Below are 72,089 nucleotides of genomic sequence, written 5' to 3' on the forward strand. Positions count from 1 at the left end.
AAGTTCAATTCTGCAATCTTGTTGTTAGTTCATACTTGCACTTTGGGGTTAGGGATTGAACTTGCATCATTTCATCTTTCAATTGCAACAAAGGAATAGAAATCCTAATAGGTAGCCCGTGGCTCTCTCTTCCACAAGAAGAAGTAGCCAATTGTGTGATACCTCTAGGCTCTTTCGTATTCCACAAGTGTGTGGTTGAAAGTGAGATTAGGGCATGTTTGCTTAGTGTCACTTTTTCTCCCACACATTAAGAAAATAAAATACCATGTAAAAATACCAATGATCGTCTGAAACAACATCAAGTATGTACTTTTGACATGATATTCCGAGATTTATCTTTGCTTTGGTATGTATCAACACTTGTCCTATGGATAACTTCATGAGAGTCGCTTCTAAATCAAACTCCTACAAAATATTAACCCATTTGCCTCTTCTATCACCTCTTTCACTTTTAATTAATAAATTTTAAAAAAATACATAAAGTCCTATGGAAAATACCTTTCTTCCTAGAATATAATGTTTAAATTGCATGTTTTTTTTACGAATGCATATGCTTTATTTTCTACAATTTGTTACCTTAGCTTTGCATCTTTGAAAGGAGCATTCATGAAAGTATATCTAGTCTCCCTTGGTCTTTTTCCTATATTAACACAATGACATACGTATTATCTAAGGAAAATGAATAGATAAAGAAAGGCATAGAGTAATCTAGGCTTACTAATAATGGATCTCAATGAAAATAGTCTTTTATTTGGGTGTTCACTCCACTTTTTCATATTGCTTGTGCATGAAGTTAAGGTTTCTAAAAAATATATTAGCAAAACTAGTAATGGACTTCTACAAAAAATTATCTTAGTGAAAGAAGGGTTTAACTCCTTTCCTATTGGTGGAGGTATTTCTTCCACTCTTTCTAGAACAATGGACACGTTCTTTTAAAAGATGAGATGACCTAATAGCTTCTCTTTATCTCCATTTCTTTATGCTAGATGATATATTGTGATCTCTACATCTTTGTAGGATTTTCCATAAGTTAGTTATATGGTCACCTCTCCATTTAAAAAAATATAGTTAAATCATCATATAATGGTTGTGTTTCCCACTAGACACTTAAGAGTAATATACATTTCCCTTTAAAATATAATGTGAATTAATTAGGTCAAAAGGAATCATCTTTCAAGAAAAAATTCCTACTTAGTGGTGAATAATTTTTTTAATCCATCCTCTTGGTCCATTATCAAAGTATACATCAAGAAAAGACACCATTTTTTACCCATTTATAATTTGAAAGACTTCATCTAGAGAAGGCAATGGGCATTTTTCCTTCATTGAATATTTACTAAGACTTCTAAAATCAAAGAATATCTTGATCTCTCAAATTTTATTTCTAACTAGCACTATATTATCCAACCAAGTGAAATTCTAGATAAGGAAAATGATTATGGTAGAAGATGACTTAAATACCTGTTAGAAAATTATAGGTTCCAATATAACACTCATTGGTTTTTCTTCTATCTAAAGGGTTTAACATTGATTTTAAGAGCAATGGTGTGAGTGATAATGGATGTATCATATATTTTCAAGTTTTCATAGCTCCATGGTATCACATCATAGAAGTACTTTAAGGCTTGGTTGATGTTGGTCTTTTCCTTCGTAGAGGACATTTCTAGGAAGATGCTATTTATATTTTCTTCATGACCCATGTTATGTGGAAGATATTCTCATCTCTTAAGGTTGAGATTTACCTTTTTCTTTTTTTAGACGATGTTCATCAAATAGATGTTTCAATTATAAAATCTCTTATGGGATTGTATTTGTCTTTAAGTTCATTGTTCCTTTATCAATTTCTGCATCCTCTATTTCATATTGATCAATGATTTAAGTTTCAAAATCACCCAAATAGTGATAAACTCTAGAATATGCTAATCATAATTCAAGATTTAAATTTCCTATAGAAGGCTTGGGGATGCATGTGATAATGCTTATAAAAATGTTGGTGATGTGTGTATCACTTTGGTTCACTTAGAGAACTCCTATTGCATTCTTGAGGATACCCATAATAATGCCTATAATAGTGTTGATGATGTATATAGAACTTTAGGTAATGTTGGGACTCAATCTAATATTGTCAATTCTTGCTTGAGTCCTAGCACCTTTGTGCTTTTAGGCCCCATTTTCCCAATCACATTTAATTGATATGGAAAATATTTGCATGTGTCTCCATTTGTGAAAATATTCTAAGTGTTAGTCTCCAATGTGCCTCATGTACCTATCATGTGTTTGAAGTTTCAAGTATTCCTAAGAAATTTAAGCATGAAGGTTTTCTATTCAAGTTCATTTAATCCATTTCCTACATAACCCATGAGAGAAAAAAATTCATGCAAGCTTACAAAATAACCATTATGTATAGATAAAATAGAAAAGACACAAGATATACCCTAATAAAATCCTAATAGAGGAAAAAACCTCGCCTACAAAAGCATCCATGATCAATGTATTATTCAACAATTAAATATTACAATACACTTATAGAGCCTCCATGAACATCTCTGAAACATCAAGCCTCTTTGATGCATCCTCCATGTTTCCAAGCATGTAACCACACATCCCATTCCATGCTTCACATATGCACTCCTTAAAAGAAGACTCAATACAATGATAGCCTAGTCAAAATCCCAATTAGCCAACCTTAAACCACTAATCGTGTGCTTGATTTTATTGGCATAAGCTTACACAAATATAACCAATTGGTTTTGCAAAACCATTGACCCCACATTTAATATTGGGTTCTAAATGTTCACTTTATTAAATATCTTTCCTTAAATATTAAATTAAATTTCCCATGTGTGACCCACATAAAGTATCTAGCCCCATGTTACATGCGACACATAAAGTGGCCTCAAGAATGTTAATCACTTGTGATGCATGTATCCCTAGGTCCCTTAGGTGCACCATAGATAATAATAAATTAAACATTTAAACATTATACAAAGTGTAAAATACCTAATCCTTACACAAAGTCTATGGATTGTCCTAAATGTCAAATTCTAAAGTTTCCCATCTTAACATACCTTTTCCATGATCCATGCTCTTTCCAATTTATCCTTGTCAAAGTTTCACACTTTCTCTTACTAACATAATTTTCCTTAGACCTCTACACTTAGAAACTTTAGACTAAGTCACCTTTTGGAATCATTATGTCAATCATTTCTTATTTGCATATCTTGTGGAATGAGGTATGAAATATCCTAGATCCCTGATTCTTGATCCTTTTCATTGTGTTATTTTTCATAGTCATGGTTTTAGTGTACCCTTTACCCACATATCTCACAACATTGATTCCTTGGTGTTACTAACCCCCAACTTTCAATATTTATTTTTATAGATTTTTTGGAGTTAGAGATATCATTTATAATGGTGTTTCTAATATCACAAGTATATTTATAGAGTTTTGGAGAGGGATCAATAAATCATGTTTATTAGTTAAATATCAGATCTCTTTTGTTATTTTTATGCAATGTTTCTTTGGGTTTACCATGAATTTGTAATCCATTATAAAACAGTAGTATTTGAAGTGTTTGACCTTTTATGGACCATGAAATGAATAAAATCGTTAATAAATAAATTTGGAGTAAAGAAATAGTTTGTATACATTTAATGGTTCAACATTTAATGATTGACTTTTTCTAACAACCCTTGAATAATTTCACCTTCAAAGAGCCATGTCCTACATACCCACATCTTGTAATGATGTCATGATCAAGTTACTAAAGGTTTTAGTAATATGTTAGTCTTTGTCTCAATGATAACTTTTGGAGCCAAGCATACATTAGATACTAATGCAAGTTTATCATGTTGAACCCAAGGCAAGATTGAGAGGGGGAGTGAATCAGTCTAAACCAAAATTAATGCAATAACTCACAATGCTTCAACAACAACACATAATCAACTTATCAACACCAAAATTTTGTACGTGGAAAACCCAAAACAAGGAAAAACCACGGTGAGCACTTGATCATAAAATATACCACTATGTATATCAGATTACAATGAAAGAGCTCAATAAACTTATAAGGCACTAAGAGGGGGGGTGAATCAGTGCAATCAAAAACAATATGAATCTAATCACCAACTTAAACAACTTAAAACTTCGCAAGCATAAGAGGAATATCATCACATAAGCTAATGCCCAATAAAACAAATTCCACATAACACAAGAGATTTATACGTGAAAACCCAAAAGGGAAAAACCACGGTGGGAGTTAATACCCACAACATTCACTATCTGCAAAATATAAATCTTGACCAATTAAGGTCTTACAAATATGCCCTGTTAGGACTAGACCCGGTTAGGAGTCACCTGATTAAGGGATTTAAATGATGAGCCCTGTTAGGAGCTTTGAACCGTTAGGATCAACCTCACAAGAGGATTCAACACTATGATATAGAGCTACCATGTTAGGGGATTTACAAGTTAAGGCCTGCTAGGACCTACTTGATTAGGGGATTTTACTACTATAAACTGTTAGGGAAACAACAGTCAAATGATCTTCATGTAACACCTCTGTGTATGATAAGATCCACTTCAGATCCTCAAAACTTCAACAACACATCAATACCGAGCATCACTAATCACCACACAATCAACTTCGCCTTATTTGCCTTTGATCTCACACACATACACATATCTATCTCATAACTTATCACATTTTTATAAACATCAATTTTAGTTGGCTACAACCTTGGAACAATTTCCTAGGTTCAATGAATCTAGACATTCTTGCAATACACACTTTACTTATGTCGACCACCAACATAAGAAATAAAAAACCTATGTCGTTTTACCAATTTAAGTGACTTTATCACTACTAGTTAAGTGTTCATAGGAATGCCTTCTTTGTAGATCAAATTTCGCTTGTCCGGTTGAATCTGCCAATGCGGTCAAGAACATAACTCCAAATACCTGTCTCCATTATTGTTGTAAAACCACATCATCCAACTCTTCATGAATCGCCTGCACCGGTTGTTTGAATGCAACTTTGTTCATAGTTTACCGGTTGAGGAACTAATTACCGGTTCTTTGTTAAACTCTTTTTTACCGGTTATACCTTACCAGTTGGCTTCCAAGACTTAGATGACTACAAAAACATTGTTGCCATCAATGACAACACAAGACTTAGTCATCAAACATGAATCTCAATCTCTTCATCACATTCACCAATCAATCATTTAGCGGTTGCATATCACCAACAGTCTTTACCGGTTTAGTCAAATGCCAACAGAGCTCACTTCTCTGGACTTGCTAACCAAGGCTAACTGCTCTTGGGGAAAGATGCATAAATGAATTACAAACTTGATGCTAACTACAATAGGGAAAGATACAACAAACTAATTTGAAAAGAAGGATCTTTTGATCATGAAATTGCCCTTGAACTTTGCATCAAGCGACCAACATCAACACACACAACTCAAACCTCATCTGTCAACGCACTGTCTCATATTTCTGCTACAGTCTCAAACAACTTGCATATCATTCGAACACAACTCTTGTTCTCTTCTCTTCATTGAATTTTGTTGACTATCTCTACATCACACTCTGTGCCATTACATTGACTCAATTACACACATTCTTTTATATACAAGATAGATCATCAAGGCTTGAACCAAGTCGGTCAAAAGCAAAAAAAAATCTTTCAAACGAAAAACACGCATGCTTATCCACTCCAAGAGAAAGAGGGGTCCAAAAGACATCCTCTTAAGTCCAATCCATTGATCTACAAACACTAGAATGTTACCCACAACATAAAGTGTCCATATAGACAATCAACGGGCCAAAACATATTCTCCAATGCAAACTACTCTTATTCAGATCTCCACATGCTATGGTGAGACCCATATCACATCGAAGTGCCTCCCACAAAACATATCCAAACCAAAAGGTAAGATTAACACAAGATATATCACATCCGACAATGAAACATATTATAACGTCCAAATAACACAAAGATATTTCCAGACCACAAAAATCACATATCCATAATACCAAAACATATCCAATGAAGATAACAACATCAATAACAATTTATAGATTCAAACACTTCTAGAACAACAAATAGGATAACTGCAACACCAATATAACAAGATATCTCTGCACCATAGACTTTTGAATCAACATCTATCTGGAACAAACAAGTTGGAAATCAATTACAACCATAGCAACACATACTTCCAACATATCAATATATGCATACCTTCGATTGTAATTAAGTCTTGCTAAATATTACCTCTAGGAAGACCCTTCTAGGTCTATCTAAGTCCAAAGTGAAGGATATATTATCCACTCTCATTAATTGATTTTCATCACCCACATTTTTATTGATGAGTTGGTCTATCTACCTTTAAGAATGTTATATCCATAGACCTAAAGTGGATTGACTCCTCTAGAAGTATAAGCAATTATCTTTGGACCCAACATGTCACTTGGAAAACTCTTATAGTAGATCTTGGAATAACAATAACAATGGCTATAACAATTTTAATGATACTTATAACACTTTGGATTGCCTACAACACTTTCTTAGTAGTATTAATGGTACACATAGAAATATATATAGTAGTTTTGGTGATGCTTGTAGAATTTGTGTGTTACAAGAGAATTGTAACACTCAAGAATATACATGGATTTGTAGACTTAGATTAGGTCAAAGATGTGACTAATAGGAGGTTGACTAGAGGCTATACATTTATCCTATTTGGTAGTATAATAATTCTGAGGAATAACTAATAAATTTTGGTAACTCTTTCCATTTTATAGGTAGCTTATATATGATAGCTACTCATACATGTGAGAATGTAGTCTAGCTTCAAATCTTGTTTTTTTTGTTTAGTTGAGTCAAGGAGTAGTGATGATTAATTTTGGTAGTTATGATGTTAGTTATGTGATATAGAACCCTATTTTTCATGCATGGATAAACCAAATTGATGTACAATACCATTTTATTTGTGACATGATTGAGAGCGTGTGGGTTATGCTTAAGAAGGTGGGTACTTTGGTGGCATGAACATTGCAAATGCATTGACAAAACCTATGAGTATAGAGAAGTTTAGATGGTGTAACAAGGCTATATGTGCATTTCTTCTCTTAACATGTAGTTTAATTTTGTTGTTTTTCCTTATTGGTCTTGCAATGCATACAAGTGAGATATTGTTGGAATTAGGTATCTTATACCATACAAATCTTAACATTTAATTTATTACCATTTTGTATTATTCATGTTGCTACATAAAAAAAACCATTGCTTTTGATGCGGTACATTATGCCACATGTATTTTATATTATGCCATCATATAAGAATATTTAATATCATGTAATATACACAAGAAAATTTATGATATTGTGAGATGAATAAGTGATTCTATGACACATGTAAGAGTATGTAGAGAGTTACAAAGTGGACTAAAAAAGTCATGATTTTTTATGACCAACTTATGATGCATCATCGAGCATGTTTCTAAAGGAGAATAAATCCAAAGTGGAGCACCCAAGTTTGGTGGGTGAGTTGATCCTTGGGAGTTACATTTTATTTTTACCTACTGGTCAATAATTATTATATCTAAAATGAAACCCTAATAAGGTGTAAAAGGGTGGGCAAGGTAGTAAAAAATGGAGTTTGCAAAGTAAAACACAAACCCTATTAAGAGAGATAATGAAATGAAATTGCAATACTTAGGAGCACATACCCTAAGAGAATCTAAAAAATAATAATCCAAATATAAATATTAGTGAAACCTAAAAACAATGAAGATAAAAATCTTAAGATTAAATTATTCCAGGGGTGTAAGACCAAATGAGTTCACCAAAGATGTAAAACAAAATCTTTTTCTTAGGATTAATAGATGTTAATTAAATAAATATAATTAATTCAACATAAAATATCCTAGATTAAAGTGAATTCCAATTTGGTATGATAAAGCACATAAATCAATGCTAGTTTAGGAAATTAAGTGCACAAGTTAGGAGTACTTTAGCTAGTGGAACAATGTTGGAGATAAAATTGTTACATCAAAAATTGCACTTGTGTATATAAAAAAAAGTAATTTGGATATGCATACTATTGATATTCTATGCAAAACTATAACTAATCTTGGGTTTATCCAACAATTGTGAATCAATTTTTTGTTATGTGAATATGATCTATGACATCTATTTTTTATTTTGCATAATGTATGCACTTTTATCTCTTGATTTAATGGATTCCTTATTGCTGGTTGACTACTAAAAACTAGCAATATTTAAAGCACCTTAAGGAAATCCCTAGATCATACTTGGGTCAAGTTCTCCTAGGTTGACCCCCCACCCTCGTCCTCACCTCCCCTCCCCACCTAAATTATATTGACTTTGTGATCATGACAAAGATCACTATTGTTGGTCAAGGAGAAGAAACATAGACGACTATAGGCTAACAAAAATGATCATTAGTTGTTTTAGGAATCATGTTCATTCATGGGATATGATATATATTAATTATAAATCATATCCAAAAGATACCGATATAGAGAGATAAGAAGATATATGTATGAAAGCAAAGACTAAGACCTTCATTTTGACCTGAAGTTATATTATAATAGGAGATAAAGGTTCTATACTCATGTGCTGTGATGAATGAATGTTTATTTTGTTGATGATAAAGTATGGGTTATCTATTATCTTAAGTCACTACAAATGCTTAATTACCCTACTGTGTCCTTTGGGGTATAAATTGACTACATAAGATATCTTGGGGTACATATCTCTAGACTATACAACCCTATTTCTCTTGCTAATATTGGTTCTATTTTAGTCTTATGGCGCATGTATCAAGAATCGTGGGGAAGCAAGGAGACAACCAAACATAGTTAGATCCTTGTTAGTTTGACATAAGCAAAAAATACACTAGTCCATATTCAAGGACAATTATCCACACTACAACAAGCAAAAACACATTGGGAGAAATCACTCAACTAGCTCAAGGTGACTTATTAAGGCCTCCTCCTCAATTGAGCATCATATATTGAGGACAAGACATCATTTTAAAAGGGGGGACGATGTTAGCAGTTCAAGGAGCAGAAGTAGAGTCAATTTTAGGCTACTGTAAATGATCATTAATTGTCTTAGGAGTCATGTCCATTAATGGTATATCATATATATTGATTATAAATCATATCCGAAAGATATCAATATACAAAGATAAAAATATATATGTATGAAAGAAGGGACTAAGACCTACATTTTGATATGAAGTTATACTAAAATAGAATGGGATATAGGTTCTATACTTATGTCTTGTGATGAATGAATGTTTCTTGTTGATGATAAAATATGGGTTATCTATTATCTTAAGTCACTTACTACAAATGCTTAATTCTCCTACTATGTCCTTTGGGGTATAAATTGGCTACATAAGATATCTTGGGGTACAAATCTCTAGATTGTACAACCCCATTTCTCTTGCTAATATTGGTTCCATTGCAATCTTATGGCCCACCTATCAAGAATCATGAGGAAGCAAATGATACAACCAAACAAATTTAGATCCCTATTAGTTTGATAGAAGCAAAAAATACACTAGTCCAAATTCAAGGACAACTCTGCACACTTCAACAAGCAATAAAACATTGGGAGAAATCACTCAACTAGCTCAAGGTGGCTTATTAAGGCCTCCTCCCCAATTGAGTATCACATATTAATGATACAACATCATTTTAAAAGGGGGGATGATGTTAGCAAGTCAAGGAGAAAAAGTAGAGTCGATTTTAGGCTGCCATAAATGATCATTAATTATCTTAGGAGTGATGTCCGTTCATGGGATATCATATATATATATATATTGATTGTAAATCATATCTAAAAGATACCGATATACAAAGATAAGAATATATGTGTATGAAAGAAGAGACTAAGACCATCATTTTGATATTAAGTTATACTATAATAGAATGGGATATAGGTTCTATACTTATGTGTTGCGATGAATGAATGTTTCTTTTGTTGATGATAAAGTATGGGTTATCTAATATCTTAAGTCACTTATGACAAATGCTTAATTCTCATAACATGTCCTCTAGGGTATAAAATGACTACATAAGATATCTTGGGGTACAAATCTCTAGACTGTACAACCCCATTTCTCTTGCTAACAATCATTAGACAACAAATAACATACACATGATCTAACTATTGATTCTTTTTAATGCTCCAAAGTAAAACACTCCTATTAATACTTTTTGTATGATTTGAGATTTTGAATGATTCGACAATAATAAGTAATGTCTAAATAGTGTTTTTAAATACCAAGACAATGAATCATTACACAAACATGTACAAAGTTAGCTCCCAACAACTATTAAGAAAGAACAAGGATTGGTCAATTTGAATCTTAAATTTTTTGGGTTAAATTTGCATCATATAGAATCGATCTTGTGTACCATGAAAATGACAAAATAAGAATGTAGAATCTAGAAATTAAGGACATATGTATGGATTTTTGGGCTAATAAATAATGGAAACGTGTATGAATTATTGCAAATATGACATGTATAATAATAAATATATAAGAATGTGTAAAAATGAGAATAAATGAAGGTAGATAGAAATTAAGAAGAGAACCAAACTTAACACAAACTTGTACTACATATTACTCTATAATCATATCAAGACATTTTCTTAAAATAAATGCAAAAGATAAATAAAAATAATAATAAATAGTACTGATTTCATCATTGATTTTATTATTGATAGAATTGATAATTTTAGGTTGGCTTTCTTCCATGACTAATTCAGGTTTAGTAATCTTAGCTTCCATGTGTTCTTGTCTTTGGACTTTCTTATAATTGATCATTTGTGATTAATCGTTAATTTTTTTCTTAATTTCTTTTTAGTTAGATCATTGGTGATTGAGAAAGAAAACCAAAAAAATGGAAATCGAAACATCAGTTTTGTGATAAGACGACTTTCTGCGTGCCTGCGAAGAGGATTAAATATAAGTGTCTTCTGTGAGGGTTTTTTAACACTTGTAAGAAAAGGTTGGAGCCACATGAAGCGTCTTGAAGACAACTAATCATTTGGAAGTAAGAAGAATATTATTTGTCCGATTCCATCACATAAATCAGAATCGTCTTAAGGGGAATTCCAGTTTCACTTGCAAGATTGATTACAGTGAAGCAAAAAGGAACAGAGTGCAAAAAAAAACACTTCAAAAAATTTAAGATGGACGCATATGATAAAATGTTATAACGTTTTCAATTTCTTTTTGTGATTTTAGCTATAACTCTTGACGTGGGTATTCTTGATCTCCTGACCCAATTGCTTTTTTTGGGGGCTTGTTCAAATTCATAAAACAGCAATACCATACCGAAAAAATGGGTCTGAAAACAGGAGAGGGTGTGTCACAGAAGAGAAGATTGGCATTGATTCTTGTCGATGGAATAGGGGATGTGGCAATACCATCCCTGGGATTTCTTACTCCTTTGCAAGCTGCACGCACACCCAATTTGGATGCAATGGCTTGTGCAGGTGTGAGTGGGCTTATGGATCCAGTGGAGCCAGGCTTGTCGTGTGGGAGTGACACTGCACATCTTTCTTTGTTGGGTTATGATCCAAGAGTTTACTACAGAGGCCGGGGTGCATTTGAGTCTATGGGAGCAGGCCTTGCCATGTCCCCAGGGGACATTGCATTCAAGGTTAATGTCAATACCATTCTGTGTTTATGTAGCATTCACATTGAAACCTTTATGATGATATGAGGTTGTTTGATTCACAATTGTTAATTCTGTTTTACAGAGCAATACTGCACTTGATTTTTTGTAGGGTTTACCTTCTATCTTTTTGGATACATTTTGGACTACAAGGGTGTGTTGATTTTTTTTTTTTTTTTGATAATATGTCCAAGATGAGCAGAAACTTGATTGTGGTGCCGTGGAAACTGAACTTGAAAATAGAATCTGGCTCAGGGCAGATAATCCTTTATCAGCAGGGAGATGAATCATGACCCGTATAATTTCCAGGTTACTAGTTTGCTCAATCACAATTATCAACTCTCTTCTCCAAAGCCGTTTATGTTTTTTCCTTTTTTGGGCTTTTCTTTCATTTGCATCTCTATTTTGGATTACATTGTTGTGTTGATTTTTGAGGTTTTTGGACAGTCTGTCCTAACTAATAAAAACATGATGATAGTGTTGTAGAAATTTAATTACATAAATTCTGCCAAGGCTAGATAGTCCTTTATCAACATAAGGACGAGAACTTTAATGCATTCCCGAGAAATATAAGAAATATACAAATTGTTGGAAACTTAGCATTTTTAGTTTCTCAACCAGGGCTCTATTCACTGGCAAGACTCCTAGTAAAGAGATATGGGAATCTGGAAATTGTAAACATGCCTTTCATGGATTTTTGGATGAATCCATTACTTTCTGGCTGCTACTACTTATGAGACTTTTTTTTTAATCTGCTTTCGTTTTGTCTTCGCTAGGCATCTTACATTGTATTGGTCTTTAGTTGCTTTTCATGTTCCAGGATTCCTTTTGTCCTAGTATAGTATACTGTATTTTGGTGGTACTCATAAATCTTATAGACTGACTTTAATTTGTCGACATTTATATAATTTTTTTTTCCTTTTGTCTTTCTCTTTACTTTAAGATTCTATTAGTTCTAGATAATAGGACTCATAAGTAGTCTCAAACCGATCAATGAGTGTTCATATGTTTTCTTTATATATGTATTAAAATTACGAGACTCAGACTCGCCTTGGACTCGGCAAACATGTTTCGGACTCGGACTCAAGACTTGGCGAAATAAATCAGCAAAAACTCAACAAATTGAATAACCCAAGAAATTTAGAGATTTTAAAGGATTTAAAACTTGTTTCATGCACCCTTTATTAAATAAACCTTAAAGACACAATAACATCATCAAATAGAAGCTAATTTGATCACATACACATGTATACATCGATCACATAAGTATAAACACACATTGTAGCTGAAGGAAACAGCATGCTTAGATATATAAATATTGTCAAATGTATACAAAACTCATGGAATATGAAATCCATGGCATCAAAACAAATAATAAAACTAAAATTATAAGACCATGGCTCAAAGGAGGTTGCTTTACTCATCCCAACATTACGACAAGTCATGCACTGGCGTCTAAGATGGGTCCTTGATGATGATGTAGCTATGATATTTGCTTGTGTCTCAATGGTTTGTGTGTATATTCAAGTCAGGAATTTATTAGTAATTTGTTTTTGAGGCCTTCAATACTGCATGTTTGGTTGACAAGCTCATTAACAAAGAGGAGTGGTTAAGTAAAAAGATGAATGGTTATGTTCTTTTTTGACTTTAGCTAGGATACTAATAGATGGGATTCTTCTATCAGTTGTCTGTACAAGTAATGATTGATACTTTTTGCATTATGAAAATGGCATTTCTTGCCAACTATGACTTATCTTGAATTTAGTAGTACAAGGGCTGTAGCTTGCCAACTTTGCCTATGTCAGTCCTTGTATGCTAAACAAGCTGTTCGATATATGGAACAAGTTAATCCTTGATTGTGGCCTTGACTATGAATATGCAGATATTTGCAACAGGGGATATGTATATATAGATGTGTATGACCATGATTCATCATTGGCCTATTACTTGCTTGTACTTATAGTTTGATGGGGGATTGGGGGCAACACCAAAAGGAGATTGAGGGTAGCAGTTGTTGCGAGGGTCTGGGGGTGAGAGAGAGGTCGGTCTAGATCTTTGGGGAGAGAGGAGAGAGTGACATAGATAGAGGTAGAGAGAGGGGATAGAGGAAGAGTGATAGGGAGAGATAGGTCTAGAGTTTAGGGGAGATAAGTAGAGTGAGATAGAGAGAGCGAGAGAATGCTGATATGAGCTTGCTGATTATTGAAATTTGACTAAGTCTGAAAATATATAAGATCTCCTAAAACTTACAATCTACATTATAACTCCAAGAGATCTGAAGCCACTCCCAAACATCTTGCCAATATATACATGAAATATAACTTAAAGTATAAGAAAGGAATGACTTATACTTAAATGTTATATTTCATGTATATATTGATATTCTGAGGAAGAGAGTGAGATTGACTTGAAGACAAAGATGTGGAGTTAGATGTTATATTTCATTTATATAGTAGGGGGGCATGTCATAAACCAAAAAAAAAAAGAAATTTTGTGAGTACACAAAAAAACAAAACTAAAATGGCAGAATCTTAGGCCCAGACTCGCCAAGACTCGACGGGTCTGGGAAAGACTCGGCCAAGTCCAAGTCCAGGTCCCCCAGACACGGCGAGTTTGACTTGCCCGCCTCGGACTCACCGAGTTTTGATGGGTCCAGGCGAGTCTCGTTTCTCTGATATGTATGCATAAGTTCTTTTCTACCACACCAGGACTGCTCCAATTTCCTATATTTATTAATTAATTTATATTTATACTGGAAACTTGGTGCAGTTTCATGATCAGCAGTTGTTTCAATAGTTTCACTTGATCTTTCTGTTGGGCAGGGAATTTCCAAAATAAACACTAAATCTCTATATTCTTGCATCTGTCATTGGTAGAGACTTTGATACACAATACTGTGCAAGCTTTTTTTTTTCAAATAATATTTTGGGAGTTCTATTCAGGGGTTTCATCCCAAAGCATACCATATATACTACTACATACTTAATGATAAACCTGTATAAACAGCCTAAACAGGGCATAACAGGCCAAACTAGAGACATTAATTATGCAAGAAAACAATAACTACAGAAAAGATAGCAGGAACTGCAGAAAAGCATAACAGGAAACCAGCATAAACGGCCTTCACAGGCAAAGCTGGGCGTAATGTAACTGAACAGCATGCCATGCCAGCATTGAGCTACACAAAAATTCCCATTATAGCATCCACAGATCCAACAACCTCCAGTTCATATATTCTCGGACACCCCCCACCTAACAATACCTGCACCACATGGGAGGGAATGTGATCTATTCATGATTCACAATCCCTTTCCTAGACACAACTACTGAGCGCACCCTCACTTGCTGTGCCATTTCATCCAAATCTTCGAACTGGGCACCATTAATAATCTTTGCCCTTTGTACTGCCATTTGCAGGTTGTCATTTCCAAGATTCAGAAGTGTAAGGCCGCTCACAACCTCCAACAGGCCCTTATTGTGGGAGGCTACCATGTGCTTGATGGCCATCCTTAAATCTTGTGACTATTTGATTAGAGTTGCTAAGTGCTAAAATCTCTTCTCTCATGGCTTAAATATCTAGGGCTATTAACATCTCCAGGAGCTAAATAAAGTCTTGTTTTCCAAACTCCTGACCTTCCAATCTATCATTCTCCCTGCAAACCAAAAGTTCTACCAGGATTTCACGGATTTCTGTATGCTGGTTTCCAACTTATTCAAGAAATCTGCAACTATAGTAACATGGGACCTCAATTGCCCATTATGTGCTATCCCATCCTTGCCAAGGATAGCATTTACTACATTCAACATTGCTATTTTAGGGCACTTTTGTAGGTGGTGGTCCAACACACTGCCCTTGTGTAGCAGGCCATGTGAAGAACTAGCTGCTTGACCCACCATAACATCTAACACTGTGAACACCCACCAAGTTTAAACTCCTGTCTGCCACACCTTATTGAAGCTGAGGAGAAGGCTTGCCACCAGCAAACAAATGTGGAATGATAAGCTGCCACCATACTTTCACCATCATTTAACACACTTGCCATCTAGAAACTATTTTCTCAAGAGCTTAGGATGTGTGAAGCATCTTTTCTATTCCATCCTTAATATAACATGAATTCTGCCATAATTACCAATTGCCTCTTTGATGAATCTCAAGTGGGACAATCTTTGTCCACTAGCTTAGGTCAATCTTCCCACTCCGACACCATATTACTTTCGAAAGAGGAAATATTTGTCACTTCTATATCATGCTTTTCCAAGCAATCTGCAACTTGATTTTGCCCCTTCTAGCAATACCTTATTTTGATTAAGTCAAATTTCTTTATCCATAGTTGGACTTCCTCAAGGATAACTCTCAATTTCCATTTTCTCAAGGACAGCGCTCAATTTCCATTTAGGACAGGATCATCCTTTGAGAGCGCTTTTATTACAACCTGCAAGTTGCCTTCCATAGCGATACTATGGTATCCAGCCAAAAAAGTCATCTCCAATTGAGCAAGAATAGCCTCCCACTCTGCTTTATTATTCCTTTTCTTGCCTAAATAACATTATCTCCCAAGCAAGATGTCCTTTGTATCTCTTAGAACATATCTAGCTCCAGCGGGGCCTGGGTTCCTGTTGTCATTTTATGACACCCTTGGTCCATAAGTGAGAATCGATCAGAGATATGTTCCATGGACCAGCGCTGCCCCAGTTTGATCAAAGAGGAAACAATGGAATCATGAAGTTGAAGTGTTGTCTCGTCAGAAGGAAGTTCCTAAGTCTTCTTCTCCGGAACTCTGGAACCCCAGGTTCCCAAGTTCCTAAGTCCTCTTCCATGGAACTCCGGAACCCCCAGGTTCCTAAGTTCCTAAGTTCCTCTTCCCCGGAACTTCGGAACCCCCAGGTTCCTAAGTTCCTAAGACCTCTTCCCCAGAACTCCAGAACCCCCAGGTTCCTAAGTTCCTAAGACCTCTTCCCCAGAACTCCGGAACCCCCAGGTTCCCAAGTGCCTAAGTCCTCAACCTCGGAACTCTGGAACCCTCAGGTTCCCAAGTTCCTAAGTCCTCTTCCTCAGAACTCCGAAACCCCCAAGTTCCCAAGTTCCTAAGTCCTCTTCCTCGGAACTCCGGAACCCCCAAGTTCCCAAGTTCCTAAGTCCTCAACCTCGGAACTCCGGAACTCCGGAATCCCGAAATCCCAAAGCCTAAGTCTTCCCAATTTTGGGAACCTGTGTTTCCAAAGTCTTCAGTCTTCCCAACTTCGGTAACCTGTGTTTCCGAAATCTTCCAACTTCCTTCCGGCTTGCAACACTTCTCGATGGCGTGATCAACACTCAAGGCTCTTAATGCTCCAACAACTCTTGCGACTTGTACACCTTCTTTCTTGGAGCTACAGGGACGCATTTAATGATTTTTGCAGGATTTCCATCAGGTGGAGTACAGGGCCATGCTTATTTGTGGTTACTTATGTCATGCCTGCATGCTTTGACTTTGGAATGTCAGACAATCCACTTTCTGGGAGTCCTTTCTTCTTGGGATTGCATTTTCAGGGAATGGCCAGGTTGCTTGCATGTATGCAATGTTAGGTGCATGCACTTCCCTGCACTGCATTCCCTGACTGACATTTCCCTGCACACACAAGGGTCAAGGCTTCTCTCCCTTGACCAATGGTCTCTCCTATGTGACCAATTTTCTACATAACGCTGTTATGCCTATTTGTAAAGGGTTCTCTCCCTGCTGACTTGAGCTATTCTATGCTCTTTCACTTCTCTTGAAGACTTGTATTTATCTTGCATTTCTGCAACTTTAAGTTTGGCCATTGACCTTATAATGAATTGAAATCATCATTCTTGCCTTACCTCAACTTATGCATGTTGTGTATGTGTTTTTACCTTCATTATAAGTGTATGTTTGTGGCTTTCTTTCACATATATGTTGTGTTAACCTGTTTCTGGGTGTGACTTGTGGGAAACCTTCTCCCCTCTTGACATTCAACAAGTTCTAACCTCCATACGTTCGTTGAGGTCATTCATGCAACTGAAGTTTGTGCATATCCTGGATATTTCAGTTGATTCTTTGTGCCATTTCGGATGGGGAGAGAAACATCTCTTATCTTTGTGCATCACCTCCTTTCATTTTAAGCATTTCTCTCTTCCCTTTTCCTCTACAAGATGTTAGGATAGGTTTAGAAGTAAGATTTGGAGTGTTGAGTTGGTTCAACACCTGCACTTGGATTGAGAAGGAAGCCGACCTTCTCCGGAGATTCAACCCCCTTGCGCAAGGTCCCACACTTCGGGGTTGTTTCTATGTTTCACAAGGTTGCTGAGTTGATAGCTCAACAAGGGTGCAAGCTTTTGTGACAACAGTTTTTGGCATGCCCGGTGGGACTCATCCTTCATCAAACTGAAGATTTGGTGTGTTGTTTAGTGTATTCAGCCTTGGAGGCAACATTGTACACACCTGACGACTCTAAGAGGAAATCTACTAGTCAAGCAGTCCTAAGCCCAAGCCAATTGAAGATTCGGTGTGTTCTTCAGTTCATCAAGCCTTTGGAGGCAACATCTTTCAAGCACCTGGCGACTCTGCAATCATTTGGTGAATCTGTGGTATGTTATTAGTCTCTGGTTGAGAGGGTCCGTTTGCTCTTTTAAGCATTTTGTTAAACAAGCTCCATCTCTTTCAAATGCTTTAAAATGGGTTCATATCATGGGTTTAACTTCTATTCACCCCCATTCTATGAGAATGGCAGCCATTTTTCCCCTCCTTACCAACAGGACCGAACTAGGACTGCTCCTAGTTTCAACTTAAATAACTTCACTTCAGTAGCAGGTGGGTACTTTCCTAATGCTTGCCACCCAACCTTGCTCAACATTCTTGGCAGCCCAACCAACCCCCAGATGATGAAAAAATGCAAATTGTAGAACTCAAAAGTATGTTGCTTGATTTCACCAAGCAGCTGGAGGAGTTCAAGAGGCAACAAGAGTGGGATTTGCAGCAGGGTTAGCTTGCTTATCAGGCTCAGCTTCAACAACAACAAATGGGAGCCCAAAGACAACATGAGGAGTTCTTTGCAAGGCAACTTGTCTTTGCTAGGAAGAAAGAAATTAAGCAACTAGCAGCCATAGAGATGTGGCTCATACAGGAGGTGGTTTCTGCCCCTAGGGTTCCTAAGTTTGAAATCCCAAGCTTCAGGTAGGGGAGACCTCCCAAGCCTTCAACTAACCCCCTAGTTTTAAAATTCCAAGTTTCAAGGGAGCTCCAACTGTTGTTATACAAGAGCCTTCTCCTCGGTGCTTTTTGCAAAACGCCCCACCACCTAGGCCCTTTCCTGATGCTATCTCCCTTTTTAAGGGCAGACCTGTTGTATGGAGGACGGATGGTTCCCATCTTCATCATGAGGAAGGGGTTCAAGCAACCATTGGTGAGTCTTCATATGCTCTAAAGGAGGAAGAATCGGTGATGCTGCAGGAGGATATTGAGAATAATCAGTTGCAACAACAGGTCATTGAAGAGGAGTGTGAAGGTAAAGAGGAAGACACTGTCCTCTTATTTGACAATCTTCCTTTGTTTATTGATCACGAGGAGAAGGATATGTCTACACCTCCCCCGGTGGTAGCTCTGGAGCAACAAGCTAGTGTTGAGGAGGGCAAATGGGTTAATGGTTTTGCTACAGATTGCATGGCGGATGGATTGTGCCATGAACCTGAGGTTGTTGCATTATGTTGCTAGGAGGAGGAAACAAAAACAAAGAGACAATCTGAAGATTTTAGATCTTCTTGTGAGGTGTCTCATAAACCTGAGATTTGTGCTGATGAGTTGGATATCAGCACATGTGATTATGATGTATGCTGGTTCTCCCCTGTCCCCGAAAGTGATGATGTTGATAATGAAGTCTTCATTCAAGGTGAAGATGTTTCTTTTAGCATTAGGAATGATGTGCCTGAGCTTGAATGTTTCACTTGGGACCAACATGCCAAGTTTGATGACATTGAGCAACAACATGTTGGTCATGGCGATAGTCTTTTGGTTGCTCAACTTGACAATATACCCGAGCTTCAAAGTTTCCAATTTGATGTGTTTGAAGAGCCCCCTTGTGCAGGCCAAGACAGAGATATGGCATACTTTTCATCACCATGTGAGTTCGAGGCCTTTTCCTTTGGTTTCAACTCACACCAAGAGGAGGTTGGCTATTGTGAAAAAAATGATGCCCCCTTGTATAATAGAGATGCCTTCTCTTTTGCAAGGAGTAGTTCTTTTGATGCTAGCCAACTCCTAAAAAACTCCCTCCTTGCTACTATGTGTATGCTTCATGCATCCCCAGATGTCTCAAGTGGCTATTTTCTATGGCTTCCCTATGATGGCAAGGTGAATGGCGAAGTGTTCTTTCACCACATAAGTAGTATGTGTGATCTAATGCATGCATACAATAGATTTCAACCATTGCAGCTAGATGGATCCGCTCCTTCAAAAGGTTCCTCTTTGATAGAGGTAAAAGCATCAGTTGCCTCTTATTATAACAATGTAAATATTAGTCAGGTTTCTTGTTTTCCAAGAAGTGCACGAGCACAAGCTGTTCCCCTTCAGAATGGTTGATCTTGATCCTTTGCAAGTTACAAAGGAGATAGTTTTCCTCTTTCTTGCAGTTGTGACTCTGTGCCCAATGGATTACACAGGCTACTGATCTATATGCTTAGCAGGCAAGCATCCTGCAGAGGTTGCCAAAAATGTTGTCATTTTATGACACCCTTGGTCCATCAATGAGAACCGATCAGAGATATGTTCCATGGACCAACGCTGCCCCATTTTGATCAAAGAGGAAACAATGGAATCATGAAGTGTGAAGTGTTGTCTTGTCAGAAGGAAGTTCCTAAGTCCTCTTCCCTGGAACTCCAAAACCCTCGGGTTCCTAAGTTCCTAAGTCCTCAACCCTGGAACTCCGGAACCCCCAGGTTCCTAAGTTCATAAGTCCTCTTCCCCGGAACTCCGGAGCCCCCAGGTTCCCAAGTTCCTAAGTCCTCTTCTTCGGAACTCCGTTCCTAAGTCCTCTTCCTCGGAACTCTGGAACCCCTAGGTTCCCAAGTTCCTAAGTCCTCAACCCCGGAACTCCGGAACCCCCAGATTCCCAAGTTCCCAAGTCCTCTTCCCCGGAACTCTAGAATCCCCGATTTCTCAAGTTCCTAAGTCCTCAACCTCGGAACTCCGAAATCCCGGAATCCCAAAATCCCAAAGCCTAAGTCTTCCCAACTTCGGGAACCTGTGTTTCCGAAGTCTTCAGTCTTCCCAACTACGGTAACCTGTGTTTCCGAAGCCTTCCAACTTCCTTTTGGCTTGCAACACTTCTAGATGGTGTGATCAACACTCAAGGCTCTTAATGCTCCAACAATTCGTGCAACTTGTACACCTTCTTTCTTGGAGCTATAGGGACGCGTTTAATGATTTTTGCAGGATTTCAATCAGGTGGAGTACAGGGCCATGCTTATTTGTGGTTACTTATGTCATGCCTGCATGCTCTGACTTTGGAATGTCAGACAATCCACTTTCTGGGAGTCTTTTCTTCTTGGGATTGCATTTTCAGGGAATGGCCAGGTTGCTTGCATGTACACAATGTCAGGTGCATGCACTTCCCTGCATTCCCTAATTGACATTTCCCTGCACACACAAGGGTCAAGGCTTCTCTCCCTTGACCAATGGTCTCTCCTATGTGACCGATTTTCTATATAAGGCTGTTATGCCTCATTGTAAAGGGTTCTCTCCTTGCTGGCTTGAGCTATTCTATGCTCTTTCACTTCTCTTGAAGACTTGTATTTATCTTGCATTTCTGCAACTGTAAGTTTGGCCATTGGCCTTAGAATGAATTGAAATCATCATTCTTGCCTTACCTCAACTTATGCATGCTGTGTATGGGGTCTTACCTTCATTATAAGTGTATGTTTGTGGCTTTCTTTCACATATATGCTGTGTTTACCTGTTTCTGGGTGTGACTTGTTGGAAACCTTCTCCCCTCTTGACATTCAACAAGTTCTAACCTCCATACATGCGTTGAGGTCATTCATGCAATTGAAGTTTGTGCATATCCTGGGTATTTCAGTTGATTCTTTGGGCCATTTCGGGTGGGGAGAGAAACATCTCTTATCTTGGTGCATCACCTCCTTTCATTTTAAGCGTTTCTCTCTTCCCTTTTCCTCTGCAAGCTGTTATGATAGGTTTAGCAGTAAGCTTTGGAGTGTTGAGTTGATTCAACACCTGCACTTGGATTGAGAAGGAAGCCGGCCTTCTCGGGAGATTCAACCCCCTTGCGCAAGGTCCCACACTTCGGGGTTGTTTCTATGTTTCACAAGGTTGCTGAGTTGATAGCTCAGCAAGGGTGCAAGCTTTTGTGACAACAGTTCCCTTTGGAGGTACCCTAAAAAATTAGTTTACATCCTTTAACTAGAACTTTCCATTTTTAATTTCTCCTAACATTTCTATGGACAATTAACCGTTGAATGGGAAGCAATATTGTGCAAATTAAAATGATCTTGAAAAATGTTTCCATTTGCTGATATTTAGAATTTCATTGTAGTTAGATGGTACATCTTAATGAAGTAGGGAAAGGAGAAATTGATCCTTCTGTAATATGGCCAAGGGCAGCAGGTGTAAAGGTTCAATCTGTTAAGCAGCTGTTACTCCAATAACTTCAACAAGGAGGTGTGGCATGCCATCTTTTTGCTAAATTTTCTTCTGGTTCCAAGAATAACAATTGTTTATTCATATTATTTTAATTTTTCACCTTAGTAGAATTGCTGATCCCACTTTGTTGGCTCATCGTATATGAGGTGTCATGATGTTATACATTCATGTATGAAGTGGAAGAATTGTGCAATAAAGTAAACAGAGAGATTCTAAAAAACCATCCCCACTTTGCTCGATAGGAGGCAAGTGCATATCCTGTTTGGCATGGAATGTACTTGCATGTTTCTCAAATATAAAACAATGATTTATTGTCAAGTCAGTAACCTCCTAAATGCAGGAGTGTCTAAAAGAAATGTCTACCAGTCCATTGAGTAAAAAGTAGCTACCAAATTGCTTTTAATTATGAAAGGACTCTGGATTTTAGTTATGAATCTGGCTAACTTAGGTGAATTAATGTGCACAGGGAACTTGCTTGGGGGGAAACCAATATGTGATTACAGGGATATGAATTCTTGGATTAAGTGACCTAAATTATTTTATTGAAGTGAATAATAGGCCAAAATTTATACAAATATGTTGGTGAATGGACCAATTCTTCCTTATCAAAGAATTATCAGGGAATGTACTAATTATCAGGGAAGTAGTTGTTCCATCTACTTCCATCTTTTATGATCCTGTCTCATGCTTGTGGTATATTTTTCTTCGTTTCTTCTCCTTCATACTTTTCCCTTGGAAATTTTTGAAGAGTATGGATGGCATGGGAGGAGAAATTTTGCCTCTTCAAGATTGTTCAAGAGGAGAAGTTATGGTAAGGGATTACTATGTGCAGTAGAAAAAAGAACTGATCATTGCCTGTTAAACATCCCTCATGGTGTGATTCCCTTTTACTAATAGTTTGATTTATTAGGAAAAAAAGTCCAAACCTTTGTCAGTCTCTAAGAGGCAATTAGGTGAGTCAAGAAACTCATTGTCATGAAAGGAATCAAAAGAGACTTTTGTTCCTCCAAGGTGGCACAGAGTGTTTTTTTTTACATAAAGAGGGTTAAATGCTTTTTGACCTGGAGCTACGAACCAGTGAGGTCACAAATGGGGGACCTCATCCCCATTTAAACATTCAACAATAGCACTCCAATGGGGTTTGAACCTTGATGGCAAGAACAACACTGCCATAACTTAACCATCCAACATGCCAATGTCGACAAGGTGACACAGAGACATTACCGTGTAGATTTGCAAGAGATTCCTTGTCTTGGTGCAGCTTCATGAATAGGATATTGTTACGAATATTTGGTGTTTTCAGTTTCATCCCCCTTATAATTGTCCACAATTATTCCGTTACGTCCACCTCAACTTGAGCATAAATTTTGTGGATGGAAAATTTTAAGTAAATTGTATTGAAGATTGCAGTCATTGAATGATAGCAACGTCTTTGCAAATAAAGATTGTGAGGGGTCCCACTTGTCATTGTTACATTTTTTTCATTATGTGTATCATTAGATTTTATCATCTATGAAAATTTGCAATTCATTTCTTACAAGTACATTGTAGTGGATCTTGAGACTAGTGCCTAAGCATTAATGCATCCTATGAATGAAGAAAGACACTTCAGAGTACTTGCTGAAATAGTAGTTGTAAAAGCAGTATATGCTTCAATTTGTACATAGGTTGAGCAGGTAGAACTCAAAGGGAAGTGTCATAGAGAGAGAATTTGTTATTGTTCACAGAAACCCCTAGGACTTTTACTTACTCAACAAACAAACTTTCATTCAAACACGAGTTTGATTGTTGATCTGAATGCATATTATAGTATATATAATAAAAGAAAAACAAATTTTCAATATAATTACTTATGGGAAGAATCACCCGAGCCCTTTGACAGTACTGAATATACAATATGATACAGAGATGTTTTGGGGATCATTTATGAAATAGACATTAGTCCAAATTGGGTTGTCAAATTGTTTTGGGACCAGAAGAATGCCCTTGAGGAATACCTAATTGAAGTCTCACACTGTATGATCGATAAGGATCACACTGCATGATCGATAAGGCTCACACTGCATGATCCATAATGCTCTCACTATTTTCTAACCAACTGTTGGCAGGTAGTGGGCGTTTTTTTCACAAAGTTGAAGTCCATGAACACGTAATAACAAAAAAAAAATTAAAGATATAGGTGATGAGTTTCTGAAATTTACAGCAGCAAAATGGTCAGATAAATTTAAAGACTTGGAAAGGAAATTCAAGGCAGTTTGGACAGAACTCAAGGTGCTTAAAATAAAAGAAATGGCAACACATAATTTGTTGATTGTGATTGATGTTCTGTATAATGATGTAGCCAATGAAAATAGTAATACAACTTCAACTCGGCGAGGTCACAACTCAAAAAATAAAAAAATACCTAATATGTTTTTTCAAATATGCCTTTTTCATTTAAAGAGAATAATTTTGTAGAGATCAAAATACAAAGTAAATGGCAAATTGAGCACTAGAGATACAAACATACATCATGTTGCTTATACAGGCCGTTACATTTCAAATAATTTCACATATTGTCTAAATATATGTTTGTGGAGTATCCATTCCAAACTCCAAAATGAAAAGAATTCTACGTTATTAAAGTGATACATCAAAATGAAAAGAACTCTAGTAAGAATACTCTGGAGTATTGGTTACCTACTTGGTGGATGTGGACTGACATCTCTCCCCAAATCCTACTTTGTCTTGCTTACTCATAAATTGAGGCGAATATTCCTCCTATTAGAGTATTATTATTATATTTAATGGTCATTTAAGTTTAGCTAGTAACTTTCTATTTTATGTTAGTTGTCATTTTAGTAACTTTTGTTTAGGTTTCTTTCGTGTTTCTATTCTCATCATCTTGTATTCTCTATTTAAGGAGCCTTTGTCTCCTTTGTAAATATCAAATATCATTTCATGGTATCAGAGAGAGGTCTTTTGACGAATTTAAAAAAAAATTGTGCCTCTTAACTGGATTTTTTTTCTAGAAATTTTTTAATCATTTTTTTATGAAAAAATGTGATCTCTCTTTGTAAGTTTGTGGGTCCTTTTTTGTTTTAGGAGTTTGTGTTTGAAGAACTTTGAGGGTTTCATCGCAGATGCGTGGGCATTTTTTGGTTTTTTTGTGCGACTTGTTGTCTTTGCACGTGATCTTCAGGCGGGTTTATTGAAAGCGTGGGTTTGTTTTTCCTGTGTGAAGTCTATTCTTCTGCTGTGCGAAGGTTTTTGCAGGTTTGTTAACGGGTTCACGTGACGCAGTTTTGCAAACGTGCAACTGGGTTTTTTCCCTGTTTATTTTGTGCGACGTTCTTTTTTGATTCTTTCTTTTTCGTGACAACTTGTGTTTTTCATTCTGCGAAAAAGGTTTTTTTGATCATGGTCCATTTTCAAAGGCTCGATTCTTCTGAGTTTTTAGAGTTCTTTATCTATTGAAGTGTTTACTGGCTGTGTTTTTTTGTGGGTCGAGACTTTGGTGACGACTCTCTAAAATTATGATGGAACCGTGATTGGGGCATTTTCTCCTGTGATTTCTTTGTTCTTGAACAGGTTTTGCTATGTTGAAGGTGTTGAAGGGTTTTCCGTGGGACTGTTTTTTGGCGTGATTGATATGTACCTGCAACCTCGGCTAAGACTTGCAACCTATGGTTGTTTGGCTTGAGGGTTTTCTGGCTCATGGGTCTATTTTGTCCGCCTAAGGTTTTTTCCTGCGACATTCTTTTGTTGCAGATGTTTCGAAGGTGTTTCAAGCATTTGTTTTTCGTTTTTGCACGATTTTTTAGTAAAAGTCGTGGGTTTCCTGCAATTTTAAGCCCCTAGGGTTTCAAACTAAGGAATTTGTGTAGAATTTTTTTATTTTTTGGCAAAATTGTGGGTTTTGTTTTTGACTGATTTTTGCTATAAAATTAGGTTTTTTAATTTTTGGGCCGCTTGCCTTGATATTTGTGCTAGCTTTTTGTTGAAGGTTTTTGACAAAAAATCAGACCTTTTAAGTTTTTTTTTTGAGAAGTTGATCTCGTTGGATGGGAGGGATGGTGTTGTTGACCAACATTATGTTGGAAGGCAATCAACAATTCAATGGCAAGAACTACAATACGTGGAAGTAGAGGATGCTCTTGATTTTTGAGTACTAATGCCTAGACTAGATTGTTTTGGGTACGTATACTTGTCCCACACTGGTTAGCGCAAAGACTAGGACAAGTTTGGTGAACATAACTGAGAAGTGGTTATGTTGCTGAAGTTATCAGTGACCGATGACATGCTTCCGAAAGTGTCATTTGACAGGCCTGTTAAAGAGATCTGGAGTCACTTGAAGTGTCGTCTGACAAGCCTGTTAAAGAGATCTGGAGTCACTTGAAGAATCTACACAAGACGTTAGATAAAGGCAAAACTTTCTTCCTTAAGAACATGTTGTTCTCAATCATGATGGACGACAAGATGTCCTTGTAGGAGCATCTTATGAAGATCAAGGATATTTGCGATCAACTAGAGGCCATGGTCACAAGATGGAAGAAGAGGATATGGTGGTCATTACGTTGAAAAGCTTACCATGATCCTTTGAGCACTTCATTGAAATTTTCAACATTACATCCACTAATGTTGACTTGAAGTTTGATGAGCTATGCAATAAGCTTTTGCAACAAGCTAGGTGGAGATAACAGTTTGGTAGTAGCAGTGACACAACCAGTGGGGAACATACATTTACTACCAAGGACAAAGGCAAAGGCGAGTCCACTCAGTAGAATGGATAAAGCAAATTTGAGGAGGGTTTCAAGAAGAATATCACATGTCACTATTGTGGTAAGCTTGGTCATATCCAGAGGTTCTGCAAAAAGCGGTTAGTGGTTGGCTGATCAAAAGTCCAACTAGGGAGAGTCTTAGCAGTAGGCTCATGTCGCAGAGCGTTCTGACAAGGAGTTAGCCTTCCATGCATTTGTGGCCAAATGACTTGCATATTTTGTCTAGTCTTCTGTAGGGTAGTTCGTGGAATGACCATTAAGGGAGGGTATTAGAGTAATATTATTATGTTTAATGGTCATTTAAGTTTAGTTAGTAACTTTCTATTTTATGTTAGTTTGTTATTTTAGTAACTTCTGTTTAGGTTTCTTTTGTGTTTCTATTCTCGTTGTCTTGTCTTCTCTATTTAAGGAGCCTTCGTCTCCTTTGTAAATATTGAATATCAATCAATCTATTATCATTTCACCTCTTGTAGTTAATCAATTACAGATTTGTTTGGGAACATAGTTAACTGATTTCAATTAACCAAGAATGTAACAAGAATTTACAGGAAATTAGGGAGAACGATCCTCGTAAAGAATAAAACAAAGAGATATAATGGAGAAACCTGCTTGTGGGTAAAAAATCAAGTGAATTTGAGCAATCCTCACTTTAAAATACTGCAATAGCAATTACAAATTCTGTAAACCACTAGATATGATAAAGAAGCATGAACCAACCTTGATATCTACTCAAACAACTCTATCCTCTTCATAAAAATACAGGCGAAATCCCTTTAACAACCTTCTAGGTACATAAAATGTATTCTAATTTTTATAATTAAGGTGTACAATGGCTATACATAACCTTACAATGGGATATGAAGTTGAAACGACCAAGGAAATTGAAGACACATAAAGAACTGGAATGCCATGGGAAGTGTTTTTAGTGCAGGGTGAATTTGCCATTTTCAGTAGATTGGTGAAAATGCTTCCCCCTTGGTGGTTTTGCTTTCATTGCCAATTGCAGCTAACAATTTCACCATAGAGTAACTAATGCTCTGCATAGCGCGGAGTGAAAGTCTTAGTATCCCAATCTCTTTTCTTTGTGCCAAAAGGGCCCTTCCCTCTTAACTAAGTCTACCCTCCGTTATGTCAACATGTCCGAGCAAGTGGGAGTAGTGAAAAAACAACTCCTTGATCTGTTTGGTGATTGTTAACGTATAGATAGCTTCGGTAAGATAAATGATTGAATGAGAGATAAATGAAGTCTCTCATTCAATCATTTATCATATTGATTATTGAAATGAATAAACTCAAGCATTCAATTGATAAACATTCCCTTTATATTAACTATTCATTATCATAGTATCCAAATTTGATAATCTATTCATATTCACCGATTGACAAATCGAGTTAACTCTTGCAAATAAGACTTAACGATTATCGGTTAGACTATTGTTTGATATTGAGATTAGTCTATGTTCACACCGATTATATCAGGTGTAAAAGATAATGTTAATATAACCATGCACCACCGATAATTATATCGGGTGTTAATATAACCATGCACCACCGATAATTATCGGATGCTTTAATATGCACCGGTTGGTAAATAAAATGCCATGCACCATTATCGTGAGGGGGCACGATCAAGTGATGTCTTGATCGTACCCAGCCCACTATATATACCAAATGAAATGTGTGAGAATGGACATTGAAATTTATAAATGCTCCTCCTCTCCTGCCACATAAAAGAAGACAAAACAGATTTATATAATAATTCAGTAATAGAGAAAACAAAATAATAAGATAGAATATAACTTGCATATTGAATGTAAATTGAATATTTATATAACTGATTTATATAATAATTCAGTGGTAGAGCACTCCAGCAGCGTATGGAAGGTCCTAGGTTCGAGTCCTAGCTGGTACATGTCTCAACAGTGATGAGCAGTGTGAATTAACCTTTGTAGTTTGGCTTGGAGATGTGTTGGGTATGGAATTAGGAGGAGATAGTTAGGCAACTTGCCATCAACTACCGAACCCAACCCTTAGGTTATCTGGGTGGGAGAGAGGTCAAAGGGTTTTGATAGTTCCCAGTTTGAATCAATGTATCGGGGTTTAATGACACAAACTTAGTTAGACATAGACTCAGCGTGTTATCGCCATGTTATCACCCTATTATCACCTTGTATCTCATACACACAGTGAATAATGGCAATAGGAAGTGAATGTGTCCCTAATACATTATTAATTTTTTTCGTTGCTTGGGTCACCAACACACTAACTCCTTAATAGTTTCACAAGTTGAAAAGATGAAAGCTAGTGAATCCTATACCACATGGTAGCCATAGTAGCCAAACATGGAAAAAAAACCCACAGTTACGTATAGATATTCAACACCCACCACCTTTCTCATGCCACTTAGAACTAGAATGCTTATTCAATAAACTAGTCACGACAATAAAAATTGGGATAAATCAGCAAAAATCAGGCAAATCTGAAAATCACGTGAGTTAGTGTGTTTTATTGGAAAAACTATCAGGTTTTTCAATATGACCATAGGTTATTTCCTATAACCCACCAAAATTCATTTGTTTGTCATTTTTTCACTTTTAAGTTTTAAGCAATAGATAAACATTTTTTGACTTTCCTAGGTGATTATAAACATCAAACCAAACATTTTGTGATTATGAAACTATGACACAACCAAATATATTTGGCATTGCTCCTTCAAACCCTCATTTCCCGTATTTTTAGTTACAACATAATAGAGTTAAGGCTTTTCAACATTCCTTTTTCCAAACTTTTAAAAGCTTAACTCTAATTTATAATATCATAAACTATTTTTTTTATAGAAAATGCTGTCATTTTTTTGTTTTTTTTCAGACACCAACACTATCCCATAAACTATTATTTTAAGTTTAGGGTAGGATCAGTTTATTCCTATTTTTACAGTCTATTAGAGATTTTAGGATTAGGCAATTTATTATTTTTTACTAAACCTAATGGTTGCAGCCTGTTATGCGTTTACTATTTTTCTTTTTACCAACCCTAATAGCAATGGGTATGAGTGTGTTTTCAGTTTCAGTCCATATATCTTCATGCTATGAGAGAAAGATTTTGCATGGGCTTATTGCACATAGGTTCTCAATTCAATAAAGCTGAAATGCAAGTTTTGTGTGAATTAAAATGATGGGGGAATCAGCTGTTATAAATTGCACCTTACAAAGATGCCATGACACAAAATGAAAGCTTGCAGAAATTGTTCTATGGATGTAATCGAACAAGCAAAGTTGTCACTTGATGCCTTTGCAAGAAGTAAGGTGAAAAAGGCTAGAATTGCTATTGGTTCATTGACATGGTCTACTAGTGAGTGTGATATAGTTGTCGGTATGGATGGTGAGGAATATCAGGACATGATTTGTCTCATGTCACACTATTTGTGCATCATTACAAACACATTGAAAAAACCTATTATTTGTTAATTTTAGGATCAGACTGATAAATTAGGATCACACAGATGACGGCAATGACATAAAATCAAAATAATGAACACTAGGAAAACAAAACTACCCTGGGAAAACCTCCCTCTTGGAGGTGAAAAACCCAGCTATAAATCTCAGATCTTATTATGCAATAATTAGTCAGTATCTTTACAATGAGCTTCAACACTTCAAGCAATCAGCAAGCTATGCACAGTAGTATAATGTCTTCAACCTAGGGCAAATATACAAAGATAAACTTATCTGCAATAGATATGATATTCGCTGTCACAAGAAGGGCTGCAGACTCTGAGATGAAGCTCACTCTACCTTCAATGATATATTGCGGCCTTAGGATGATGTTTGCTGCCTGTAAGAACAGTTCACAATCACAAAAGTTTGCTTCGCTGCCTTAGGATGATATTCGTTGCCTGTAAGAACAGTTCGCAGTCACAAAAGTATGATTCACTGCCTTCAAGAGCAGTTCGCTGACTTAGGATGATTCGCTGTCTTCCAAAAGATAGTTCGCTGATCACTGCTGCTGATTATAGAATATATTCGCTGTGTATATTGTTCGCTGAATTGTCTGTTGATACATTGATTCACACGTTGTATATATATGAGACTTAGCCTCCCAATTCATCATAGGTCGGCTTACAACAAGGAGCAATATAATGCTTTAGATTAGGCGCCCAATATAGGGTCAGCCCTACACGCTACAAGTTACCTTCAATATAAGACTTGACCTATCCACAAGTTACATTATAGGTCATGCCCAATTTTCATATTTGCAAGCTACATACACCGCCCAAATAGGGCCAGACCTAAACAAGAATTTATGTAACAAAATGTGATAGTAAACATGGCCAAGGTCGATAGGGCCATACACATGCCAAGTATGCTAGGTCGGCCCTAGAAGGGATCTAATCTAGCTACAAATATAAACATCCTTAATGGTTACAAGTTACATAATGCGTTTGGGTCCAACCCAATATAGGTAATACTTATATTTGATCTGAACTAGCTATTATTTGAACACTCCCTCTTAGCTAGGGAGGATTCTAGCTAGATAACCAATCATCATGGACCTTTCCATGATATCCATCTTGCATTGCCCACAAAGGATGGATCCAAAACTTTGTTATGCACACCTGCAAGAAATGAATACACAAATATATAAATACACATCATGAACTTCTTTCATGATATCCATCTTGCATTGCCCGCAGAGGATGAATCCACCTTGCATTGCCCGCAGAGGATGAATCCAACCTTGCATTGCCCACTGAGGGTGAGAAGAGTTCTTACACCTCAAAAATTCTCTATTGAGAAGAATAACCTGCCACCTTGCATTGCTCGCAGAGGGTGGAGGAGGTCTTTCACCTCAACCTTCTCCCAGAGAAGGATCTAATGTCACCTTGCATTGCCCGCAAAGGGTGACTCCACCTTGCATTACCTGCAGAGGGTGGAAGATGCAACTTAATGCATCACTAGGACTGAGACTCCCTCTCAGCCAAGGTTGTGTTCTCCACAATTTCCAAGTCTCTTTTTGAAGCACACAAACTTCACTCGAACACAAGGCTTGGCGAGAACAACTGCAATTTGCTCATCGGTCTGTACCATATCATGAACATAGTGATAATGAGTTTTCACATGTTTTGGCTTGTCATGAAACACTAGGATTAACAAACATCTCAATACAATTCTGATTGTTACAATTAATGACTGAGGGTTCCCAAGGTTGCCCAAACAACCTAGCAAGAAGCTTTGTGAAGCCACACTGCTTCACAATGTACTCAGCTTCAGCAATGCTCAATGCAACTCAAGAGTGATTTCTGCTGACCCAAGAGTTTAGAGTAGAACTCAAGTTGAAGCAAATTCCTGAGCCCAATCAAAATCTGATTAGCCTTCTAGGGTGATGACAATGTTGATTGGATACTTCAGCCCGTAGCCAATTATTTCTCGCAAATATCTCAAGATATCCTTGGTTGCAAGAAGATGAACATGCTTAGGTTTGTTCATGAACTGCCTAAAGAGCTTGGGCACTCACTGCATAACAAATATTATGTCTAGTGTTAACTAGATGCATTGAGGATCCAATCAACTACCTATACTCCAATGGATCTACAAAATCAGAGTTAGTTGCAGATAAACTCAATTTCTTTAGGAGTAGACATAAGTTTACAATCCATCATATCAATGGCATATTTTTTAGTTGCAGATAAACTCAATTTCTATAGGAGTAGACATAAGTTTACAATCCATCATATCAATGGCATATTTTTCTTGACTAAGGATAAGATCTTAGTCCTAGACAGTAATGCATTAGGCCTAGATCCTTTATTCCAAATTTAATGGCTAATTCTTTCTTACATCTAATGATGAGACTATCTCCAACAGCTAGAAATAAATCATCCACATATATATAAGAAATATAATTAGTAGTTCACTATTGAATACTTTTAAAGTAAAGGTTAGAATCAGAATCATTCTTGCAAGATCTTAAACTAATCAAATACTTGTCAATCTTCTCATACCAAGCTCAAGAAGCTTGCTTGAGGCCGTAATGAGCTTTTCTTTAATCTGCACACATGAGATTCTCTATTTTGATTCTCATAACTTTCTAGTTATTCAATATAGACAACATTAAGAAAACAGTCTTTATATCCAACTTCCAGCCTGCAGCATTAGCTATAATGGTTTTAATATTAATATATCTAGCAGCAAGAGCAAATGTTTCCTCTATGAGCTACACATCTAGCTTCATATTTTCTCAAAAACTTCCATATTGAACTCCCTCTTGATTCTTAATATAAAATTGTGGTAACCAAGTCTCATGAAGATTGCATAATATAAGAATCAATCAAGGAAGGCAGCCAACATAAGTTACCATAAATCAAAGATGAGAAATGTCGATCTTTTTCTTACTTCACTTTTATGAAATGGACCCATAGCACAATTATGATCATGGCATACCTTCAAGTAAAGAAATCAAGCTCCCTCTTAAGCTTGAAGGCATGGTAATTCAAGAATATCTTGAAGAGAAGCATCAACATGATTAAATATCTCTTTACTAACTAGACTTCTACCATTGACAACATATGCCAAGATTGCTCAAAAGGATATTGCTAGTCTATGATCAACTTCAATCATAGTGTAAAGCTACACAACATTCTTTAAATGTAAAATTGTTTTCCATAGTTGAATAACAAAGAGTTAGTTGTGCCTGATCACATCAGAAAACTAAGGCAAGTGTATGACTTTAGAAAACTTTGACAATCTAACATTTTACAAAATCCATAAACAAGTTATATAAGCTAAATTTTCTTTCCAGCCAATGCGTAAAATCAAATATGAGTATCAACCACTCAAAAGGGTACACATTGTAGTTAAGCACACATGTATGATCAAAAGACAACTTCAATATACCTCATTCATCTTAGGTTTCATCATTAAGAGAATACTTACTTCAAAAAATGTAATAGGTAATATGCTCAAATTGAAGAGATAATATCACGATGAATATTATGTGAGGATAGTGAAAGCCATGATAGAAAATGCATTAGAGCTAAAGGCAATCCTCTACACAAGAAGAGCAGAGCAAAGTTATAATAAATGTATAACAAAGAACATGAGAGCCTTTTATGAAGAGCTGAAGAGAACCAAGTGTTACACAGTCCCAGTCCTACATGCTAACCTTATTATAGAACAAAGAATACAGTCCGTATGATGTTAGGAGACACACCAGCAAGACTATTAAGCATTTCAAGATTTAGATAGAATATGATGCATCTAAACTATGCAGTAAGTATCACCAGAAGAAGATAGTAAGGTCATCATTGGGCATAGATACTAAATAGGATGACTAAGACATCTTACCTACCACATCAATAATTAGAGGACACTATATGTTTTCAACTAAGGTTCCATGTTTCTGAATCTCCTATAATTTTATTCAGCTTTCAATCTTCCTATTTGTGCTTGTTGTTATATCCATCATAATACTCCTAGTTTTATATCTGAATACACATGCTGAAATCTTAAGTGCCAAGGATGTATTTAGATCAATGCATCAATTTGGATCATTACATATTCATAGCAAACCACATCAAATAGGTTGAGAGATAAACATACTCAAAATAGAGAGTAGGGCATAACCAAATACTAACTTCAATAATTCGAATTGGATTAGAACAAACTATTAACACAAGAACAAAGCTCGAACTAGGGTTATTGTTACAAACCTGTTGACGTGTATTTTATACACAATCATACACAGAATAAAATACCAATAGGCATCTTATCCTCTCTTGAGAAAATAGTCTCTAACTGCTGAAGATTCGCGTAAAGAATCAGTTAGGTAGACTCCAAGGTTCCTTTTAGTAGGGTCTCTACATGTGGACAAGCTCCAGTGGTATGATGTGATTTGCTGGGATCACAAGGGGACTTACATGTGATGATTGAACTTCCGATCTGCTTTGCTGGACACAGGCTCTTACTGACTTAGATTTGAAAAAAATGAAAAAAGGATAAGGGCGAAGAGAGGATCTAATCCTAATACTAAGAATGTAGGAGCAATGACTTGATTTTTGATGAAACTCTAACTAGATCTTGTTTTGACATCAATGGAACATCTACACAAGACTAGTGCGATCTTCTATGGGAAACTTCATGATGTTCAAATCATCACCGCAGGCATAGATACCATCCAAGTTGATGCATATCAATGAAGAGGCGACAAATTGAAATTGAGCTTAAGCTGAACGATTCCAGTTGACTACACAAGGCAAGTCTGCAATCAACAAACTGCTAGTAGTATGGATATACGAATTCCACCATCAATCAATCACATTTCCTCCATTCATCTAATCATTTACCATCTAAGATTGAAGACTCAACAAGAAACCATGCAAATTGCAAGAAAACAACATATTTCACCATTACTTCAATGAAAATGGAGTTTGTTTACAATCAATGGCAACAATTTCTTGCCTTGTCCTCCTATTCTACTCTAATTGCTTCCAACTATTCTCTAACTATTCTAACTATTTACATACTATCTCTAACAATTGCTAATTATCCTCCACAAAATGAAAATGCCTGGGCTTATATAGTGCCCACAATACAATTTGATGGCTTAGATCAATTCAAGATCAATGGCCAAGATTTTACAATGAAAACCCTAATTAGGGTTTGTTACAACCATTACATAACATTTAATGCTTGACCAATGACAAAATTGTATTGCTTGGACACATGTCCCTTCTAGAAAAAATCGACCAATGGATAGCCGGGGTAGGTACATCGAAGTTTGTGCCACCTTCCATGAGTTAAGTACATTGAATCTGGACATGCTGAGGTGGACCACACTGACTGGAGGAGTGATGACTAGGATGCCACCTCATCTGACACTTGTAGCTTGCTAGATATTCAATTTGATGTCGTTGAGAGGCTATCTTTAATTAACTCTTGTTCTAACTCCTTTTGTCCTTGATGTGCAAGATGATGATGTACCTCGCCTTGGAACGCTGGATTGAAAGAGGTCGCCCCTGTCTTGGCTTGATCGTCCCAGCGAAGATCGTCCTTGATTCGGCTTGATTTTCCTTGATGAGATCTCCATTTGATGCCTACACAACATTTCAAAATTAGTAACATGATTTTGCAATATATAACATAGATTAGATTAATTTTTAGGAAACTTCATAATAAATCCTTGAGTTATTATTTCCTAAAAAAACAATTGGGCTACTGGAATTCAAAATTTCAAAATTCAAAATTTAAGCTATGACGATCAAAATTCGAAATTAAAACAAGGGATCTTGTCATACCTTACTTGAGAGTTTAACTCTAAAATGCAAAATGAATAAAATTCGCCCAGGCAAAATTGAAATTCGATAGTCTTGATGTGATCTTCAAAAGAACGTTCCTCTTATCAACTTCGCCACCCTTCAAGTCTTGGACGTGATCCCTAATGCCTTGGCAAATTCGCTCAAGTGGAAACTTTTAGATTCGCACCACCTTGGATAACCTTAGCACCACCTTGCTTTGTAAACTCCAAATCGCACTTTGAACACAATTTCGCACCTTCTCAAATCGCATGTGAAAATGAAGATTCTCACCCTCCCTTTATAGCGCTCACCTCATACTTACCTTAAGGCCGACTTGGTAATAATAAAGCAATTATAAATGATTTTTTAATAAATAACAAAGGCCGACCTTCATAAAATAAACTCAAGCGCTCCATTTTTATTGCAAACAATAATTAATTAATTAAATTTCCTTGTTTATTAATTAATAAATTCGATTTTTTTTTTACAAGGCAAAAATAATTAATTAATGTTTTGCGCAAATTTTAAATGCCATTTTAATTGAATTTTCAAAGATTATCGATTTTTAGCATTTAAAATAAATTCAAAAATGTTTGTTTGAATGCCAAATTGTGAAGGTGAAAGATACGTACCTCATCGCCCTGGTCCCTTGGAGAGGGACAGGAGCGATCCATCAATTTTGTCCTGATTCTTGCAATTTTGACGTTCAAAGTTCTCATCTCCACGTTGATTTTGCGATGTTTGTTGGGTCCTTCAAGCTTGAATGTCTTTCTTGTGCGAACAAGTGCATCTCATGACCATTATCGCCCTGGTCCCTTGGAGAGGGACAGGAGCGATCTCCATTCTTTTACGTGAGATTCTTCGTTCTTGATATCAATTCCTCGTCCATTATCCTTTAAACAACGTTTTGAACCTTTTGCAAGTTTGTTTTGCCATGATCTTCGAAGGAAAATGAGTGCTTTGGCAAATATCGCCCTGGTCCCTTCCTGAGGGACAGGAGCGATCCTAGTGTCCTGGCTCAAATTTGCAAACTTTTGATCTTCGTTCTTCGTTCATTGCCTTCCAAAGGACGTCCTTGATCTTGCGTGAACTTGCCTTGACATGCATTTAAAGGAACATGAGTGTTTTAATGAAATCGCCTTGGTCCTTGTACAAAGGACAGGAGCGATATGAGTTCCTTAGCTTAATTGATAGCATTTGGACGTTCCAAACTTTGATATATCACTTTCAAAAGACGCCTTGGACCTCTTGCGACCTTGGAAAACCTTGACCTCACGTGATTTTTGTATGAATTGGCCAATATAATAAACATCGCTCTGGTCCCTTCCTGAGGGACAGGAGCGAACTTCATGATTTTGAGCTTGTCATTGCCTCGTTCAACTTGTCATTGCTATCATTGTGCAAAATAAAGTTCCTTGATCCTTCGCGATCACTTGATGCTTGATAAACTTTCAAATTTTATGCCTTTATGCAAATTTCGCTTTGGTCCCTTCCTGAGGGATAGGAGCGAACTGGGATATTTTAGTGCAAATCTTTCAATGTTGATGACCTTTGATGCTTTGTGCTTGACGAAGATGCCTTAAGACGTCCTTGCCACCTTGTTCTTCGCCTTGGAGTGTCTTGAATTTGGAGGGACGGCAATATAATCATCATATCGCCCTGGTCCCTTGGAGAGGGACAGGAGCGATCTTGGCTTTGTATGCTTCACTTCACTTTGTCACCTTCAAAAACTACCTTCAACAGCTTCGTAACGTACCTTTTCACTTATCCATGCCTTGGGATCCACTCAAACTGGGCAAGAAAATCATCTACAACAAAAATCGCTCTGGTCCCTCCCTGAGGGACAGGAGCGAACCTAGGCATTTTGGTCCCTTGTTGGCATTTGGTAATCTTCAATTTGTCTTAAACGCGTTCATTTCGCCTCTTTCCTTGCCTTTGAACGTAAAATTTGCTTGATCTTTGCCCAGATCGTACCTTATGAAGAATTTCGCTCTGGTCCTTCAGTGAGGGACAGGAGCGAATTTGACCCTCTAGGCAAAAACTTCATCATTTCGTTGTTTTTGATGAAGTCTGGATGCCCTATCATGCTCATTTCGTCCTTCACTATGCCTTTGATGTCTCGATTCGTCCAAACAAGGTCAGGAATGGCTCAACTAAGCATTTTCGCTCTGGTCCCTTGGCGAGGGACAGGAGCGCTTTTCGCACTCTCTATCAGGATAATTTTTATGGAATATAACATTTAAGTATAAGTGACATTTCCTTCTATGTTTCTTCTTTCTTATACTTTAAGTTATATTCCATATATACTTTCAGGATGTTTGAGAGTGGTTTCAGACCTCCAGGAGTTATATTGCAAAATCTAGTTTTTGGAGGTTTTTCAGTTTCCAGACTTAGTCAAATTTCAGGGTCAGGACATTCCAGACTTAGCCAAATTTCAGGGTCAGGACTTCACTCAAGCCGGACTTGCTACCCATGTGATCCCCTGGGCGACACTCAAAATGCAAAGGCTAACTAACAAAACCCTAAAAAACCTAAAAAAACAAACCCTAAAAAGCAAAAAACATGGGTCCCCATTTGCAATGGGGCGATGTGTGAAAACGTCACAACAAAACCCTAGGAAGATAGTTATGCAACCCTTAAAGGAATAAAAGGAATACTAAGATCTGAAAACAAGTGCACAAACCGACATATGAAAGCACCCTCAGATGAAGTAGTTAAATCTTGTGCACTAGATAAGACACCATAACAATAAGGCAATCAGATGCAAATCTCCAAACCAAGTGGACCCTACAATTGAGAACAGAAGAATGACAACACCTGAAATCTTATTCTTGTTATCGTCCCATCGATGCCTTCAATTTGTCAAGCAGACATTGTTGTTGAACTTTATGATTCACCGTAGACTTCTTCAGCCCTAATCTGTGTTGGTTGTAATTAGGGCTGGCGGATTCCAATTGCCTTTGGCAACATTGGAATCCGCCTCCTTCATATAGGGCCTGGCCCAATACCTTTCGGCTCACCTAAAAGGCTTCCACGCTTCCCTCAAACCCAACTCGCCTCCTTGATAGGGCCGACCCTATCTCACTTCACCTAAAAGGAATTAAAATAAATAAACGTCTAAATGCAAAGAAGGCCGACATAATTAAGAAGTAATATGACTCCTATAAATGTGGCATATACTTCTCAATATCTTCATTTTCAGTTTTAATACACATGCAAAATATATTCGGTGAAAGCGAAATTCATAGAAGGGCAGTTGGCAACAACGAACTCCACTAGAAGGTAGCAGATCTCAAATAGGAGGCAGCGAACTTCACTAGATGGCAGCAGATCTCTAATAGGAGACAACGAACTTATTTAGCAGCAGATTTCCAATTGAAGACAACGAACCCTTGAAGGACTCCATTGAAGGACTGTGATCTACTTGGAAAGGTGCTGCTACCTTTGCTACACTCAGAAAATTCCGATGAGGAGGATTGCAAATCATAATCTTCATTAGCAAACTAATTGTGAAGACTTCTATCTCTTCTTCCTTGTGACTGCAACCTCTATGCTTCAGATAAGTGTGTAATGTTCAGTTCATAATCATAATCAGATCTGAGGATCCTTTGGCTGGGTTTTTTTCTCCTAGGAGGTTTTCCCAGGGTAACTGTGTTTTGTCCTTGTGCATTTCATTTCCTTATTATGCTTAAGTCTGGAAAACTATAAATTAATTAACCTAGTTTAAACTAATTCTGATTTTCTGAGTTTTATTCAATCTGAAAGTACTAAGATTAACATGGTATCAGAGCTAATTGGTTAGATCAATCTTCAGATTTAAAATTCAATGCACCTTTATTTCCAGATTGTTGTAGCTGTTGCAGATCAGGTCAATGGGGCTGAAAGTTGAAGATAGGCTTGATGGGAATCTAAATTTTACTGCATGGAAAGTTCGAATCAAGTTGACTCTTGAGGAAGAAGATCTTCTCCAATTCATAGAAGCGAAAGAGCTAATTGAGCCTTCAGATGCAGTTGAGTTGAAACAATTCAAAAGGGATGCTATCAAGGCCAGGAAGATTCTCATTGATTCAGTCAAAGACCACCTCGTCACCTCTATTGCCTCATTCACCACTGCAAGGGAAATGTTCAGCCACCTACAAGGTACATATGAAGTTAACAATCTTAGTAGGGCAATTACGTTAAGACAACAACTACTTAATATCAAAATGGCTAAAGAAGATTCTGTTATTTCCTACTTCCTAAAAATTTCAGAACTAAAGAATCTGCTAGGTTTAATTGGCCATAACATGGAAGACAAAGACCTTGTCATGATTGCCCTTAATGGTCTACCTCACTCATGGGAGTCATTTATCCAAACCATAAGTGGTCGGTCTGAGTTACCTACTTTTGATCGCCTTAAGAATGATTGCATCCAAGAAGAGTCTCGCCTCATCACAAGGAGTCAATCCAAGAGCCCCCATGTAGATGATCATCACATGCTTGCAGCTCAATGCAAGAAAAGGGGAAATTGAAAGCAACCTTATCCTAAAAGAAATAGGGAATCCAGATCTTTTAGTTCCCAACACCCTTGGAAGAAACCAAGAGATACCTCGCGTGTGCGATGTTTTAGATGTGACAAATTCGGTCACTATGCTAAGGAATGTCAGTTTAACCCTAACCAAAGTGAAGCAAACCTAAATGAAGTCTCAGAACAAAATGATGACTTCTTATTCATCTCCGCTCTATCTAGCAGTGTTCTCTCAGATAGCAATACATGGTTGATTGACAGTGGTGCCTCCAGACACATCACATGTTACTGTGATCATCTTTCAGGCCTAGTAGAAAAGGATACCAACCTTCACGTGGTAATTGGTGATGACGCTCGTTATTCGGTAAGAGGTTCTGGCTCTACTTCTCTAAAATTAGATTCTGGTATTTCCTTGCATCTTAGTGATATATTGTTTGTTCTTGGAATTAAAAGAAACCTAATTTCCATTTCTGCTCTAGAAGATAAAGGTTATCAAATTGCATTTTCTGAAGGAAAAGTTCTTGCTTGGTCTAAGAAAGATAGTTTTAAATCTGCTCGTATAATTGGTCATAGATATGATTGTCTTTATAAGCTCTCTACTAACCATATTCAAGCCCTCATTAATGAGGCTTCGGAATCCTGTGAGTTATGGCATAGAAGACTTGGACATCTACATTATCAAGCCCTTCCATCCCTTGAAAGGTTAGTTAAAGGTATGCCTAAACTCAGTCAAATTCATGATAACACTTGTAAAGGTTGTGCTATTGGTAAGAATGTTAAAAGTCCATTTCATAAAAGTGAAAATAGAGCTAAAGACAAACTAGAACTTGTTCACTCTGATTTATGTGGTCCTATGTCTATAGCATCTCCTAGTGGATTCCTTTATTATGTAATCTTCATAGATGATTTCTCTAGGAAAACTTGGATCTACTTCTTGAAATCTAAAGAATCTGATGAAGTCTTAAGTAAATTTAAGGAGTTTAATGCATTAACTGAAAACCTCTTTGGTAAAAGAATCAAATGTTTAAGATCTGACAATGGAGGTGAGTACACCTCCGGTAGCTTTCATGATTTTTGTGTTGAGTCAGGAATTAAGAGGGAGTTTTGTGTTCCATACAATCCTCAACAAAATGGTGTTGCTGAAAGAAAGAATAGGACCATTGTGGAGGCTGCAAAGGCTATGATCCACGATCAAGACTTGCAGACCTTTCTATGGGCCGAGGCTTCTAGAACAGCAGTATATATCCAGAATAGATGTCCTCATCGTGCTCTAAAGAACATGACCCTGGAAGAAGCCTTCACGGGATTTAAACCAGACATTAGTCACCTTAGGATCTTTGGAAGTCTCGTCTATGTTTATGTGCCCAAGGAAAAGTGATCAAAGTTGGAACCCTCTGGAAAGAAAGGCATGCTAGTCGGATACAGTGAATCCTCCAAGGCATTCAGGATTTACATCCCAGGTCAAAGGTACGTTGAGGTAAGTAGGGATGTTAAATTTGAAGAAGACATTGCTTTTAAGAAATCGAAAGGTTCTTGTGTTATTGATGAATCTAATGATAATCAAAATATAAACGTTGATTCTAACCCTGAGATTCAGAGGGAGCAAGTTGAACCTCCACCTCAAGATGATCATGATGATCCTCCAGAACCCATGAATCCCACTGATATTCCTAGTGACATTGTCGTTACCAAAAAGAGACCACTTTGGGTAAGAAACACCATTCAAGAAGCTGAAAGATTTGCTGCTCCAAGTGGCACCTTCCGTGAAACTAAGAGACCTCAGGTATTTTCCAACTACGTTTCTTTAATGTGTAATCTCATTGAAACTGAACCTTGCAATGTTGAAGAAGCCTTAAGTCATCATGCTTGGAAGCTTGCTATGGATGAAGAATATCAGTCAATCATCAAGAATGATGTATGGGACCTTGTGCCCAGACCCAAAGGTAAGTCTATTGTTTCCTCTAAATGGTTATTTAAAATTAAACATAATGCTGATGGTAGTATTGAAAAATATAAGGCTAGATTTGTAGCGCGTGGTTTTTCCCAAAAGGAAGGCATAGACTATGAAGAAACATTTGCTCCTGTTGCTAGATATACTTCCATTAGAACAATAATTGCTATTGCTGCTTCTAAGGGTTGGAAACTACATCAGATGGATGTTAAGACTGCCTTTCTCAATGGTGTCATTGAGGAAGAAGTCTATATTGAGCAACTTGAGGGATATGAGATTCAGGATAGATTAACCCATGTGTGCAGGTTAAAGAAAGCTCTGTATGGTCTTAAACAAGCTCCTCATGCTTGGTATGAAAGAATTGATAAATATTTGCTAAGTCTAGGCTTTTGTAAAAATGATGTTGACCCTAACATTTACTTTAAAGTAGCCAATGATGAAATACTAATTCTAGTTCTTTATGTGGATGACTTATTTCTGACTGGTAAAGATGAACTTATTATTAGATGCAAGAAAGAACTAGCTTCAGAATTTGAAATGAAAGATTTAGGTCTAATGCATTATTTCCTAGGTCTAGAAGTATGGCAAAGATCTAACGAAATCTTTCTAAGTCAAGGGAAATATACTATTGACATTTTGAAAAGATTTAGAATGTTGGATTGTAAACCAATGTCTACTCCTATGGAATCTAACTTAAAGAAGTTAAGTGTTTCTGCAGCTAACTCTAAATTTGCAGATCCATCCGAGTACCGATAGTTGATTGGATCACTGATGTATCTAGTTAACACTAGACCTGACATATGTTTTGCTGTAAATGCTCTCAGCCAGTTCATGAGTTTGCCCAAGCATGTTCACCTTGTTGCAGCCAAGCATATCCTAAGATACTTGCAGGGCACAGTTGGTTTTGGGCTGAAGTATCCACTTAACACTCCAATAACCTTGGAAGGTTATTCTGATGCAGACTGGGTTGGAAGCGTCAAAGACAAGAAAAACACCTCTGGTATTTGCTTTAGCTTGGGTTCTACAGTAATCTCTTGGGCTTGCAGAAAACAATCCTCAGTGGCATTGAGTACTGCTGAAGCTGAGTATATTGCAGCAAGTGTAGCATCTAGAGAAGCAGTGTGGCTTCGTAAGCTTCTTGCTGGGCTGTTTGGTCAGCCATGGGATCCTACTGTTATTCACTGTGATAATCAGAGTTGTATTAAAATGTCTATCAATCCAGTGTTTCATGACAGGTCAAAACATGTGGAAACACATTATCATTTTATTCGGGACATGGTTCAAAGAGGTGCTATTCAGCTGAAGTATGTCAGCACTGATGAGTAGGTTGTAGATATTCTTACCAAGCCTCTATCCAAAGTGAAGTTTGTGTACTTCAGGGATAGACTTGGTATTGTGGAAAATGAAACTCCGATTGAGAGGGAGTCTCAATTTCAGTGATACTTTGTTTTGTATAAAACCACCCTCTGCGGGCAATGTAAGGTGGTATTGTAAACTTCTCAGGGAGAAGTATAATTCTTAACCATCCTCTGCGGGCAATGTAAGATGGTATTGTAAATGTTAACCACCCTCTGCGAGCAATGTAAGGTGGTATTGCAAACTTCTCAGGGAGAAGTATAATTCTTAACCATCCTCTGCGGGCAATGTAAGATGGTATTGTAAATGTTGACCACCCTCTGCGGGCAATGTATGGTGGTATTGTAAACTTCTCAGGGAGAAGCGTAATTGTTAAACCATCCTCTGCGGGCAATGTAAGATGGTATCGTAACATTTGACCATCCTCTGCTGGCAATGTAAGATGGTAGAAAAGGATCCTCTCCACCCTCTATGAGCAATACAAGGTGGATCCAGTCTATGCTTGTGTGCAAGCTGGAAGATTATGATTATGATTCTATTCCCTAATTAAGAGGGAGTGTTGGTTGTAATTAGGGCTGGCGGATTCCAATTGCCTTGGGCAACATTGGAATCCGCCTCCTTCATATAGGGCCTGGCCCAATACCTTTCGGCTCACCTAAAAGGCTTCCACGCTTCACTCAAACCCAACTCGCCTCCTTGATAGGGTCGACCCTATCTCACTTCACCTAAAAGGAATTAAAATAAATAAACGTCTAAATGCAAAGAAGGCCGACATAATTAAGAAGTAATATGACTCCTATAAATGTAGCATATACTTCTCAATATCTTCATTTTCAGTTTTAATACACATGCAAAATATATTCGGTGAAAGCGAAATTCATAGAAGGGTAGTTGGCAACAGCGAACTCCACTAGAAGGTAGCAGATCTCAAAATAGGAGGCAGCGAACTTCACCAGATGGCAGCAGATCTCTAATAGGAGACAACGAACTTATTTAGCAACAGATTTCCAATTGAAGACAGCGAACCCTTGAAGGACTCCATTGAAGGACTGTGATCTACTTGGAAAGGTGCTGCTACCTTTGCTACACTCAGAAAATTCCGATGAGGAGGACTGCAAATCATAATCTTCATTAGCAAACTAATTGTGAAGACTTCTATCTCTTCTTCCTTGTGACTGCAAGCTCTATGCTCCAGATAAGTGTGTAATGTTCAGTTCATAATCATAATCAGATCTGAGGATCCTTTGGCTGGGTTTTTTTCTCCTAGGAGGTTTTCCCAGGGTAACTGTGTTTTGTCCTTGTGCATTTCATTTCCTTATTATGCTTAAGTCTGGAAAACTATAAATTAATTAACCTAGTTTAAACTAATTCTGATTTTCTGAGTTTTATTCAATCTGAAAGTACTAAGATTAACAATCTGCACAAGAAGAAGTACAGGGTTTTCCTTCAAGATGTTAGGGCTTATAGAAGGAACTCGGCTCTGATACCATGTTAATTTTAGGATTAGACTGATATATTAGGATCACATAGATGACAACAATGACATAAAATCAAAATAATGAACACTAGGAAACACCAAACTACCCTAGGAAAACCTCCCTCTTGGAGGTGAAAAACCCAGCAATAAATCTCAGATCTTATTATGCAATAATTAGTCAGTATCTTTACAATGAGCTTCAACACTTGAAGCAATCAGCAAGCTATGCACAGTAGTATAATGTCTTCAACCTAGGGCAAATATACAAAGATGGACTTATCTGCAATAGATATGATATTCGCTGTCACAAGAAGGGCTGCAAACTCTGAGATGAAGTTCATTCTACCTTCAATGATATATCGCGGCCTTAGGATGATGTTCACTGCCTAAAAGAATAGTTCGCAGTCACAAAAGTTTGATTCGCTGCCTTCAAGATCAGTTCGCTGCCTTAGGATGATGTTCGCTGCCTTAGGATGATGTTCGCTGCCTGTAAGAATAGTTCGCAGTCACAGAAGTATGATTCGCTGCCTTCAAGATCAGTTCACTGACTTAGGATGATTTGTTGTCTTCCAAAAGATAGTTCGCTGATCACTGCTGCTGATTATAGAATATTTTCGCTGTGTGTATATTGTTCGCTGAATTGTCTGTTGATACAATGATTCACACTTTATATATATATGAGACTTAGCCTCCCAATTCATCATAGGTTGGCTTACAACAAGGAGCAATATAATGCTTTAGATTAGGCGCCCCATATAGGGTCAGCCTTACACGCTACAAGTTACCTTCAATATAGGACTTGACCTATCCACAAGTTACTTTATAGGTCATGCCCAATTTTCATATTTGCAAGTTACATACACCGCCCAAATAGGGCCAGACCTAAACAAGAATTTATGTAACAAAATGTGATAGCAAACATGGCTAAGGCCGACAGGGCCATACACAGGCTAAGTGTGCTAGGTCGACCCTAGAAGGGATCCGATCTAGCTACAAATATCAACATCCTTAATGGTTACAAGTTACATAATGCGTTTGGGTCTAGCCCAATACAGGTAATACTTATATTTGATCCGAACTAGCTATTATTTCAACATTATTGGTGTTGGAAGGGTGAATGGCTTTTTTGCACCCTTCACCACACTTGATCCTAACCATCACTGGAGAGCATGGGATGCAAGGAAAATGTTTAGACATAGGCAAAGAAGCCAATGAGTTTTTTTCAGTATTCCTCAAGCATCCCATTCAACATTACTTGATTTCCTTATTGGTATATCATGGTTAATACCATAAAAGTAGACTGTGGGAAAATCTTGTGAGATCTTGTTTCTTGCACCTATGCCCAATTAGTAGCTCAAAATCGTGTAGTATTGGGGCCAAAAATACGTTTTTTGTTGCATACAAATAATAATTATTGCAGTTTTGGTCATATTTTCCATTGTAAATTGTTGCACTTGTACATTCCTATTTAGGGCTTTTTTTGTGTTGTACAATTTTTGGTTTAAATGTTTAGCATTGACAATTTGAGATTAGGGTTTTTTTGTTGTTTCCATGACGTCTACTCTAGGTGCATTGTTTTGTTTTAAATGAAATTAATTTTTTGCTTTTGTTTTTGTTTTTGTTTAGTGTTAATTATTTTTTTATTTTAATTTATCATTAAATATATAATAATATATTAGTTTTCTCTAATGAGAATTTTAGGTTTCCCAATTTAGTTTTCCAATTCATTTAATAATATTAATTTAAATAATTTTATTTAAATGTAAAAAAGATATAAATTTATATCTAAATGTAATTTTTTTTCTAAATTGTATTGTCATTTTATAATTAAAAAAATATTAAATAATGTATTTTTTTGATTTGTAAAATGCAGTCATGGGGGTTGCTCCCATTGTATTAACTATAGTTGAAAAAATTGGACTCAACAATGATTCGGCTAGCCCAAAATTTTTAAAAACTTGGGACTCGCCAAAAAACTTGGCAAATTTATCAAACATTTGAAAATGTATAATTTCTTAAAATATTTAAAAAAAACACGCAGGCACCAAATTTGTAGAACATATATTGATTTCCCTCATATATAAATTCAAGTTTGAGTTAAATACATAACATAGACCAAAAAACAAGTGCAACCTCAAAATAAAATTGAGTTCAATACATATCAATGTATCATAAACCACAAAACAACTACAACTTCTGAATAAATATTATGTTCAAGTTTTGGTATCAATGAAAATTAGAAATCATAAATTGTGTCTACGATTAAAGCTCAAAAAAGATTGTTGCTGCTAGGTGGGTGGTGTTGAAGTAGCTACGACATCCTCAATAGGTGCCTACACAGGTGCCTCTGCTGCATGACCAACCTTGCATTGCTCCTCCTTACGTGCTACCACTTCCGTACCCCATTCAGCTGCCTCCCTCTCCAACTTAGTAATGTGATCATTAGTAAATAATGGATCCACATCATCAGGTGTGGCAATCCAATCTACTGAACATGGATCAATGTCATCTTGATCAAGTGCTTAATGTGAACCCTGCCCTTGCACCTTCTTTTCATGCAATCAAAGGTTGTACTGCACATAGACAAGGTCATTCAAGCGCTATTGAGTCAACCTATTGCGCTTTGTTGTGTGAATGGTCTAAAAAACACTCCAGTTGCGCTCACAACTAGAAGCACTACAAGGATGCAATAATATGCAGATGGAAAACTTTTGAAGATTAAGTGTTGTGGCACCTTAATCTTCCCACCACAAATCTGCAAGGATAAAAAATGGCATTTATAACTTGGTAAAGATTTTAATAAACTTAAAGAGTGAAATAAATGGTAAAATTAAATTAAACACATTTTTTTTTACCTAGCAGCTGGGTGGCTCTCCTACGTTTGCAATCAAGTGAACAAAACATTCTTATAGCTTCGCAACTCATTAGTATTAGGTCTTGAAGGTGCTCATCATCAACTAATCTCGAATACGTGTTGAGGGCCTTGAGGCAAACATTAACCTTCGCATCTGCTTTGAAAGTCGGGGAGAAAAAAAACTTGGGGTTCCAAGTATTAGGCAGCAACATGAATATGTTGGTGGAGTTGTCGGTTCAACCTCCAATCAATTATGCACCATATGGGTTCATATTAGGTCTTGTTTGACCCATACAAATGTTGAATCACCTCTTTGGCCTTATCCATGGCCTCATATAGATACCTCATGGCATTTTGATCCCCATCCACCATTTGTAGAACCTGGTTTTGACACCTAGATATAAAAAATTTAACAAAATCAGCAAATTGCAATATTAGAAAATTAAATAATAAAGCATCTAGTTTGAAAACTTACATCGATAATCTCCTCTAATCTTGACAAAAACTAACATAAAAAATGGCCTTCACAACCTTCTCTCCTTCAAACTTCCTGGCATAAGGACTCTCCAACCATCTTTGACTCGCAAATATCCGGTTCAAGTTGGGCAATGTAGCTAGTATGAGTTGGAAGGTGAGGAAAGTGGTAGCAAAGTGTTTAACCCTTGATCGTATGAGATCTTTACCATTAGTGTGCTCTCTCAGAAGATTCAGGACCCATGTGTGGTTGTAGATGTACTTTGTGATATTACTTCCATCTTCAACCACATTCTTCATCCAACTTAGTTTCTTTATGTTCTCAAAGAGAAATTCAAAATAATGGGCAGCACAAGGGCTTCAAAATAATGTCAGATGCCTAGCCATAAAAAGCTTGTTAGCTGCCACATATGCAATTGCATTACTGGTCACAACTTGGATGACATTCTACACTCCCACTTCCATCACCACCTCATCCAACATGTTGCACAAGTTCTCTGCATTTTTCACGTCATTGGAGGCATCAATTGATTTTAAAAATACAAATGCCCCCCTGAAGCAACTCATTAATCTATTAGATAGAATGGTGCAGCCTTTCTTTTCCCAAATTCTCCTTTGCTCTTCCACTAGTCGATGAGTGTTTTGGACCTCATCCTGCAATAATGGCCCACTTAATTCATAACAACTTGGGGTCTTGAACCACTTACCTGCCACGGTCAATGCAATGACCAATTGCTCCCAATATGGACTAGAAGCAACATTGAATGGAATATTATTGTAGAACCAAAATCTAGCACACACCAACTTTGCCTCATGTTGCAACTCTTTATTCCATACAGTGCCTTGCAATCTAGGTTGCGCACTAGTAGTATTACGTGGAACAAAAAAGTTTGCTATATGGCTATCCACACTTCTCCATCCTCGTATCCATGGCCCAAGGGAAGAAGAGGCCCCCACATCTGCATATGACCGTGTAGAACTCAAATCTGCCATTGGGGCTGCCATTGCCTCTGCTGTTCTCTTTTTTGCTGCCTTCTTTTGGTCATATGCTTCAAGTGTTGCTATTCTGTCCCTCGTAGCCTCTTCAGGACATTTGTCACATGGTGTAATATCCCAGCAATTGATCTTTGCAAGGTCGATTTTTGCCATTGGTCATAAGCCTAGTGCATGGATACAAAATTCAAATGACCTCTCCTCACTCTGCACTTGGTGCCCCATGTTTCCAACAAGGGTCCCTCTTTCTGCCACCAGCTCTACTTGTAGAAGCCATTTTCTTTTAGAAAAGTAGGAAGGAAACCTAGCAAAAGAGAAGGATGACATAAAAAATTAATAATATATAATGCATATATTGTTTTTTTGGTCTCTTCTTCAATGCATGTAGAAAATACAGGAAACACAAACATATAATCTGTCAATTTTCTTAAATAATAGCTAAATTAAACTGGAGCTCTCAGACCCCCAAACCTTGTCTATGTCATTTATGGCTATGCTATGTGTTTCAATGCAACTGAACATAATATGCAATGGCATGTGAACTGTCTAATTTACGTGAATCTAAGCTGAAATTATTTCTTTGGACTGCAATTTGAAGATCAGAACCAGAATGTGAACCAGAATTTAAGGGTTAAAATATAATTGACTGAAGGTTTCTATCATGTAATTTATTAATTTACATTCATGTTTTCAAAGTTTTTCTGAAATACAAAATTGATTTTATTTTCAGTGATGAGACACAGAATTTGCAAATATAGAAGTTTGATCAGCTAACCAGACAAACCATTCACGTGCTCATACAGCATACTATTACTAACCTCAAAACAGCAAAAAAAAGACCATAAACTAAGAAAAAACGACTCTTCAAATCTGGGCAGTATGACTATGTATTGTATGAATTTAATATTTAATTCAAAAAATCCTAAGAAAACATTATCGCCAACATCCACTTTATTGCCCTTCTTGATGATCTCAAGTTCTTAACTTTTAAGAACTACTAGTAGCGAAGAAAACAAAATGGCAGCAATAAACAGATTCTGGTTGTTGATCACTGAGTCCAAAGTAGATGGGCAATGCGAAGCACTGATGTTTAATGGCAAGAAGTGTTTTAAAAATTTAAACAAATCTGTCAATCATCAGAATATTGCTGTCGGTTGCTATACTGGTTTCCACATTTTTCTGTAAAAATCTGAAAATTTTAATTTCTGATCCAAGTGCAGACCGGAATGATTAAAATCTCTGATGTAAGTGGTTTAAAGATTCACTATCATATTGGAATTTGGAAAATTGCAGAATAGAAATCATAAATTGATAAAAGCAGATCTATTGTTCATAATATTTAGTTTTACAATACACAACAATGTTTCATGGGGAGAACATCGAACACACCACATTCTATATTGGAATATGAAAATAGGTACAAGAATTTGAATCATCTTAGTTATAGTATGAGAACTGACCCAAAATAACACCTATCCAAAGCCACGATGAATTGTTTTAGTGGCCATGCCCTAGCTAGCAGTCATGTGTCTGAAAGAAGGCTCATGTTGCAGAAAAGGGTTCCCCTCACATGCAGAAGAAAATAAAAGAAATTAGTTTTTGTAAGTTTCGCTTTATGTTTTCTTATCATTGAAAAGGGCAGAGTTTTTAACCGTTTTTTGCGATTTTTGATTAAAAATCCCTGCAATTTTCGAGGAAAACTTGTTGCTGAGTTTGTGTGTGAGTGACTGGCGGCCAAGTCTGGCTTGCGAGTACTCGCGAGTTGTGCAAGTTTCTGGCGATATTTTCAACCTTGGTATTAACCAAATAAGTAATACATGAGATGTAAATGAAGGCTCAGATTTAATACTTGAATCCACATAAAACCAGGTTGTAAACAAAATCCTAGCGAAATTATAGAGATAGTTCCAAACTTTTATTTACATTACATTGAGCCAAAGGATCCTATTAGATAGAAGGATCACATTGAATGAATTGCTTAAATTATTTAGCAGTTTTAACTCCTGATTTGGAGTGAGACCATAGGTGCATTGGCAAGCCTCCTCGCTTTTGTGAATATTCTTCTTCCTTGTCTGCACTACATGCTACCATCATTGATACCACCACCATCATTTAAGATCCTTTGGAGGATGAGAAGGATGGGAAGAAATCAAAGTTGAGGTTCTCTCACCCCTCGAGATTTGGGGCCTCTTGATAGTCGCTGAGGTCTTTGGGAATTGATTACCCTTTGGATCCATGGTGGCAACTCTCCTTTAAAGTGTCATCACTAGTTTTTGGAATGTCCAAGAAGCCTGAAGCTACATGCTGAAGGGGCTTTAGACTCAATTCAGATTCTGAAAGAGGCTTTGATTCGATTCAGATTTTGAAAGAGGCTTCACTTCCTGTAAATCATTTTTGTTCCCAGCACCATCATTTGGATGAGATTCATTTTTTTATGGTAATAGTATCAACAGTATAATGTCTGGGAGAAGCATCTTTCCACCATGAGGCTTTGTTTTTAAGTTGCATTTCAGTGTTTGGGCAATCTGTAGCAATATGACCAGTTTAATAACATCTCCTGCATTGAAAAAATAAACCTTCGTAATCCAGGGGTTGATTCCAGCCTAGACCATTCACATTCAGAACTATTTCTGCTGGAAGATCTTTGGAAGTATCTATGTCTACTATGGTATGTGCAAACGTTATATGAATAAAATCAATATCATTCATTGTAGAATTTGGAAGTTGGTGCTTCCTAAAAAAGAGATTGGTGTCTTTCGCTAAGTGCTTAGCTGTGGGGGTTGGTACTTCCAGTAGGTTGGTGCCTATGAATTGAGGGGATTGGTGTCTCCTGTGGGTTGGTGCCGACGAAATTTGTAAGACAAATTAAAACCAAAATCAATTCTAAAACTATTAATCAAAGCATATAAATGTCTATGCAAGCAAATTCAATCCAAAACCAACAACACGTTTATCAAGTTTCCTCCCTACCCCAAATTACAATTGGACTACAGGTGTATTTAAAGTTTATTTTGGGAATGTGACACTTTCTTGCTTCCCTGTATATGCTTTTCAGGCTTCTCCAATCACGGTCTATCTTGAAACTAAAACTATTATAAATGATGTTAACTGTGCTAATTATTTTTTGGATGGTGGTTTTTGGTCTTTTAAACCATGTTGTTCTTGCTATTCTAAAACTAAAACTATTATTAATGATGTTAACTGTGCTAGTTATTTTTTGGATGGTGGATTTGGTCTTTTAAACCATGTTTTTCTTGCTATTTGAACTGTTTACTACCTTTAACAGAGTAATTTTGCAACCTGGGATGAGAAAACAAGGATAGTAACAAGCAGGAGGGCAGATAGACATTTTGAAAAAGAGGGTCCAATATTTTGTGCAGCATTGGATGGAATGACGCTACCTTCCTTCCCAAAATATGAAGTTAGAGTGAGGTGTGCGGAGACATTATTTTCCTTGATATTTTTTTGGGAACATTTGCATTAGAAGCATGATGCACAGATCAAACATAGAGAGGACTGTGAGGTCACTTTCTTTTTGTCTGGTATATTAGAATTTCTAACAAATCAGTTACGTTGTTCTTTCAGATATGCAACAGAACACAGGTGTGGTGTGGTTGTAAAAGGGCCAAAATTAAGTGGGAATATTTCTGGCACAGATCCCTTAAAGGATAATCGACTATTGCTGGAGGCAGCTCCTTTAGACGACACAGAGGAAGCAAAGCATACAGCAGCAGTTGTAAATGAACTGTCAAAGGAGATTTCGAGGATTCTGACTTCACATCCACTGAATAAGGAACGATCTCTACAGGGAAAGACCATAGCTAATGTAGTGCTTTTGCGTGGTTGTGGTATTCGTATTGAGGTTAGTCTAGATTCTTCTGTATAAACTTTTTCTGTGAAATTATGCATAACTTAGAAATTATCTTGCTGCCACTTACTGCGTTTTTGTGGATTTTCTATTTTAGGTACCATCTTTTGAACAAAAGCATAACCTTTGGCCATGCATGGTAGCTCCTACCAAAATCATTGCTGGACTAGGGTTATCTCTGGGCATTGACATTCTTGAGGCACCTGGAGCCACTGGAGATTATCGTACACTTTTGACATCAAAGGTCAAAGCTATAGCCAAGGCGCTTTCTGCTCCATTGGAGCCTCCACCTCACATTTTTGTGCCTGGTAAGGAGGATTCTAAGCCTGGTCGTAGTGAAGGTTATGACTTTGGCTTCCTGCACATAAAGGTACTCTCCACTCTGTTTCCTTTCATTTTTCCATCTCCATGTAGTTCATTAATATTAAGTTAAATTATTCAGTGTGTAGTACTGTTGCTTGGACCATATAGGCTATTGATGATGCTGGGCATGACAAGGCAACTATGCTGAAAGTAAAAGCTTTTGAAGCTGTAGATAAAGCAGTTGGTCAGTTGGTCCGGCTACTTTGGCAGGCAGAACGCAGTGGGGCTGCCTACTATTCTCTGTGTATCACAGGAGATCATTCAACTCCTGTTGAATATGGTGACCATAGTTACGAACCTGTACCTTTTACCATATGTCATCTGAAGGACTTTGTCAATGCAAGAGGTGGCGAGTCAGTTATCATGGAGACCCCACTTGATTCATTCAATCTTCCTTCTGTTGGTGACCATAATGAAGGTGAAAAGCAAACTTCTTTGAACAGTGAAGATGGTAATACTAATCTGCATGGGTGTAAACCTATTGCCGGCGATTCTGTTGTTAAATTTGATGAGATAGCTGCAGCTAGGGGATGTTTAGGTCGTTTTCAAGGAAGTGAAATGATGAAAATTATCAAGCTATACCTGCAACTACCGTGATGATTTGTTGAGGTACAATTTTGATATGTCAGCCAATAAGCCCTATAGTTTGGCATGAAAGGATCAATGCACACACACTGTGGTGTTCTTCTTGTGTGGTATATATTACTGAATGGAATTTCTTCTTATAAATTACGATAGAATTTAAGCAATGCTGTTACAAGGTCAGTTGAAAATTATTACAATTTGTCCATGGCAATAAACTAGAATCCATGATAACATTATAAGAAAGCCTCTTCAAGCTTTTGGTAATGCTCTTTTGAAGAGCTGTAATTGGGAATTGCTGCAAAATAATAATAATAATAATAATAACAACAATAATAACAATATGCCAAGGCAGTTCTTTATCCTCAAGTCAATTTAAATTGCCGTCTTTTCCTTTTCAGGCCATGGTGTGGTTGTATACAGTTGTTTTGTAGTTTTTCGTTGTATACAGTTGTTTTGTAGTTCTGAAAAACGCTACATCGCCTTTAAAGTTTAATATTTATACCTTTGGTGCAAACTGAATTGAAGTTTTGTGCTGCAGCAATTTGGGAATATTGGCAGTCCTTTGTTCATTTTTCTTTAATTGCTTATGCTTCAATTACGGTAAAACAAACAAGTACAGATGACCAAAATGGGTCATAGGACTCTAAAGTATGTCGTGTATACATAACATGAGGAAGCAAAAAGCAGCTAAAAAATAAACCACGAGACTCTTTAAGTAAAGCATGTATATACATTTTCCTCTTTAATGGACAAGGTGACCCCACACTCACGTGAAAACACATTTTCCACTTTATGCAGTGACTTCTACTATGACCAAAATCTTCTTCCAGAACTCTTCCGTCGTTCTTTAAAAGACAAAAAGTTTTGGAATGGTTTTGCTCATTGCCTCGTTATTCAATTGTTAATTTTCAGCAATTGGCAGATGCATTCATTCGCCACAAGTTATTTTGGTTGATATTCGGGAGATTTGCTTTAATAATTTGCAAAAAGACATTAGAGATAAGCTTTTGTTTTGTGAATTCACATCTTTCACATAATTGTGCACAATTTTTCATAATTATCAACTTCAGGCGAGTCAATATGAAGCCTCTAAATCTTGCACTCTAGTTGATAGGAATGAAGATGCTCATCAAACAATTCAAAACTTTAGAATAAAAACTTCATTAAAATCAATAGCAACAATTCTTCTAACCATATTGATACCCAAGTTGTAGCTACAACCACCCTTGTCATAATTCACTTTTCTTCCAAATCCAAGTATCGCACATCATCAATAATGTAATGAAGCTTCCTCTTGCATGTCCTATAAATACTTCCAAACCTTTGCCACTTTCTTTGGACTCAAGAGCCTTTTGTCAATACCATCGTCAACTCAGGCATGGCATGAAGAAATGTATGCATCTAATTCATGAAATTCAAGACCTCATCGACTCTAATGCTATAGTGGTGGATGGTGTGAATGATAAAGGGGATAAATTTGTAGCACCTCCTAATCAAATTTGCAAATATTTACCAATCCTTTGCCTTCCCATTCTACCAATGTTGTTGAGCATAATGGTAAAGGCTTTATAGCTATTGATGATATATCTAATGAAGCAACAATGTAAAGGCTTTATAGCTATTGATGATATATCTAATGAAGCAACAATGTTGTGAACTTGAATGACCAAGAGAAATCTAAGCCTCGACATGAAACTAGCATTACTTTTACCTCAAGTGATATCATAAAAAAATTGATGGTCTATTATATGGTATTGCAAAAATCAATTATAAGCTTTCCTATGAAATGCTTATTGATTTGTTATGTATGGTGAATGCTATTACGAAAAAATATCTTTAGACACAACAATTACATCAAGACATGCTAAATCCGAAGTCTTGATTAAAGAGCATGATGATTTCACTTGTCCCACTATAGGTTTTATCACCTTTCTTGTAGAAGTTGACATTAAGTGCTTAGATGTTACTTTTGCCATTATCCCTATCTTAGACCAATTTCATGTGAAGTTGGTTCATCCTTGACTCACATCCATGAAAACAACCCCTCTACCATTCATAAAAGCTTGAAGTTCCCTTATAGTGGGAAAGTTATAATTATAAATCATAGTCTTTTCTAGCCCTTAGCTAATAGTGGGAACTTTACCCTTGATTTCTTTTGGCCTCAAACACCTTAACCTCTTAAACTACATCAAGATATCCCATTCCTTTCCTATCAAAAGTATAAAGCCAATAGGATAACTTCCCTAAGTTATCCTTCGGGGTTGGTTTTGACTGCTCTCCCTAAGGATCCTTCATCGTCTACAGATATGGAAGTAGCTCATCCTGCTCCACATCTTGGACCAGGACTCCTTCCTACTCCTAACATTTCTCCTAATTATGTTGCAGTTGCACCTCCTAAATTCTTAAAAGGACAAAGAGAAAAACACCCAACATCTTCCATCTCTCAACCTAATATGGTTCATTTCGTTCCTCCTTCAATTCCTAGAGAAAATGAAGAAAAATAATTAATGTTGAGTGATCCCCAACCATCTTCTACACAAGCTTTGAGCCGTAACAAATGAAATCGTAGTGCGAGAGAATGACAATGAAGGCGTTGTGCCAAGGCTCATGAGCTTGCTTCCAAAAGTGATTTCTCTCCTAAGTAGTCAAATGTTGATTTGATCACTTCTTCCCATCCTTCGTCTGATTTTAAAGAGGAGCCTTACTTTAACCAACCTTGTCAAAGGTTGAAGTTGTCAATGCCTAATGATTCTTCTCCTCCTTGCATGAGATCTCCTTTTGTGATTAATTTGGACTATGATTTTGGCGATAATGTTGAGATTATTGAGGATGCTAATGATGATTTATCTTCCATATTCTCAAAAGCTTTAACTTTAGCTTCTAGTGACACATTGAAACATTATTAGAACATAGTTCTTGTTTGGCACTAGAGATTGCTCCATTTACTATACTAGCCGTAGCTCGTCTAACATTTTGTCCACTATTGTTAAGTGATGTTGGACAAGATTGAGAGGCAGATGATTTGCTAGACTAGCTCACTCATGTAGTAGGCTCTTTTGTGTGTTTGCTTGCATGTAATGTGGTCCCTATAATGTGATGCTTGGTGTGTCTTTATGTTTGTTAAGCTCTATTTGGATGACCTTTGTTGCTCCACTGGCAAAAGGCAACAAAGGGATTAACCTTTTCGTAACATTCCTCTATTTGTATCTCACTTCTTCTATATGTTGTATACATGTTTTGTCGTAAATGTCTTGTTGTAATTGTACTTTTGTGTTGTCTACTTAGAGATGATGCAAAGTGTTGAGATCTTTTTGATCTCTTCCATGTTGACCCAAAAAGACTTGTTGTTCATCTTTTGTGCTCTTCTTCCATTGTGCTTATAGTTGGGGGATGAGGTCAATTCATAATTATCATACTTGATATATATGATCTATTTGATGCACATATTGACCCCAGATAGTGGATCCCTTATGTGCTCTTGCATGTCCTATGACCATCGACTTTCATTTTCTTCTATTTGGGGGCATTTCATTGTTGCGACATGCTTGCCTTTGGATGTATGTATGCTACCTTAAAGAAATTGCTCTTGATAAGAAGCAAGCAATGACTTTAATTAACATGGGGCATACACTCCGCTATATGTTACACTTTGTGTACACACCACAAAGTTTGGTTTGTACACTTTGACCACACATCACGATGTGCTTGGTGCCATTGCGACACCCATTTTGTAGTCTCATCATTTTTTTGCTTGGTGCACACTACAACACCCATTTTGCAATCATATTTTTAGATTATCTAGCAAAAGAAGATTTTGCTTTGTAATATTTTGCAAGAGTCAACTAGCATAACACACCTTGCTAGACTTGTTTGATTCTCCCTTCTCTAAGATGACTCCTAGTAAGCAAGCCTTACTAGACCTAGAAATCATGCCTCTTTCTCTTATGGCTCCTAGTAAGCAACCCTTACTAGACCTAGATGCCATATCTTCTTTTTTCTTGCATGCTCTATGTGTGTGTAACCTGCACTGATCATGTTGCTCCTTTTATCTTGATATTTTGAACTGATATCTTAAGTCCTGGGGGCTTGGTGTTGTCTTGTCTCTTTAATGCCTGGGAGAAATCCTTTTGATGCTATCCTGTACTTTATCAAGACTATAAGTGTTTGATGCTATCCTGTACTTTATCAAGAGTATGAGTGTAAAGTTAGATGCTTGCTAAAGTAGGGGTTAAATTTAGTGCCATAAATTGTATCCCCATACAATTCACACTCATTTGGGGCTCACTTAGGTGGTTTTCTCCTCAGGCTCATGATTCATGACTGATTGTGCTTAACCCATAGCCAAATCTAGAAGCTTAGCACTTATTTTTGCTCACTGACCCAATTTGTGGCTAGAATGCTAGGGCCATGGCATTAGATGTCATAGACCTCTTGGATTATGGCACTAGGTGCCACAGTCTTGCGATTTTGGGCCCAACTTTGAACCCTCATTGATTGGAAAGTTGCTGAGCAAGAAAGTGCTTCTAATGTCAGGCTTCTTCAAAATTTTCAACACATTTGATGAGTTTGTGTATAAATACAAACTCTCACTCCCTCATTTGAACACCTCATATCTCCTAATTCAATTCACATCAAGAGGAATTCCAATTGAGTAAGCAATCAATCATATTCAAGGAATGAATGAAGATTTGAAGTCAAACATTCAAGTTAGCAGGCATGATCAAGTTTAAATGTTTTTTCCATGATTGAAGGCATCCATGAACTCCTACAAAGCAACATCAAACTTTCATGAGGCTTCAAGACAAGAAGATTCATAGCAAAGGTATAATTTGTCAATTTTGAGTTTCTTCAAATTTTTTAGCCTATGCCCTGCAAGGGTAAGCTCTTTTTCTAATTATCATTGTTGTAGTGGAGGTTAATTCCTACTCGGGGTTTGACTTAGACAAGCCCCTATATCTCCCAACACTTTTCCTCTATGTTTTGTGTTAGATTCTAGATTCAATGACAAAGAGTAGCAAATTCTTAAAGCGAAAACTAAGACACATAGTTTTAGATTTTGAATAGGCGAAAACCCCTAGTCACTATCAATATGCTCTAGTGATCGACACATTTTTGTTTAAATTTCAAAACCCATTTCCATATCTTTCCCCCTTTAGAATGGTAGGTGATCGACAAAGGGGTGGGTAGGAGTCCTTTAACCCCCGACCGATCCCCATGCACGAACTAGCACATCTCTATTTTAGATCATATCAACAACACTCGAGAAGTGGGGGGTCAAACAAATTTTTCAGGAGAACAATCTACAACATCTTGATATGAAATCAACACATCAAAGCTAACAAAGACACCCTTGGTTAGTGATGTCACTCTCCTTAGGCTGACACTTTTTGGACCAAATTTTAGCAATATGTTCCTCTCTGTATCTTATTTCCATATCTAAGCTTACTTTTTGATTTGCAATTTTGTATCTTCTTATTGATGCCAATTCTTGTCAATTACCTAGCTCTTTATCTAGTTCTTGCACAATTTTTGTCTTTATCATATCCAATCATAATTGACCCAAAAGAGAACAACTAATCCAAGTGCCTAGCTCTCATAAGGGACTAAAGTTGGGCCTAATTGGTTGTTCTCTAATGAAATTGAGAGGGATTGGAAATGATTCCTAGTTTGCATGTTTTGATTAGTGAATACAAAACTTCCCCCTTTTCAGGTTTAGCAATTGATTTATTTGAACCCTTCTTTTTACCACCAAGTATTATTGCCCATGTGGTCTTATATAATATGACAAAGAGACACAAAACACTTAGTATCATGACTAGGAACTCAATGGTATTGGCAATTTTTTTATGGATCATAACAACTAGGGTACAACTTATTGTCTGAGAGCAATCTTATCTTTGAGAGAGTTATTAGATTATCTTTAAGTAGCTTTTGCAACACACTTTGATAGGAATCAAATAAATTAGTAAAAATTATATTAAGCTGCAATCCTAATGTGTTCTTTTTAGTTGCTTGAGGTATCATGATGACATTGGCTACTATTGATCTCTGAAACTGACATTTAAGAGGACAACCCTAGGGAGTTTCATAGACATGGGACTTAGTTGCAACAATAACCTCCAAGATTTATTGAAGCCAACTCAAGATTTAGACGACTAAGGAGGAAAAGGGAAAGATAATTGCTGAAAAAGAAATAAAAACTACAAGTCTACTCTAAGACGATATGCCATAAATTAATGAAATTCACAACCATGCATACATAATGTAATTTTGACTCTGCAAATATCCATGAAAGGTAGAAAGAGAAAAAGAATAATCCAAAACCATAAATAATAATCACTAAGTAAAGCACTACTAAAAAATAGACTAACAATAATAAGGAACCAACAACTTCAAAATGATGAACATAGAACACCACATCCTCTTCATTGTTTTGGGGAGAACAAATTACAAAGGCCACTTAGGGACAATTTAGAATATTAAGATCCTTCCCACGAGGGGCACTTCAAATGAAAATTGAAAATGTTTCTATTATGTTCTACTGAGCTACTAACTATCTACTCGTGAAAAATAGATATCAAAACTCCTTCTGAACAGAGGACAACATATATCTTCATGATTTCAGCAGTTACAACCACATAATTGCATGATGATTATGTTCTCAAGCATGACACATCTCTCTTCTTTTCTGCAGTGGTGACTTGCATGGCGACTCACCTTTGGCCCCAACTAATGGTGCAACTTTAAAAAAAAAAGAACCTCCTTCACTCTCAAAAGAGAGATGCATAGACCTGTGTATCTCATAGCTCTTTTCCATGATATACCCCACCAATGAGTCACTTTTCTATTTTGGCCAATGGTGTGGCTTCAAACTATTTTATGCTCTAACGATCCCAAAATCTGCGTTATTATGACAAGTGAAAAACCGAGGTTCAAGCACAACTAAAAAGCATTTTATGCTTTTCACTTCATATAGTGGCACATGAAGCTACCATAATGGTGCCTCTTGTGGGGGAATCAAAGGTTCCCATCGATTGGAACATGCATAGGAGTGACAAGTGGCCTGCTTCAAAAGGAGACTTAGCTAAAATTATGAAGACTACCCAAAAGAAAGCTGCCATGTCCAAAATGAAACCTCCTTGGGAGCGAGTGATTATGACATTGTTTCTATCAATGCCTCTTGATTAAAAACTCAAAACTTGCAAAATGTAGATTTGATCTACAACTTTGGCAACTCGTATCTTTGCCCATGGAGGTGGAACATCAAAAGAGAAAAAAGGGGAAGAATCTTGAGGACCACACTTTAGTTTACAGGGATGTCCACTCATCTTCAGAAGGTTGGGCCTTCTTTTTGAGAACATCAAAAACCCCATCAATGCCTATAATTTCTTTAAAAGAGAAATTATTTAAGATTTGCACCACAACTCGCATTTGATATTCAAGTTGGGTGAGCAATTATAGAATAGCCTCTACTTTAGAGACACTAGATGTTTGACTTAGACCTTGAAAGACAGTCTGATCCTTCTGTTTGCTTTCAAGCAATCCTTTGATCTTCTTTCTGAGAGAATTGTATTATCATCAAGAAATGGGGAGGGAAGTCCTAGATGGACCAACTGTTAAATGTGTCCCTTCATTTCTTAGACCACCTATTCTAAGGTATTCAAGTATGCCTTACATTTTGATGCAACTTAAGAATTCATTTACCTTGAGTGTTGTTTGCTTTCTGTTATTGACACCTGTCACTTGAAGAGTCTCCTTGGTCAGTTTATTATTTTTGCATCGATTGTGAATTTGCGACCTTAGGGGACACAAAAGAGAGAACTTGATCAACAACAACACTCACCTTTGCACTCATAGATTGGGAATCTACAATTAAATTGAGCACATGCATACAATTCAAAGCCACATCTTTGATCCACTCCCAACAAGACACATATAGCTCCCAAATCATAGGGAGGATACCTGTAGCCTATGAACTTTGATTTAGCTCCTCTTTGAGCTAAGAGATATGCTGATCTTTTCTTTGTACCTTTTGCTACAATTGTTGTTGCAAGTTCATAGAGTTACAAAGACTTTTGTGAACTTGAATTAATTTGACCTCTCTTTCCAACAACTTTTTTTTATCGTGACCTTCTCCTCTTTCAAAGAATCAATTAGGCTTTGCATGTTATCCAACTCTGTTTTCAACTTTGCCTTTTTATTTTGCCCAAGTTGGAGTGTTTCTTTGGATACAAGCCCCTGGAGTTTGATCATGAGATGACTAACCTCTGCATCTTTAACTTTACTTTCTATAATTAGCTAATCAATAATGCTTTTGACATGAGTGATGAGCCTATAAATCATCCATATTATTCTCTGTTTTATGACATTTTATGCCATGTTTACAATGCCAATCTAATACATTTCCAAACATTACATTAATCATATTAAACATTAACTATGTTAAATGATTATTGATTGCATTTGTATGTTTATCTAGTTAATGCTAAATAATGGTAATGTATTATGATTAATGGTTATTATTAAATGTTAAGTATTTTGGAAGGATTAACATGCTTGTAAGATATTTGATTCGTTCATGTAACTATAAAGAAGAAGGAACGTGTTCGTATTTGACAGATGTAGCTATTGACTAAAAGTGTAGAAAAAGTGAAAAATCTATTTTCAATAAAATGGGTATATCTCCCTCATTTCTTAAGAAAATTCAGATCTTCAAAATGATTTGGAAAACCTAAAAGGAGATCTAAAAACCCATTAAAGCTTTTGAGTTGATTCTGAACAGTTAATAACCAACACTCACAAAAGTTGACTGAGACAAAATTAGCAGATTTGGAGGGAAAAACTAAGGAATGGGTTTTAATTCAATTTGGACTCTTCCACCTCTATATAATCTTGTGGATTTGGAGTTATTGAAGTCAAGGAATATTGGAGAAACTTGTGGACACAACAAATCATGACTCATAAATTATTATGACATGTTTTTTATTAATAAAGCAACGTTAACTAGGGCACTGACCCTTAACATAGCCAAAGACTATCAACATTACAAAAACCGCTGACAAGGGTGTAGACCCTTAAAAACATAGCCCAAAGGCAGTAAAAGAAATAAAAAAATAAGGGTGCAAACCCTAGTGGAACCAAGGTCACTTGAGGAACCAAGGTCAAACCTGCAACATCCCAAAACCTAGCTCAAAGATGGGGAAAATCATCTGAGCCAAAGCAAATTTGGGGGAGGGGGGAAGATTTTCCCTTCCACCCGCGATGAACCATGGTCCAAGAAATTATTTCATTAAGACCATCAAAGGAAGGAATGGGTGGGGAGGGCCCTATAGAGTTACAATCAGCTTCAACAACAATCTGTTGCAATAGAATGGCAGCAAGCTGTTGTAGTAGAACAACAACAGGTTGCTGTAGTAGAACATCAATGGGAGCTGATTCGACAAGAGTGTATCCATGATGTAGAACAAGAGAAACATTCATAAGGCCAAAGGAGGCCAAGTCAGTAGCACCGAGGGGTTCAACAAGAGCTTCAACATTCATAAGTCATCATCCACCTGAGAGGAGTCATTAGTATCAACAACATTGACCGTCAAATGATCAACAATAGCGTCCTTCCACCAAGTAGCAAAGCCTTTGTGTCGAGAGAGAGAACAATCCGAAGCCTAGTGACCCGTAGAGAAGCACCTTCGGCAGCGAAAGGGAAGGCCCTCATAGTCCAATGATTGAGTTCAAGGCCTATCCCCAACCATAAGAACTACATCCCTAGAGAGAGGCTTGGAAATGTCAATGTTGATTAAAATGAGGGCAAAGGTAGAATGACTCATAGAGGATGTGGAATCATCAACCTTCAAGAATCGGCCAATAGAGTTACCAATGGCCTCATAACATGAGTGCTCCCAAAAATGAAGAGGAAGATTAGGTAGGCAAACCCAAACCAGACGCACATTGAGTGGTTCGGTAAGGGGGATAAAAGAAGTTGTCTAGGGTTTGGTAGAGAGAGAGTGATCTCCCCAAGCCCACAACTTGCCCAACACTAAATCACGATCAAGGGAAGAATCAAAAGCAGTAATGAAAAAGCCTTTAGCACAAGGGAAAAGCTCAATGCTACAAGCAACCAAAGGTTTCCAAGAAACACTCACCTAATGATGGAGATCCAGGAGAGAAGGCCACAAACCCGTAAATCTGCATACCAACGTTGTGCATTAGTAGTAATCAATATTCTCAGTAACTTCCAGACCATAGATCACCATAGGAGAGGTCTTGGCACAAGGAAAAGGGTGGATCCCCTTGGCAGGATGAGAAAAAAATCTAGCCATGCGAGCAAAGCTATGCCCACTTATAGAAGGTCTGGAAACTTTAAGACCTGCAACATTGGCAACAACAGCTCTATCAGATAGAGCAGCTCCAGAATCCATGACAAACTCCTCAACAGAATGAGAGGGGGCACACAAGCCATTCAAAGAACCTGAGGCCCCTGCACCCCCTGCATGCGGGAGGGTAAAAATGGCAACGACAACACCAGACACATCCCCTAGGAGAGCTGCCACAACACCCCTAGGAAGAACAATCACATCATTGTCAGTGGGCACAGAGGTGACGTCGCAGGCTGCAACAACGCCAGGAAGGGAGCTATTGCAAACAGATGCGGAGGAGACAATTTTCAATTTTTCCCATCGAGCGAGAGAAGCAGGAGAAGCATCAGTCATCGTGGTCAATCAATTATTATGACATGTTTTTACATGTTTTCAGATGTAATAGTTTAGGATGTTGTAAAGAGTTTTATTTGGATTGTGACACCATCAACTCTATTTAGTGAAGTCTTTATTATCAGGTTGCTGAAGAATAAGTCAATTTCTTTCTATTGTGGGAGAATTGACATTTATTACAAATTTATTAGAGTATGTAATTAATCCAACTCCATGATTCTATGTACTAATATTGGATCCTGTTGAATTGAGAAAAAGAGAGTACCTAGTTAGTGTCGAGTCTTGTTAGTAGTTTCTTTGTTCAATCAACAAGTTTGATATTAGTCTAAGTAATCTCTTTGATTTGCAATAAAAATATATATTTTTATAATGAATCTTGTATATTGAAGATTGAATGCTAATAGCTAGGATTATAGCCACTCAAGCAAGGACCACTTGAAGAACTGTGACTCCATTGTAGTTTAGATTGTTATTCATTATGCTTTACTATTAGTGATCAACAATTTAAGATAGGTTTTGTTTTAGTATATTTAATTCCATTAGTTTTGTAACAATTATCTTGTAGCCACTCATGTGTCAAATAACTAATCATCCAATAGCCTCTATTGTGTAGTTAGATTTATTTCCAACAATGTTATCTTTTTAATTTAGTTATTGATTTTAATTTATTTGCTATACACAACTGATAGAACAACCTAACAGGCTTCCCTAGTTGTTACCCCTATTTTAATTTTTTTGAAATAGTTACTCTTTAGTTGCGGGCTTGGTGATTTTCTGAAGTGATGTCGTGTGTCACATCACCTTTCTAAGTTAGTCACGGAGTTAGAAAGTTCTCAAAGTTCCGATCACCTAATGTTTCCCATCTTATGTTTGGTCACTCTATCGCGGGTTGTAGAAAGCTTGCAAGTCTCGACCATAGGTTCATTAATTTGCATTTTCCCCGATCGAGCGACTTGTCAAATCTTTCCTAGGTTTCAAGGCGCCGCCTTTATGTCAGGTTTTATACAGACTCATGCTATTTGCCTTTGTAGGAACAAGTTGAATTAAGGGACCACTTTAAAGGGTGAAGTAAATGCGACATTTAAGGCATGCCATATCATTAAAGTACACGAACGGGGTGGCAGATGATTTTTGAACTGGTCTCCATTTTTTAGAATTCTCTAAGTGTATCATCTAGCTCTAGCTCACGCTCATGCAGAGTATAATACAAAATCAGTGCACAGGCATGCGAGACACAGTGATGGAGCTATTGAATTTTGAAACCTTTCTGCAAGAGCTAGAAACAGGAGAGAGAACGTCGTTGCGAGAGAAAATTGTTCAGTGTGGTTTGGCCTCTGTAGCTGGTTTTCCTTTTGCCGTTCCCTGCATAGATTTGGTTGATGCTTTTTTTGAGAGATACAACCCTGACACTCAGGAAATTCGGGCAGTAGGTGGTAAGGTAGTCACATGAATTAGCCCTGAAAGTGTTTCTCGCGCCTTGTGCCTCCCCGAAACAGAAGCTGCTGAGAATATGTCTATTTCGGTTGGCGAGGAATATTTCCATGCACATGGAGACTTCTGCATGAAATGTATAGATAGGAATTGGTTAAAGTCAGAAAAGGGAGGTAAGTCTCAGTTGCTCACCAAGCTTAAAAGAATTCATTTCAAAGATGAAGTTGCAAAGATAATAGTTCTTTTGCATTGTGTTGTGGGTAATAATTCCACTGAGTTTTTCAAATTCTAGATGTGTCATTTCCTTCTTACTATCTGTGCTCTCGAAAGTTTCATTAATTGGGCGTCCATCATCAGTTTTCATTTGAATGAGCAATTGTGGAATTTCTGCCAGTCCCTACTCTTTCATATGTGCTCATATCTTGTTTACATCCTAGCTAGTCAAGAGTCTGCTTGGCCAAGTTTAGAGCTTCACCACCCTTCTCCTGTTTTCACACCTGTTTACCATAAATCTCCTCAGCTTACCTTGTGGAAGGGTATACATGATTTTTCCTATGTTAATGATTCATTCTCAATGGGCCTAGTCAGAAAATTAGAAGGAAATCTTGGCCTACGGTTTTCCCATGTCTCTGCTAACTTTGTGATGAATTTTGGAAGCTTTTACCCCTAATTAGACCGGTTCTCATACCTTAGAATAGGGTGTTTTGAGAAAAAGTCACTGAAGTTGCCCCATTTTCCCTCTGATTATATTGTGTTTTTAGAAGTCTGCTGCAAAATGTTTGTAGTAAATGTGAAATACTTGAATATGGGAAAGAGGGGATACTCTTTTCCATTGTCCACCACTGTCTTTTGCTGTAAATCTAATGGTGTTGCCAAGACAGTAGGAACACTTCTAGAGAAATTCCATTTTTTTGTCTTTACCAGCCAGAAGGAGCTTTGATAGTAAAAGGTATGTGAGACACCATATGTATGGAGCCAAAGGTTATATGCATCGTCCTGAGCTTGAATATTTTTGGGAGGATTGTTTAAATGATGTTGAAGTATTCAAGAGGAGTTATATGAGGCTCTCCTTACAATAGATTCACACCATTGGTGTTTCTTTCAATGTTTTCGATGATGTTACTGAAGATGAGGTCATTATTGACCCTGAGTATCATACCGTTGCTAATACAACCTCTTTGGAGGTTATTTGGTCTAGAGAAGAAGTTTCATACTTGATGATTTGTACTGCTCCAGTATCAAGGAGAACATCTAACTGGCTGAAAGGAAAATGGAAACAACAAGTCATGTCTTCTCAAGGTTGGAAGTATTCATCTCATAGAGAGCATGGAGTAGTCTCCTCTTTCCCTGTTCAAACGCCAACAGTCAAGTCTACCGATAGACCGCTAAGAAGAAGCTCTTAGTCAGGTGGTGATGGAGAAAAGATGGAAGAGACCACTGCTAGGCTGAAGTCCACTTGTGAGCAGGATGACTGAGTTGCACCACTCAAAGGAAAATCACCCCTCTCTGATTTTGAAGGTATTTATCAACAAATAATTGATGACTGGTGTTTCTCTGCTTTGATTGAAATCCCCTGCTCTTGTGTACAAAGTACACCTAGTGTTATCAATAGAGGATCAAAATCTGAAATAACCCCTCCAACTTGGTTGAAGACAGAGGTTGAGAAGAAAAGAAAAGTTTCCACTCCTGTCTCCACTGAAATAGATACAGTTGCATTGTTTCTACAAAGCTCCCGTAAGCCTAAGAAGGCTAAACGAATGTCTTGGATTATCTCCGATTCTACTTTTGGCCACTAATGGAAGCATGCATTTAAGACCTTTAATTAATGGAAGAGCTTCACTATTAGGGTATTCTTGGGACATCCATTGTTGAAAGCTATCAAATTGATTGTCCAATGTAGAAAGTTGATCTAAAGAAACCCTAGTTAAAGCTTCTTCTTCATCATGGGATCCATCAATGGGGTGAATAGGCACATGATTAGGATGGGAAGCGTGATCCTCATTAAATAAGTCACCCAAATTAGGCTCCATCTCCTCAGTAATTAAACCTTGGGAAGCCTTAATTCTAATGATAGGATAGGTAGGACTAATAGTGGTAAAACTCATGCACGAGAGGGAAAATTTGAATTTTGAATTGTGGAACAAAGCTTACAAAATTGAGTAATGCAAAATTTAAGAAAATAATAATATGCAATTTAAACTTTGTTGGAGGAAGGGAATGACACAATTTCCAGAAATGAAAGGAAACTGGAATTTTAAAATTAGGGCCAAGGAAATACCACTTAATTTTAAAATCAGAATTTTTAAAATCAGGGCAGACTATAATTAACCTCTTAACTTTAAATTTTTTCTTGAAATTTGAAATGTTGAATTTGGGAGGTATTTTCGATTCTAGAGGGATAAGAAATCGATAAAATCAAACAATCTTTTGGATTTAGTCTATTAAATACAATCATAACAGTCTCCCAAAATTTCGGGAAAAAAGTCGAGGATCGTGGTGGGAATGCACATGGTCCGACCCCAAAAAATTGGCGAATTTTAAAATCTCTAGATGGGCGAAATGAAGACGCAAATGTGAAAATAGGACCCTATTAGGGTTTTGAAGAAAAAGAGGAATTGAATTGCAAATTTGAAAAAGGTCAAACCCAATGGATAGGGACACCTTGGAAAATGTTTAGAAATCTAAATTGAAATGAAATTGATTTAAAATTCACACAAAATCCAATTTAATTTGAAAATTAGGGTTTTATGACCTAACCATTTAATTTTAAAATTTAAATTTTGGGAAAAAGGGGGGAAATTGAAAATTTGAATTGTAGGATTGAAGACAAATCTGAGAACAATCAGAAATCTGAAAATTAAGTTGAAATCCAATTTTTGCACAAGTTCAATATGATTTTTAAAAATTAGGGTTTTAACAAGTAACCTCTTAATTTTGTAAATTTTATTTGTAAATTGAACAAGACAATGAGGAAATTGAATTTGACAAACAAAACAATTTTTAGATCTAACCACAAACAAATTTTACAAATCACAAGTTAAATTTTAATTAAAAACTAGGGTTTTTAATGATTTAACCAATAAGTTTGCAGAAATTTGAAACTTGTAACTGAAAAATATGCGATGTTGTTCCAAGGAAAGCATGCAAGACATCAGGTTCACCAAAATGTAATGGTGGAGAAATGGTGAATGATAGATCAAGAGGCAAACTACCCTTTCACTCAAAGAGAGATGAGAGTTTCACTATTCATTATCCTTCAAACACTTTTCACCATGTTACATTAGAAAGAGGAGAGGATAATTCACTAGATTCAATCTCTCCACATGAAGATGGTAGATTAAATTCTAAATGAATTGGGAATGTTAAGTTGATCCCCTCTTCCTTGTTTGAAATGGAAAAGAATTGATTGAATTATGTAGTGCAAAAGTGACAAAGAATTGATTATAACTTGAGATCGGAATATGGGATGAAGCCGTGCACCTGGATCTAGTGCCAGTAACATGTCGAGATGAAGTCTCCTTGAGAATTTGAGGAAAAGTTGCCCGGACCATGGAGGGAATGTACTTGGTCCTCTGAAAAATCCGTGAAACAAAAAGGGATTTTCCACCTTTGCAAATGAAGCCTGAATCTGAAAGTACAGCTGCGCACCTACAACCTACACATAGAAAAGAGGGTAAAATGGGTTGGGATTGGGGGTTTTCCTTTAGGTCAAACCCCAGTTTTGGAATTAACCAGATAATGAAAGAAAGTACTTGCAAGTAGCTGTAAATGAAAGACTGAATTGTAAATCACCTCAAGGGAGGTTGTAGTAGCAATATTGATAGAAATGCTTGTGTGGAATTGAATATTGAAATCAATCTCCTCTTCAATGGTTGAATCCTTGACTTGAATGCAACACCTAGCCTTGAAGGGGGACTTGAGAATGCTCAATGCTGGAAAACAATGCTTGAATGCTCTTGAATGCTTGATCTCTTATGCAACTTGAATTTATCCAACTTCGACCTATCCCACTTTATGCAAATGAGACTACGAATGCCCCTTAAATACATGTTAGTGGATCTGATTTTCGTCACGGGCCAACATCGGGGTAGTTTCCCGCCTGATGCACAACCAACAATGCAACCCTAGGAAGAGTCATGCCCCAAAATAGGGCAGGGACAAGGGTGCCACGCCTCTATCCCGGGAGGACAAGGGCACCACACCCCTGTCCAAGGGGGGACAGTGGCGCCACGCCCCTATCCTACCCCTTTCTCCAGGGCAGAGTGCGGACAGGGTGATGTAGAGGCCAAAGAAGAAGCTATTTTTGAAGGCTGAGCAATCTATGGTCTCCGATCAGGCTAGAGGATTCGAACTTGTGTGAGTGAGGGCCCTAATGCATTTGAAAATTGCTAGGGTCACAATTTTATGACACTACAATTTGATAGTTATCTCAATATGAAATTGTTAATAATATGTTTGTTAATATTCATAAATAAAAATTAAAAAAATGTGTTTAATAAGTGAAATTTGAAGACAATGTTTACAATTAAAATTTTATAATGACTCATGAAACACAGTAGCACACTAATAAATAATTTATAAGTGAAAATTTGAAAATTGCAATTGCATGTCAACATTTAATGATAGAGTAATAACTAATGAGTATAAAATATTATCAATGATAGTTTGGATTTTGTAATAGCCCATAGAATTCAATGATTGATGAATCAAAGTAATAAGTATAAATACCTAGAAAATGCTAAATGTCGATTGTCAGTGGGCCATCCAATTAGAATTACCAATTCGACTCCTTAAGTTGTTCTTCATTTTCTCTTCATCCCGTGATCCACGTTTTTGGTTTTGCATACATCCTCTTAGATTCAATTAAACACTATCATTCATTATGTCACTTTTGTTTTCTCCACTAGCCTCCGACGTGTTTCACAACCCTCTCCTCTCACACATGGAACTCCAGATTGTTAGTGCCATTTCATAAGGAAAACTTTGGATATCATACCTACTTGTATACAACCTCAATTTTTTTTCTAAATTCTTGTCTTTGATTTCAAGTACCCTAATGCACTAAAAATTCTCTCATCCTCAAGATCCCAATA

The 72,089-nt window shown here is 37.0% G+C and overlaps 1 protein-coding gene across 3 annotated transcripts; it reads left to right on the forward strand.

Moving 5' to 3' along the window:
* Window positions 1-10,906: 10,906 nt before the first annotated feature.
* On the forward strand, window positions 10,907-55,256 carry LOC131029611 (uncharacterized). Of its 3 annotated transcripts, none has more exons than XM_057960166.2 (6): window positions 11,579-11,715; window positions 11,925-12,039; window positions 53,330-53,475; window positions 53,629-53,905; window positions 54,009-54,281; window positions 54,383-55,256. In XM_057960166.2, exons 2-6 carry the CDS (start codon window positions 12,013-12,015, stop codon window positions 54,869-54,871), a joined length of 1,212 nt encoding a protein of 403 aa, XP_057816149.1. In that variant the 5' UTR covers window positions 11,579-11,715; window positions 11,925-12,012; the 3' UTR covers window positions 54,872-55,256. The 3 variants fall into 3 exon arrangements, with proteins under 3 accessions (XP_057816147.1, XP_057816149.1, XP_057816148.1); XM_057960165.2 differs by having other exon boundaries at window positions 11,580-11,715; window positions 11,933-12,039; XM_057960164.2 differs by lacking the exon at window positions 11,925-12,039 and having other exon boundaries at window positions 10,907-11,715.
* Window positions 55,257-72,089: the final 16,833 nt, after the last annotated feature.

Source organism: Cryptomeria japonica, chromosome 3 (genome assembly GCF_030272615.1).
Source record: "Cryptomeria japonica chromosome 3, Sugi_1.0, whole genome shotgun sequence".
NCBI classification, from domain to species: Eukaryota; Viridiplantae; Streptophyta; class Pinopsida; order Cupressales; family Cupressaceae; genus Cryptomeria; species Cryptomeria japonica.

Excerpts from the sequence above, each read along its gene's own strand:
- LOC131029611 (XM_057960164.2), top strand. The coding sequence starts at position 11,395 with ATGGGTCTGAAAACAGGAGAGGGTGTGTCACAGAAGAGAAGATTGGCA. Across the intron at positions 11,716-53,329 it reads CAGGGGACATTGCATTCAAG|AGTAATTTTGCAACCTGGGA; the intron begins GTTAATGTCAAT and ends TACCTTTAACAG. Across the intron at positions 53,476-53,628 it reads AAATATGAAGTTAGAGTGAG|ATATGCAACAGAACACAGGT; the intron begins GTGTGCGGAGAC and ends TTGTTCTTTCAG.